Source organism: Euphorbia lathyris, chromosome 1 (genome assembly GCF_963576675.1).
Source record: "Euphorbia lathyris chromosome 1, ddEupLath1.1, whole genome shotgun sequence".
NCBI lineage: Eukaryota > Viridiplantae > Streptophyta > Magnoliopsida > Malpighiales > Euphorbiaceae > Euphorbia > Euphorbia lathyris.
Window position 1 is genome coordinate 31,598,925 of NC_088910.1, and position 71,816 is coordinate 31,670,740.

General features: G+C 35.9%; 5 protein-coding genes across 9 annotated transcripts; all 5 read left to right on the forward strand.

Moving 5' to 3' along the window:
• The first annotated feature begins 2,539 nt into the window (after positions 1-2,539).
• On the forward strand, positions 2,540-6,238 carry LOC136226887 (hexose carrier protein HEX6-like). Its single transcript, XM_066015565.1, has 4 exons — positions 2,540-2,723; positions 2,814-3,136; positions 3,898-4,530; positions 5,693-6,238. Exons 1-4 carry the CDS (start codon positions 2,585-2,587, stop codon positions 6,119-6,121), a joined length of 1,524 nt encoding a protein of 507 aa, XP_065871637.1. The 5' UTR covers positions 2,540-2,584; the 3' UTR covers positions 6,122-6,238.
• Positions 6,239-19,759: 13,521 nt separating this feature from the next.
• On the forward strand, positions 19,760-24,312 carry LOC136226894 (uncharacterized Rho GTPase-activating protein At5g61530). 2 transcript variants are annotated; one of them, XM_066015580.1, is made up of 10 exons: positions 19,763-19,937; positions 20,602-20,713; positions 20,802-21,064; positions 22,050-22,112; positions 22,212-22,230; positions 22,645-22,743; positions 22,849-22,926; positions 23,010-23,254; positions 23,500-23,665; positions 23,857-24,312. In XM_066015580.1, exons 2-10 carry the CDS (start codon positions 20,653-20,655, stop codon positions 24,000-24,002), a joined length of 1,140 nt encoding a protein of 379 aa, XP_065871652.1. In that variant the 5' UTR covers positions 19,763-19,937; positions 20,602-20,652; the 3' UTR covers positions 24,003-24,312. The 2 variants fall into 2 exon arrangements, with proteins under 2 accessions (XP_065871646.1, XP_065871652.1); XM_066015574.1 differs by having other exon boundaries at positions 19,760-19,937; positions 22,050-22,230.
• Positions 24,313-24,804: 492 nt separating this feature from the next.
• On the forward strand, positions 24,805-27,897 carry LOC136226906 (probable isoaspartyl peptidase/L-asparaginase 3). Of its 3 annotated transcripts, XM_066015592.1 has the most exons (7): positions 24,805-25,005; positions 25,132-25,306; positions 26,053-26,117; positions 26,239-26,631; positions 26,724-26,782; positions 27,198-27,302; positions 27,394-27,895. In XM_066015592.1, exons 1-7 carry the CDS (start codon positions 24,949-24,951, stop codon positions 27,617-27,619), a joined length of 1,080 nt encoding a protein of 359 aa, XP_065871664.1. In that variant the 5' UTR covers positions 24,805-24,948; the 3' UTR covers positions 27,620-27,895. The 3 variants fall into 3 exon arrangements, with proteins under 3 accessions (XP_065871664.1, XP_065871677.1, XP_065871670.1); XM_066015605.1 differs by lacking the exon at positions 24,805-25,005 and having other exon boundaries at positions 25,172-25,306; positions 26,030-26,117; positions 26,228-26,631; positions 27,394-27,897; XM_066015598.1 differs by lacking the exon at positions 24,805-25,005 and having other exon boundaries at positions 25,172-25,306; positions 26,030-26,117; positions 27,394-27,896.
• A 2,891-nt stretch (positions 27,898-30,788) lies between these two features.
• Positions 30,789-39,841, forward strand: LOC136226925 (ceramide kinase). Of its 2 annotated transcripts, none has more exons than XM_066015616.1 (13): positions 30,789-31,230; positions 32,229-32,393; positions 32,482-32,649; positions 32,766-32,858; positions 33,214-33,306; positions 33,823-34,048; positions 34,140-34,166; positions 35,497-35,584; positions 36,480-36,629; positions 37,514-37,615; positions 37,762-38,133; positions 39,259-39,325; positions 39,402-39,841. In XM_066015616.1, exons 1-13 carry the CDS (start codon positions 31,033-31,035, stop codon positions 39,537-39,539), a joined length of 1,887 nt encoding a protein of 628 aa, XP_065871688.1. In that variant the 5' UTR covers positions 30,789-31,032; the 3' UTR covers positions 39,540-39,841. The 2 variants fall into 2 exon arrangements, with proteins under 2 accessions (XP_065871688.1, XP_065871698.1); XM_066015626.1 differs by having other exon boundaries at positions 30,790-31,230; positions 35,500-35,584.
• Positions 39,842-41,612: 1,771 nt separating this feature from the next.
• LOC136226937 (derlin-1-like) lies at positions 41,613-44,232 on the forward strand. The gene is given in 7 exon segments (XM_066015635.1): positions 41,613-41,722; positions 41,875-42,010; positions 42,077-42,150; positions 42,210-42,315; positions 42,968-43,096; positions 43,286-43,446; positions 43,883-44,232. Coding segments are annotated over 7 exon segments (873 nt in total). The 5' UTR covers positions 41,613-41,705; the 3' UTR covers positions 44,133-44,232.
• Positions 44,233-71,816: the final 27,584 nt, after the last annotated feature.

Sequence of the window (71,816 nt, forward strand, 5' to 3'; positions counted from 1 at the left end):
CATAGTATGTATTTCTTTATTATTATTCAAATTGATTATATGGTTCATTATTTAACTTCTTCAACATAACAATTGTATACTTAATGTGAATATCATATTGAACAAAATAGACATTTTATTTTTGACAAAAATCATTCCTGAGATTTTTAATTATTCTAATTTTGATGAATTGAGTATTTGATCTTTCATTTCAGAAATTACCAACTCATACTTAAACTTGATATATGCCCAATCACTTAGACTCTTCTTAATCTTCTTAAACCTCTTCAATGGTTTCCTCACATCAATCAGAACCCTAATCTGCATATACTGAAGACAGGCCCACATTATTCTTGGAATCATACTCTTGAAACACATCCAAAAAGTCTTCAATTTGCTTTCCCACTACTTCAGAGATTGATCCAATCGGCATATCATAAATTTGGACCCAGAAAGCATACCAATTCAACTCCGCCATATCAGGGGAGGCTTCAGTTTTCCATTCCTTCAATACCAGAGTGTGATTATCAAAAGACCAAGCCTCCTCCCCCCTCCCCCCCTCCCAATCAGAGACAACTCAGAGTTCTGTATCAATGGATTCGTACTCGAACCACACAAATTCAACTCCTCTTCTTCCCAAGCCACAATTGATAGATTCACCAAATCCTTCCCCATCGACAACCAAACCAACAAGAAAGTAAATTGACAAAAAAATGAGATGAAAGAGAACAATGAAAAAGACAGAAACAACCAAACACCAGTGTTTCTACTCAATCGGCGGTGATGATCAGAAGAAAACCAACTCTCAGAAATCGATCGATCGGAGAGACACACATCCTCTCACAAACGTCGAGAGAAAAAAAACGGTTATTTTATTGTTTTTTCTAATATAAATGCATAGACTAATAAATGTACCAAAAAAAAAGAGTAAGAATTTAGTATTATTTGTAAAGGTATATAGAATCAACAGCACAAGTAATTATAAAATATAAAATAAAAATATGAAGGCATGTAATGTTATTTCTCCAAGAATTAACACCAATAAATAAGAACCTAATAATTCTAGCTAGCTACAATTGGAACAATATCATGCACTCTTACTTTTTTATTTTCCAAATAAAGAAAAATTAATCATACTTATCAAAGTGTCCTACAATTATTTTCCCCTTTATTAAAAAAAAAAAGCTAGAAAAATTGAGAAGAAAAAGATGAAATTTCCATTGCAAAACTTACCAATAATTATTCAGAGATGGAACTTACAAATACTTGAAATCCAAGTATTATATATTATTTGATGCCCAACTTTATCAAAAAGGAACCAATAATGGTAGCAGAAAAATTAAAGAAAGAAAACAGATGGTGGCAGCGTAAGAGAGTTTGGCTGTTGAAAATTGACGATAGACAAAGATTTTAGGGTGCCTTTCGTTTATGCAGAGATAAGGAAGGAATGAAATGACTCTGAATTCTTTTATTTGTTTATTTCAGTTCCGCAAAAAGAATGATATTTCTCTGATTCCCTTTGTAGCTGTTTGGTTCAAATGAGTTAATAAACTAAAGTTGTGTTTTTAACACCAATTTCTATACATTCATATATCTATGTAATAAATTAATCATACGTAAATATAAGAATTAAAATCAATTACTTCTACCATTAAAATCAAAAGATGATGGCTCTATTTGGGAATTAGTTGTTAGCTGATTACATTAGCTGATTTGACTAGTTGATTTGACTAGCTGTTTGGGTAGACCTGTTTGGTAAAAATTAACTAATTGATAATAGCGATTTGTGCAAAAAGACGAATAAGGGCATTTCTTTTTTTAATTTAGGACCTGCAAACTAAAAATAGGGTTAAAAAAGTCTATTAATTTTAATATTGCAAAACGCTAATTGAAAAGGCTCATAAAATGAGCTTTTTCTAAATTAGCGTTTTCATCCCAAAACTCTTTTCCAAACCTCTCTCCACCAAACACTCCAATCAACGGTTTCAGTAGTCAAACCGCTAAAGTTGGTCAAAAACGCTCTTTTTATCCCAAAACGCTCTTTACCAAACAGGGCCGATGAAATAGATGAAACTTGAATAAAATTAATCATAAAAAATGCATCAACATTCTATTTTAAAAAGAAAATTATAATTTTAAAATAATTAAAAATAAAAAAGGGAGCAAAAAGGAATAAAAAAATCTTAGGGGACTGGGAGAATGAGATTAGAGCAATTAGGAGTAAACCCAAAACTGAAAACGGATAAAGAGAATGATTGAATTGATTAAAAAAATACGAACAAAAGAAACGGAACCTTTTATTTCCTTTACCCTTTCCTAAAACCCCTCAAAACAAATCGTATTAATTTATATACTTGGCTTATTTTTATTGCTTACGAGTTCCAACTAGATTGCCTAGTTAGAACTCCAAGCATAATTTTTGCTTTTTGATTTTATTGTAAAATTATGATATCAGTCCTCTATTATTAAGTAATATCTTTTTCTTTTTCTTTTTTTAATGTGAAATTACAATATCAGTCCTTATTAGTATATCTTTATATTTTTCCTGAACCTCTTTTCTCTTCCTCTATTTTAGCCTCTTTCACTTGTGAGAAAAGAATCAGAAATGGCAGTAGGATTCTCTGTAACTAGTGATGAAGCCGCCGCCGTCCAATACAGCGGCAAGATGACATCTTATGTTGTTTTATCATGTATGATGGCAGCCGTGGGTGGATTATTATTCGGCTATGATATTGGAATTTCAGGTCTCTAATTCTTCATTAATTTCTAATTAATTAGTTTAATCAATTAACCCTTATGAGATTAATTAGGTTCTTTCTTCTTCATATGTGAAGGCGGCGTGACATCAATGGAGCCATTCTTGAACAAGTTCTTCCCAGAAGTGCAGAGAAAAATGGTTGAAGATACAAAGATTAGCAACTACTGTAAATTTGATAGCCAATTGCTAACTTTGTTTACATCTTCATTATATATTGCTGGCTTTTTTGCTTCTTTTTTTGCCTCTGCGGTTACTGGAGCATTTGGACGGAAGATAACAATTCTTTTAGGAGGTTCTGCTTTCCTTGCCGGAGCAGCCCTCGGCGGTGCTGCTTTTAATATCTATATGTTGATATTTGGTCGTGTTTTGCTCGGAGTTGGTCTTGGTTTTACAAATCAGGTAACTCTCATGCAAATTATTAAAATTAAAAAATTAATATGAAAAAAACTCACCAATTATACATTGACATGTGCCAACTTTGTTTTTACCAATTTAATTTAAAAAAATTTAAGTTTAGGGTTATCGATGGGTATGAATAGAGATTTTTCGTCTCCATTGAGATCCTTCCTACAGAGACGACGAATCTCCCAAAATAATTTATGTAGGATGAAGATAGAAATTTTCTAAAATTGGAATGAGGATAAGAATTGGGATTGGATCTCTGACTTCATTATTTCTTAAATTATTAATAAAATCATTTAGATATTTTTATGTATTAATATTAATTTTATACTTAGTAAATTTATCATATTAGTAATTAAAACAAATTATATAATATTATTTAGATATAATCTAAATATGAAATTATTATAGTTATGTTTTACTGATTTGATATTTTATTTTATATTGCTTCAAAAAAAAATATTTAAATTTATAAATTTATAATTTATAATTAATATTTAAAAAAAAGAGCGGAGATGAAAAGAGTTTTTTTTTTCAAATTCATATATGAAAACAACACGGAATTTCTCTTAAATATTTTAGAAGTGAGATCTTCATCCTCTACTGTTTACAACCCTAGCTAAGTTATTGACTATATTTATATCTAAAAATCGTTTTAAGCTAAATTAGTCAAAGTTTAGTGGCTAAAATCGATCATTTATCCACTTGAAAAGAATTATACAATTCATATAACGGTGTACGACATATTATAATTGCAGGCAATTCCACTTTATCTATCTGAAATGGCACCAGCAAAATACAGAGGAGCAATCAACAATGGGTTCGAAGTCAACGTAGGAATAGGTGTATTATCAGCCAATCTCATCAACTTCGGCACTCAAAAGATCAAAGCCGGCTGGGGCTGGCGAATCTCTTTATCAATGGCAGCACTTCCAGCTTTAATCATAACATTAGGCGCATTTTTCCTCCCAGACACACCCAATAGCCTAATTCACCGCACCAACGACCCCGAAAAGGCCAAAGCCATGCTTCAACGCATTAGAGGCACAGATAATGTTGAACTAGAACTCCAAGATCTCATCAAAGCTAACTCTATTGCAAAAACTATTAAGCACCCATTTAAGAACATTATGCGAAGAAAATATAGGCCTCAATTAGTTATGGCAATAGTTATACCCTTTTTTCAACAAGTAACAGGTATAAATGTGATTCGTTTTTATGCTCCAATACTTTTCAGGACTATTGGATTAGGTGAAAGTGCTTCTCTTTTATCTTCGGTTGTGACTGGAGTCTTTACAAGTGGATCGAATTTCGTGTCGATGGTAGTAGTAGATAAATTGGGGAGGCGATCGTTGTTTATTCTCGGAGGTGTTCAGATGTTTTTGTCTCAGGTGAGCATTAGCTTAGCTACATATATATGTTCAATTGTCAATCAGGAGTTGGCTCAACCGAGTCTAATAGGTTTTTATAAAAAATGGTTTAGCTTACATCCAATTCAGTGTGCTGTTATTTTAGGTGGACTTGAGATCGATCAGATTGGATTTGAGTTTAAAAATTGAATAAGTTCATATATAAATCGATGTTTAATACATCATCCGTCCCTGAACTTATCTAAAAAGTTCGATTGACCCCTTAAACTTTCAAAATGTTCTGATAGGCACCTCACCTTACTTAAAATGTCCAATAAGTCTCTTAAACTTGTTTAAAATATAATAATGCATGCCAAAGGTGTGTTGCATGCATCTTAGATGCTATTACATAATTCACATAATAGATTAAAACGTATTAAAAATAAAGTTCTTATTTGGTTAACGGTAAAATTTGTCTTTTCTTATATTAGAACCACATATGTCGATCTTGGTCATTTTATATTTTCTAGGTATGTGCAACACACCTTCCGCATGTAATTTACCTTTTTACTCTCAGAGTGACTAACTAGCTACATTTTATGCAAATCTTATATATTTTGAAAGTTCAGGGGCAATCAAGTTTTTTGGATAACTTTAGGAAGCAAATGATGTATATATAATAAAATTTATACTTAAAAATAAATATTTAAATTAAATAATCAATATTTATAGTTCGGGTAGGACTGAGCTGGCCTATGCTATTTTCATAAAAGTACACGCTTCTCCTAGATATAGATGGGCTTTAACGGGGCTAGACTGATCATGCCTAAAATATTTTTCCTCAAGTCCACAATTGGACACGGACCTGAACTGATCGGACAAGTACCCATACTTGTGAATAGGTCACAATAGTCAGGTCAGTTCCCGACTGAAATTAAAATTATATTTACTATATTAAATAAATTAAATTAAAATGTACATGTGAATTAAAATTTTGACCCCATTCAATTATAAATTTATAATTTGGATTAAAGCAATATTTTTCTCATAATTTATTAGAAATTTTTGTTTTTGCCCTAATTTATTATTTCAGAACATTTATTAAAATGGTGAAATCTTAATTAGCAATTTAGCAATCATATACTGATTGAAATTTCATAAATTTTGACTCCACTAATTAAGTTTTATGGCTACAACCGTGCAGGTGATGGTTGGGGCTGTAATGGGAGCTCAACTTGGTGATAAAGGGGGTATAGAGAAAGTGTATGCTTATATGGTGTTGATACTGATATGTGTTTATGTGGCTGGGTTTGGGTGTTCTTGGGGCCCTCTTGGATGGTTAGTTCCTAGTGAGATTTTTCCGTTGGAGATTCGATCGGCAGGACAAAGTATTGTGGTGGCTGTCGGTTTTTTGTTTACTTTTGTTGTGGCTCAAACGATTTTGTCTATGCTTTGCCATTTCAAGTTTGGGATTTTCTTCTTTTTTGGGGGTTGGGTTGTTTTGATGACTGCTTTTGTTTATTTTCTGGTGCCGGAGACCAAGAATTTGCCCATTGAGAAAATGGATGTAGTGTGGAGGGAACATTGGTTTTGGAGGCAATTTGTAAAGGAAAGTAAATTGGAAACTCCTTAACATACAATGTTGTTGTAAGACCCTGATAATTTAGAGACCCTAGGCAAAATAAATAATAATGGTATCTTTAATATAAAATTTACTAATAAAAGTGTAAAGGTTTGATAGTTATTTTAATTTTATTTTATCAATGGGCTTTCAGATAGAATTAGGTCATCTTTTATAATTTTATCAATAAATATATATATATATATATATATTATAATATTAACTTTCGTAGACATAAACTATAAAAGAATATTTTTTTGGGACTCTCCAGTCCTAGGCCTTGCACTCTGGCCCTAAGGGCTGACCTTGGTTGTTGTTTATTTCACTGGCTACCCCACCACATTATGTTTAGTAAAATTTAAAATAGGATTATTAAAGTTTTGGTGAAGGCTATGCTTACTTTGTTTTTTACAAAGTAAGCATTACTTTGTGTGTTTTCACCATTGGATTGATTTTATACTTCATCATCCAATGGTGAAAACACACCAAGTAACGGTACTTTGTAAAAAATAAAATAACCATAGCAGGCACCGTAAGTTTTGTTCTGGTCACAATAAAATTAAAATGACATGTTTAATGTCTATATGATATTGGAAAAATGACGTGGATGATTGATAAATAAGTTTCATATCACATGTCTGTGACATATATAAATTTTATCATGCGTCTGCCACATGCAAATAGGGCTGTAAATGAACAGAGCCGCTCATGAGCGGCTCGTGATCGGCTCGATAAAAGCTCGGCTCGACTCGGTTCGATTTGTAAACGAGCCGCTCGTGAATATGATTTACTGGCTCGGTTCGTAAACGAGCCAAGCTTGAGCAGGCCAAAGCTCGGCTCGAAAGCTCGCGAGCAGGCTCGATTAGAACATTTATGAACAAATTTTAGTTTTGTAGAAAACTATATAGTTTTGTGTTAATTCACAAATATCTAAATTTAATATTATTTCATTTGCTATTAAATAAGTTTGTTCACAAACATAATAAATGAGTAATAGACGAACTATTTGTAAGCATCTTGTTTATTTATTCACGAACTTTGCTTGTGAGCTTGTTTATGTACATAATTAAAGAGTTATTTGCGAGCAAACTTCACAAATATAATTAACAATTTACTCACAGACAATTCATGGTTAGATAATTTTCTTAATGAACCAAGTCCAAAAGAGAATTTTGGACTCGAAACAAGCTCGAAGCTCGGCTCAAGCTCGTTGAGCAAGCCAAAGCTCGGCTCGGGCTCGGTTCATTAATTTTATAGCAAGCTCGGCTCGGGCTCGAGCTCGTTAATTTTTAAACGAGCCGAGCTCGAACAGGCCAAAGCTCGGCTCGGCTCGGCTCGATTACAGCCCTACATGCAAAGTATTAAAATTAAAAGGGTTAAGGTGCAAAAATACCCCTAACGTTTTGGGCCAGGAGCAATTTTACCCTTAACGTCTAAAATGGTGCAATTTTACCCCTAACGTTGATAAATTGGGTCAATTTCGGACACTATTATAAAATACAGATACTTTTGTTCATTATTCTGCATCAATTGCATAATAATTCATTCTAAAAAAGGATTTCATGTTTTTTATAATTTAATAATAGAATTTGAGATTAATATTTATAAATTCAGTGGGTTTTTTTAATTTTTTTTTTGTCTAACTCCGTACAAAAAGACATATATTTTTTTATTTTTTTCACATCCCAACGAATGTTTGTGATTTGTTACTGATAAAATGGCACACGTATGAAGTGTAGATAACGAGATTCATGACCGAGAAGACAGTTTGATGAATTATTTCTCAAATTGATCCAATTTATTAACGTTAGGGGTAAAATTGCTCTTGGCTTCCAGCGTTAGGGGTAAAATTGCACCATTTTAGACGTTAGGGGTAAAATTGCTCCTGACCCAAAACGTTAGGGGTATTTTTGCACCTTAACCCAAATTAAAAAAAAAGTAAAAAAACTATTTACCATGTGGATTTTATTATCCTATTTTAAACTTTAGTAAAAATAGTGTAACACTGGTTAAATTTCACTTATATGTTTTTTTTTTAAATAAAAAAGAGTTCACTTATATGTTTTTTACCCATTTTTCATGGTATGTATTTCTTTATTATTATTTGGATTGATTACACGGTCCATTATTTAACTTCTTCAACATAACAATTCTAAGGATGGTAGTTAATGCGAATATATCATTTCAGTTCTTGAATAAAATAGACATTTTATTTTTGACAAAAATCATTCCGAAATTTTTAATTATTCTAATTTTGATGAATTGAGTATTTAATCTTTTATTTCAGAAATATTAAATCGCTATAATCTTTTATTTTTAGTCTTATTAAGTTTATAATAACTAGATAAATCAGTATTAAGTATAAAACTCGATTCAGAGAAAGTTATTTACTTTATGTTCAAAATTTTCGTCTTTAAAAGTTTAATTTTTTTTTATATGTCATGTAATTATATAGAAATTGTAAAATAATTATTTTGAACTATAAAATATACGATTTTAAATATAATGAAAAAACTAATCTATTTAAAAATAATATTTTTTATTGAATTAGATGTTTAGAATGAACTAACGGGATGTTTGTTTGAAGGGATATAGGAGGTGGGATAGGGATAAAAAACACGAGATAAGTTATCACGCGTTTGTTAGGGAGATAGAAGAGTGAGACAGATGAGAGATAAGCCTCTTATCCCTCAACTCTTATACCCAGGAGGGGAGTGGTATAAGGAGCTGTGATAAGCTCCTGCGATTTTAATAGGATGGAAAAGTCCATCTTATCCCTCAAATTAATATTATGTAGTTTAAATAATGTTAAAATAGTAAAATGTATTATTTTATCCATATCCCTATCCCACGTACCAAACATTACATAATAATTCTCGACTATTATATTTTTATCCTTATCCCAACCATTTATCTTTGTCTTATCCCAACCTTTATCCTTATTCATATCCCAATAGAATACCAAACATCCCGTAACTTGAAAAGATCTAATGTTTATAAAAATGAAAGACTCGTTGATTCCATGAAAGTCCATCAACAACCTCAGGGTCATTTTTGTCTTTATTTTGTTGGGACAAAATGCAGGTGGGTAGCGGGATTTGATTGAATAGATTATTAAAATACATATAGAATTTCCATTTGTTGTCTATCTGCCATGTGGGATGGAATTGGGATTTCACATTGGGACTTATTTTTGGGCTATGTCACATTTGGATTTCAGGTTTGTAATTAGATTAAGGGATAAGGAAACAAAACACGTGTATGGTTTTTGGATATATATAACGCTGCCATATATGCCGCCACTTGTATTATATAGTCGATAACATCTCATGCCTTTGCTTTCCAGCCTTTGTCCGATGTAACTCACTCTATTGTGGAGCTGTAAATCCCATGCGAAGAAAATTCACAAAATCAGGAGCAAGTCTTTATTGAAAGTCTTCAATATCGGATAGTCCAAATATTTCTGGATGATAAGTTCTGGAGTAGATGTATCGCTCATTTTCGATGCTGATATTATAGAGAGTATGATACAAGTTTTTATAATATCTGAAAATAATATAAATGTTACCTTTGATGATAGAAAAAGGTTGCAAAGTATTACCGTTCAATAAAAACAACTTTTTGACAATTGAAGATAAAGGAGACAGAGAGAAGCATGCACACATTTCCCCAATTCGATACGCTAGACACACCGCATCTGGCGCGTGTATTACATGTGCCAGATTCGGTACAATTGGTACCTCATGTGCGTCAAACAAACAATTACTTTAGTCAGTTTTGCAATTAATTTCTACGACAATTGATTGTAAACAAAATTAGTAACATGCTCGTATTAGTTGTTTACAACCAATTTTTTAAGATAACAAAGAATTTATATCCACTAAAGTTGCTCTTATGAAGCCTTTCTTTTATAAGAAAATGATATTTATTAAGAAAAGACGCATAGATGGACTTTAATACACCGTAAGATTGATTATGAGCCAAGAACCAATTAGTATAAAGAAATTCATATAAGTAGAAGGAATTGAATACAAGGGTTTGTTTAACTATCACATCAGGTGCCTAGTTACTAATTTTTCTAACTAAAATAATGGAATAATTGGGAATACTATAAGATAGTTGGAAGATATCCTAAATGAATCTGAAAATAAATGACTTGAATGCGTCGAAGATTTTGCGTATTTCGAGCGTGTTTTGAATTTTCACCTCTTCATTTTGAAGAAGTAGATCAATCTTTTGTAGATGTAGTTGAATCATTAGGTATTTTTCCACTTGTTAATGCGTGAAGATACCTTTGTTTTTCTCTTTGTTTTCTTTTATGGCCAACATGTTAAGACATTACTTTTGTGCGTAAAGTTCTGCTCTTTATTACTTAATTTCAGTAACAATCAGTCCAGTTCAGTAGCAATCAGTTCAGTACATCATTCAGTTTCAGCATTCAATTTTAGTATTCAGTTTCAAAATTCAGTAATTTATCATTATTTATTATAATTATAATTATTTATATATAATTTATTATTATTATTATTATTATTTATCTATAATTTATCATTATCTATAAATTAGATAAAAATAAAAAAAATGGTAGTTTATTAAAGTATACATCGTTTAATTAAAAAAAAATTAAAGTATGCATCCATATTTGAAAATTAGGAATTGCATCTTTTTTTCCTTTCAATTATTAATGGGCAAAACTAGATTTATGGGATAGATTTTACAATTAATTATAGAGTTAAGGTGCAAAAATACCCCTAACATTTTGGGCCAGGAGCAATTTTACCCCTAATGTCTAAAATAGTGCAATTTTACTCCCAAGGTTGGTAGCAAAGAGCAATTTTACGCCTAATGTTGATAATTTGGGTCAATTTCAGATACTATTATAAAACACATATATTTTTGTTCTTTATTCTACATCAATTGCATATCAATTCGTTCTAAAAAAGGATTTAATATTTTTATAATTTAATAATAGAATTGAAGATTAATATTTATAAATTCGGTGAATTTTTTTAATTTTTTTTGTCCAATTCGTACAAAAGACAATATATATTTTTTTTATTTTTTTCACATTCCAACATATGTTTGTGATTTGTTACTGATAAAATGGTGCACGTGTGAAGTGTAGATGACAAGATTCATGACCAAGAAAACAGTTTAATGAATTGTTTCTCAAATTTACCCAAATTATCAACGTTAGGGGTAAAATTGTTCTTGGCTTCATATAAAAATTTGTATTTAATTTCAGATTTAAATTATGTAGAAATTTGTGTTTGTATGTAATTTGTGTTTGTATGAATTGCCTTGACTATGACGTGACAATCCGATTGAATTTGAATTTTCTCACTGTGGTGATGCATCTTAATCCAACTTAAAGCTTCTTTGATAGCCACAACATTGGCTAGCTGATGAATAAGATTTCTTTGAAAAGCTCTCATTTTAGGTAGAATGCATTCTCCAAAGTGGTTACTTGATGATGTCATAGATGGAAAAAGAACTTATGATGCAAATTGAAAAGAAAAGAAGAAACTTGTCACAGGACAAGACAAAACTAAACTTGTGAGATGACAAGATCCATATCTGTTGAACAGCAGCGGAGATGAAAGAACTCCAAAATTCCATTTTAATCAACATTGGACATTCCTCTGTTTTTCTCTATTGGACATTCCTCTGTTTTTCTCTCATTTTCGTGTTACTTCTATAAATTAGCTTAATTTACTTTAATTTGTCAATTGAGTTAGTTTAATTTAATTTCAGTAAAAAAACAGCACCTAAGTCCATTAATATGTACTAGAAATTACAAGCAGTGTTCTAAAAGTCGGCCAAGTCGGCGACTAATCGGCCGACTAGTCGGCGAAATTCAGAACACTGACCGATTTTTTATAACTAGGCGGGTTAAGTCGGGGGTCCGATATATTTCCGCCTAGGCGGTTCAAGTCGGGATAAATCGGGGCAAGTCGGGCTAGTCGGGTTAGGCGGCTAAAAATCGGGTCAGACGGCTAAAAATTGGATCAAATCATAAAATTATAAAAATTTTGCTACAAAATAAATAATACAAATAATTAATGATCACAACAACAACTAAAAATAATAAAACTAATTTACATAACACTAAATAAAATTAATTTCAATATATTAGATTACGAATATTAAATATTTTGAGGAAGAAAATAAAGAATTATTTGATGAATATGGAGAAGGTAGTAGACATATTTTTTTTTTATGAATATTTATGGATATTTTATTATTTATTTAAAGAAAATATTTATAATATTTATTAATATTATTTTTAGATGTGATAATTTATATTTTAAATGTGTATATATAATATTTATTTAATTATAAATATAAAAAATAGAAAAATACATATCCGATTAATCCCCGATTAATCTTTTTGAGGTTTTGTCCCCCCGACTAGCGCCTTACGACTTTTACAACACTGATTACAAGATACAACGAGTTGGATAAAAGTTTTAAAATAGGATGAGATCAGTATTAGTGCAAAATGACAATAAATAATAATTACAAATAATATACCTTTATTACTTCTAACTACTCACTTATCATAAAAATATTATACATTCACTCCATTAACATATACTGAATAATTAATTAAATATTTATTATTAATTTCATAAAAAATATTTATACAACAAAATAATTAATTCAATACTCATTATTATTTTTATAAAATTTGATAATTAAATAATTATTATTAATACTCATTATTATTTTGATAAAGTTTGATAATTAAATAATTATTATTAATACTCATTATTATTTTTATAAAGTTTAATAATAATTAAATAAAATTATTGAGTGATTAATTAATTAATACTAATTATTAACTAAGAAAAACACGCCTGGAATAATTATTACCAATACAATTAAAAGCTTAAAATGCATAATCAAAAATATGAGATTACATACAAGAAAATAACATAACGTGCCATATATGTGCGACCAGATCAAATTTTAGATTGATATGACTCGCTCTACTGCAGAGCTGTAAATCTCATGCGAGAAAATTAGCAAAATGAGCAAGTCTTTGTTGAAAGTCTTTAATATCGGATAGTTCAAATAATTCTGGAGGATATGTTATTGAGTAGACGTGTCGCTCATTTTCGACACTTTTATGAAGTATGATACAAGCATTCATAATATTTAAAAATAATATAAATGTTATCTTTGATGATAGAAAAATGTTGCAAAAATAAGAAAAAAAAGGTTGCAAAATATTATCGTTAAATAAAAACAACTTTTTGACAATTGAAGACAAAGGAGACATGGAGGAGCACACACATTTCCCTGATTCGAGGTGCTAGACACGTCTCATATACGTTAAATGAACAATTACTTTAGTCAGTTTTGCAATTAATTTATATGACAATTGATGGTAAACAAAATCAATAACGAGAATTAGACTTAGATTATCAACATGCAACATGTATCTAAATGAATCTGAAACTAAATGATTTGAATGCGCATGAAATTTTGTGTTTCAAAAAATTTGAGCTACGAGCATGTGTTGAATCTTCACCTTTTCGTTTTGAAAAAGGAGATCGATCTTTTGTAGATCTGGTTGAATGGTTATGTATTTTTCCACTTGTTAATGCATGAATATAAGTTGGATAAGTGATTAAACTAGAAAAACGAAATGAAGATCTAAACACTCCAAACCTATACCACGGTGAATCAAATATTTAAAGGAAAAGAATTTTTGTTATAGTTTATCTGATTTTTCGGTTCGATATTCGCTAGACATTCTTTAGGTGGATATCTCCCAATCAAAGCTTCTGCGTATGCTACACACTCGAACTCGAGATCTAACTCAAGCGATTTGAAACTCTTAATCACTCAAGCCAACTGGTTGTATTTTTTGTTATTAATGAAGGTAATGGTTAGATTAAGTATTTATACACAAATGACACATTTTACATACTAATTAATATCCCACATCATCATCATTGAATATGGATAAGATGAACAACCAAAATAAATAAATAGTGAATTAAAGACTCAATTATTCTTATGAAGTTTTATTTCTAGAAAATGTTTGAGCTTTGGTTCATACAGCTGGAATGACTATTTTATCTGAAAAAAGGCATTAGCTTTTTCAAGCAGCTAATCATGCAAGCAACCTTTGCTAATTCAATTTTAATTTAATTCCAATAAAATTTTACTTATTATAAGAAGAATTTAAAATAACAACGTTGATAAACTAAATATGCGCTTTGAATTTCTCTCCTCTTCATGTAATTGTTTTTTTTTTCTTATAAAAACAGCATATATCCTTCTTATAAAAAAAATCAAACACCACTCGGGCGTATGACATCACGCCGGACCTATGGTGCGGGCGTGTGAACATCACGTCCGACCTGTGGTTCGGGTGTATGAACATCACGCCTGACCTACGATGCAAGCATGAGGCTATCACGCCCGCACCATAGGTCGGGCGTGATGTTCATACGCCCAACTGCGATTCCGTCGATTCTAAAAAAAAGCGGCACAGATTCAAAAACGAAGCTAAAATCATCAAACGAAAACCGTAAATCGTACCATTTTTGCTTTCCCTTTACCGCCTTTGTCACGATCCATGGCTTGGTTGAGAAATTAGTCCGGATTTGATCTAATAGCGTTTAGGGTGTTTGAGAGGTTTTGGGTTGTTTTCAAAAAATTTCCAAAGGGTATTTCTGTCTATTCACGGGGTTAGAGGTAGGAATTTGTGGCTATATATAGTAATTCACTCAAAAAACTACAAAAAGCAATAAAAAAAAACAAATACAACAAAAAGTAGAAATCATATCTTTCTCGTAAGTTGAATCCCGTTGAAGAAACGTTGTAATTCATACTCCATCATTTAAGCTCTTCTGGATGTTCAGATCTGCGTCTTTTCTTTTTTTGCAACCACGTAAATATATAGATCTATGGATAAGATGAACCATTTCCGATCTTGTTACGACTGAAAAAAGAATCAATGAAAGAAATATAGGTAACCGGTATAGATCCGACTAAAAATGAAGTTCAATAAAAAATATAGACTTCTGACTAACAAGAAAGAATTGATCTGAAACTAAAAACTAAATCTAAATATAAATGAGAGGAAGACAAGTTTTCTTCTTTCTCCTTTACGTAAAACTCATCAGAAAACAAGATCGGAAATTTTGAGCGACAAGAGTTTAAGAATCAGATATTTGAAAGAGAAAGATAGGGAACGAGAATTTACCAAAGCTAGAGAGAAGTCTGCTTTTGAATTTCATAGTATTGTTATTGCTTTTATTAAATTACATTAGTTGAAATATTTGGGGAAGTTGAACATGGACATTAATTATTCCATTCTCTTAAACAATTATATATATTTATATTTGAGTATGTATAATTATGATTTACATCAAATTTTCTTGAGGCTTGTATTTTGTACATCAATACTCAACTCTATATTTATGGCTAATTAGTATCGGTATTCATAAAAGTTTGGATAATATTTCTAAAAATTACTAAAGTTTAATTTATCTCAATAAAATTACTAAAATTTGTTTTTGTCCAAATAAAATTAGTTTGGACATTTTTCGATCATTTTTTTTTGTCAGAATTGATTACGTGACATCTAATCACATGCATTAACGCCATATGACATGATAAAAAAAATTTAACAATAAATTACCTTAAATAAATAAGGATTGTCAATTAAAATTTTAACCACAAATTAACCTATATGGCATGTCGATTATCAATTGAATATGTAGTTACATTTTTAAAATATCAAGTGGTATTGACGTGATGTTGAGATGTCATGTGAGTAATTTCGGTGAAAAAATGATTGAAAAACGTTTAAAATGATTTTATTAGGATAAAAAGAAATTTAAATAATTTTTAATTTAAATAAATTAGTTTTTATATGACATTATCCAAACTTTTATGACATATACTAATTACTTCATATTCATTTCTTCAAGCAATCAAAGTTTTTATTCAACCGAACACAAAAATATAAATATTTTTTTTTGTTTATGCAGTTTGATGATAATTAGTTAAATAGTAATTCCATTTTCTCATCATAATTTTTTATAAAAAAGAAATTGGGAATAAAGGATCAAATTTGTTTCTAATGTTGAAAATGTATATTTGTTCCTCAATATGAAATTGTAAATTTACTTCTAAATTTTCAATCAAAATCAATTTTATTAAAATTTTAAAAAGTTGGTTTGATTATTATTTAATTATCATATTAGACACTTCAAACATCAATTATATGTAAAATATGTATTCTATTACAAAATTTTTTGTTAAAATACTAATAACTAATTGTGTCCTATATAAATTAATCATAATTTTTTTATTATCAAAGTGTCTAAAATATTTAGGGTAAAGTTCAAATAAAACCCCTGTGGTTTCACTAATTTTCAGATAAAGGACTGTGGTTTACTTTTTGTCAAAACGAAGACTGATGTTTTCAACTTTAGCAAAATAAGGACTTTTTCGATTGATACTATTAAAATCACCCTTAACAACTTCAAAAATGACATATTTTAAGAACTACTAATATTCTAAGCAACTTTAATTCTTCAGCTTTTTTATTTCGAGATTATTTAGATGATGTTTGGTAAAGAGAGAGAAAGTTAATGTTTAGAGAGAGAAAGTTCCAAAAAAGATGATTTTCTAAAATCGAAAATGTAGTTCCATAGAAAATACGACATTGAACAACTTTAATTCTTGAAAATTTTCATTTTCAGGTCGTTAAAGATAGTTTTAATAGCATTATTAAAAGTGTGAAACCTCAGTCCTCGTTTTGACAAAAAGTAAACCACAGTTCTTTATCTGAAAATTAGTGAAACCACAGGGGTTTTATTTGAACTTTCCCCAAATATTTATTATGTTACTGATAACCAACTAAAAAATACAAAGCTAGTTAAATTTATTAATAAACTTAATTAGAATTTCTAATATAACAATCAAATAATTATTAATTAATTCTCATTCTAGTTCTAGATGCAATTAAAGTCCTAATTAAGTGTGGAGAAACACATATGTTTCGGTGATAAAACAAAGGCTAAATAGTTCTAATCCCATGGACACGGAGAGAACAATCCGATAGAGGAAATTCTGAGACTGTTCACTATGGTAGGATTAAGATAGTGTATCTCAAGGAAATTGAGAAGATTTGATTTGAGTAAATATATGAGTATTGTTGTCACATCCGATCCTAGACGACCTCAATCGGCATCGGACATGAAATAGAAAGATCACAATTGACACTTAAGAGTCTCCAAATTATCCATATATCATAACTATCATACTTATCTATTTATTTTGGCATTCCTCTTCAATATATATTCTAAAATAATTCATATTCCTACTACATTAGTCATTCGAGGACCTCAAAATATATTTACCAACTCCATTATATTACAATTGAAATACCAAAGTTCTAACAATAACCAGCCAACTTCCAAACCTCGCCTAATCGGTGGCTAACCTTCTCTATATCATGTACTTTCTCATCTAAAAGAATTAAAATATTTAAAAACGTGAGACAAAAATCTCAGTAAGAAACTATCAACTATAAAAACCAACTTTACTTAACATAGCTATATATATATATACATTTATAAAGGGATTTAGTCAAAAGCTTATAAAATATACTCAAAACGTAAGTTCATATAACTTTATATATATAATGCATCTTATCAAAACGAATCAAAACAAATAAACGTTCCATCAAACCAATTCATAATCAAATAAATGTTTTATCAAACCAACTTGTAATTAAATAAGTGTTTTATCAAACCAACTCGTATTCAATCAAACGTAAAACACTATATCAAAATCAATCATAACCGAAAACATAATCCAAATGAACTTAAAAGATTGTATCCATCCTCGAGTTTCTCCCCTTAAGTATCAATCCATAACCACATATATATCGTCGAGATGTCTCTTAACATTGCATATCCCATATGGTCTTACCCAACACTTCACTGCCATACCCAATAGGTCTTCAGACTATGTACACAAGCCATGTCCCTCACTGAACATGGTCTTCAAATATAAAACCACCGATCCGGATAACTCTTGATGGATATAAAATCATAAAATCATAACGTGCTCAAATTTCCTTTCACAATCAAATTTCAAACTATTTCATAACCATAAATCATTTGGTTTCAATTAGCTCTTTTATGAAAATAACCGCAGTTATTCAAAATATCAATTCTTAATCAATAAAAATTCCAAAGGTAATCAATCAAATTAAGCCTTAAATCAACATAATCAAGTAAAATCTGAAATTCACATAGAAGCATAGTCAATAGCTTTCATTTGAACCAAAATTTTCCAATAAAAAGCAAAATTATGAAAAAAACCTCAATTTTACAAAATTACTGCATAACCCTAAAATATCAATTTCTGAAAATTCTTTGATTATATAGATCTCTATATACATAAAACTAAAAATATAGTTGATAGTTACTTACCTTTGCTACTAATTGAGAAAAACACACTCGTTCAATTCTCCTCTAAATTCTATCTAAGACGTTTCCCTTCTAAACAATTCCGAAACTCGAAAACACTTTGATTAGGACTTAGAACTATGCATAAGGATGCTATGGTTTCAATTTCGAGTGATTCGGACGGTCGAATCTTCGTAAATCAAAGAAACGGTGGAGAAACGGTTCAGAGAAATTGATGATAAATATGAAAGAAAAAGAAAAAGAAAAGAAAATAATATAGATGATGTGATCGAGTATATCAAATACTTTGGAAGATTTGAGAAAATATTTGGTAAATATTACGTTTGATCCTCTATCTTTCTATAATCTTTTAAAAATTACCTTAAATTTTTAATTTACACATAAGATCATCAAATTAACTCCAAACTTTTCCTATAGCACCAAATAAAAATCACACACCTAATAATTATAATATATATTACTATCAAGGTATAAATTCTAGAAATTTAGACATGGACATGACAATTGTCATCTGACAAGTTTTTTCTTTTCTTTTCAATTCTTGCGTTAAAAGTTTCTTTTTTCTATCTATGACATCATCAAGTAATCACTCTGGAGAATGCATTCTAGCTAAGGTGAGAGTGTTTCAAGGAAATCTCAATCCTCAGCTAGCCGATACCATAACTATCAAAGAAGGTTTAAGTTGGATTAAAATGCATCGCTCCAGTGAAAAAATTCAAATTCAGTCAGATTGTCGCGTCATAGTTAAGACAATTCAAATGAATTTAGAAAGCCTTTCATATTTAGTTGACATTATTTCTGATTTAAATTAATAAAACTTGACATTATTTAAAATCAATTCGTTAATAAAAATATAATCGATTTTATTTGAAAACATAAAACTAAATTTGTAGTATTTGGTACATTAAAATCAAATTTGGTCTTGTTCAACCCAAAATTTTATTTAAAGGAACTAAAGTTAACTACTCGGAGAGTAACAGTCGGAGAGCCGTTATAAATAACAGGAATTTGTTTTATTTTATTTAACTTTACTGAATATCTGCTGGAACTGTTAGGGTCCGCGTGTTACCTACATTTTCCACGTGGCTATATGTGATTTGAAAAAGACCTCAACTCCACCCGCTGACCAATTATAAACAAAGTCATCATTCCTACAATATTGAAATACCGAAAAAGGGCATGCACTCTCCTTCCTCCCCCCAACCCAGAAGAATAAACAACTTTCAATTTCAAAGTTTCAACTTTTTAGCTTTCATCATCGCGAATTGACTCATCCTTTTTCCTCTGCGCCACCGTCTGCTGGAATCTACTTTTCATTTACTCTCAGCTTCTTTCATTCATCTACTACTCAGATTAACAAGGTAATCAAATTTATTTGAGAATTATCAACGGTCTTCTTCTTTTCTTGAAAAAATTAATATGATTCTTTCTTGTATTGTAATCTCTCTTCTTTTCGGTTTATGTAATCGGAAAGATTTTACAAAATCAGGTTTTCCTTGCAGCTATATGTCAATTTTTGTTCGTTTAGCTTTGATTTTTGTTTGTGTTATTTGGTTGCTGGGAAATTGGAGGGCAGAAAGTTGGGATTGAATTTTGGAATTTATGAGATAGACAGAGTTATGTAGTCTGGTATTGATGTATGTTGACCATCAAAGTGAATAATATTTAATTGTTCAATTGTCGTTCAGCGTTTAGTTAGCGATTGATTGATTTTAGCTGTAAGAGCTTATGACTATCATCTGTCAATTAGCGGTGGTATTACGAGATCTCCGAGAGTTCTCTTTAAGAATTTGGTAATTTTTTAAAATATGGAGGGGGTTTATTTGATATGGTCTGCTGGAAGTTTGTCCTTGGTGGGATTTTACTAATAGGACAAACAGTGGCTTTTGGGAGTATTTAATCTGTTTGGTTGCTTAATAGACAGGAAGAAACTGATAAGCTTTGTTCTTATTCACTTGTTAAATTTTGGAGGCTTTTGCTATTAGTATCGACTGCTAATTTTTAGTTTCACTTTGCTGGAAACAGGATCTTTTATATAAATATTAAATTCAGTGTTTGGACTTCATAGTTGGAGCAATGCCTTCTGCTGGCTCACCTCTGTGGCAGGAGAAGGCTACCGGATTCTTTTCCTCCTCGGGTATCTTCATATGAATATTAGACGCTGTTTTTTTCTTGTTCTGAATTATCTTATTTTATTTCATGCTTTAATTATGGTGTACATGCAGGGGCAAAGATCAAAGAAGCTGGGCAATCAGCTGGATCATTCATGGGAGAAGTTGCAAAGGATGCGAAAGGCAATGTCACTGATGCAGCAGGACGAGTTGGGTCAGCAGTTAGAAGTCGATGGCAAATTCTTCGGGAGCCAGCAACTAGGCATGTTCTGCAGGAACAATTGATAACTGCAGCTGCTACAACCGGCATGTTCTTGAGGAAGGGCTACTCTGATACGAAGGACAAAGTCACTGTTGGGAAGACAAAGCTCGAAGAGGTAACCAGAGATTTACCTTTGAGATTTTGTTAGGTAGTTTGACTGAAGATTATCATCTTATTTAACATACTAGATTTATCTGATTGGTTCTCCATTCACCTATGATATCTAGTTTTTATATACCTCCTCTCACCTTGACTAGATATTGCATAAAATTTATGAAAGAAGATACTCCAAACTGAGAAGAACTTTAGTTTCAATTATATTAGTAATTATTTGACTAATTTCTGAAGCTTAAAATTTGGTGAGTCTTTAGCTTAATTTATTCTTACATGTGTTGGCGCAACGGTAAACCTTGTTGTCGTGTGACTGAGAGGTCACGGGTTCGAGTCTTAAAAGCGGCCTCTTGCCAAAATATTGGCAGGGGAAGGCTTGCCCCAGTACACCCTTGTGGTGGGACCCCTCCCCGGACCCTCGCTTAAGCGGGGACGCGTAATGCACCGGACCGCCCCTTTTTTTTATGTGTTTTCCTGAGAACTTCTTTACCTTGTTGCTATGGCAAAAGTAAGCTAAGTATAATTCATATGGGTGCTTCAGAAAATTGTAACTTGGCAAGTGATGCTAGAATAATTTTGAAGAAACAAATTTCAAATTCAAGGTCTTTCATAATATTCTGAGCTTCACTAAGCTAACAGTTAAACAACCAGCAAAGTTTATGGACAACGAGTACAAATATAAATTTCAAGTTTATTTTATATGTCTAAAATATAAATTTACGTCTAGGTTATTCACTATGGTAACTTGCTTATAAAAGAAAGACCGAAGTATAAATTAAGAGCTGTTGAATCACTTACAATGTACTAGTTTTTGGTGAACCTTTAAAAATCATGAAATGGTATTATATAAAGTAAAGAAATTGCCTGCTGCTACAAAAGGATGATAATTTGTATAAGCTTTTTATCTTTGTCCACAATAGCGTAACTGTTATATAGTTTTACATAGCAATATATGCTGATCAACATATTTGATGGTGGAATCCTTGCAGGTGGCGAAAAAGACTGCACAAAAGAGTAAGACAATTCTGACTGATATTGAAAGGCGGCAAAAGGTACGTCATTCTGACATTACTTTCTTATTTCCTAATTTTTTTTTCTTCCAATATTGCATCCATTACATATTCATGTTCTCCTTTCCTTTTCATTTACAGGGAGTTGCAAGCACTGATGGTAAGTCTATTATACTTGGAAAATCTTACCTATTTAACGAGCGTATTTTGTTTTGTTTTTTTCCCCTTTTTCTTTCGTCCTCTCCTCTTCTACTTATCCCACTTATAAAAATTTAAATCAGTTGCTACCAGATTTTTTTTTCCTTGAAACTTTTCTCGAGACAAGAATGTTGTTTGCAAGATGCATAGAAGTGGCTATAATTAGATGTTACCTGCTTACCCCAAAAATTGGAGTTGCCCTGGTTTTCTATTGTCCAAAAACATTTGATAAAATCTTTTGTACATTTTTTAATCACGAGGATTAGCTCTAGTGATATTTCAGCTTACAGGTTTTGGTAAATTCACAATGAATTTAATGTATGTGCCGAACGAAAAATAGATAAACTAACAGCTGTTCATTACTCTCCATATTTAGTATTTGGAGTTCCAATTGAGGTCATTGTACAAAGGCAACAATCCAGCAGGTCTGTTCCTAATATTTTGGTCAAATGTGCAGATTATCTGATATTATCAGGTGAGTCAATATGAGAATATTTTGGTATTTTTTCAACTACCCAATTATCATTCTGACCACCAGGATCAATCTTTTAACTTTTATATTTGCTACTTCTATTGTTAGGATTAAACTCAACGAACCTATTTAAAGCTGAAGGGGACAAGAAGATCATTCAGCAATTGGTTTCTATATACAACCAAGGTATCTTGACTGTTCTTTATTTAGTGTTTATGAGAACCACCTCATTACGGTGATAGGATATTTATGTTGATATCATGCTGTAGATCTCGATGCTTCATTGCCGGAGGGTGTAAATCCAGTTGATGTGGCAGCTTTAGTCAAATGTTACCTTGCAAGCCTTCCTGAACCACTAACAACATTTGAGCACTATAATGAGATTAAAATTGCTCGCTCTAGCACACATGCAATGAAAAACGTCCTGAAGAAGCTTCCTACTGTAAACTATATGACTTTGGAGTTTATCACTGCACTATTGCTCCGTGTCAGTCAGAAATCATTTCTTAATAAGGCAAGTGTCTGTGTGCGTCCCTGTGAGCTTATGTTTGAGCATTGGTGCTTTTGTGCTGTTTCACACTGTCCCCCACTTCTTCCTCAAGGAATGTTGTGGAGGACACTGTGAAACAGCACACTTTATCTATTCATTTGCTTCCACATATCTCGTATATGGATTTGATAGACATCACATTGTTGGGAAACATTTTTTGGTATTGCAAATTTGATAAGGTATTTTGTGTGGTCTATTTTCATTTGCAGATGGATGCACGAAGCCTTGCTATGGAAACTGCCCCAGTCATTATGTGGCGGAAAGAGCAGAAACCAGAAATTTACAAGCAATATTGGTGTAACGCTTCAAGAAATCCTTCCAAGAATAGCATGGATCAAAATTCTACTGCTTACACTGCGTGGGACATGCTTGCTGGTTAGTGTGTTATTTGATAAATCTATCTTCTTTTCGATGTGATGAGTTAGAGAGTCATTAGCTCGGATTTGTTTCTGAGCATTTGAGTCATAATGTGGTTACCTCCAATTTCTTTACATTCATAGGGTAGAAAGATGATCATGTATAGTATAATGTACAAAACTAAAAGCTATTCCTATCTTGTTTTGTAGAAGAGGGTGAAGGAACTGATGCTTCTTCAGCAATTCCGTTGGATGACGGTATGCCTGTGGACTTCGGAGCTATTGAGGTTGTTCAGTGCCTCATAGAACAACACAACACAATTTTCACAGACGCACATGAGACCGTGTGGAGGTAACCCGGGAAATCATGGAAAAAGAAACATGTTTGTTTCCTAGATCATCCACGGGCTAGTTTGTAAGACTTGGTAGTTGCTCCAAGAATGATTACTTCTTCAAAGGATGAAACTTTTATCGTTCCATATAACAGCCGCTGCTGTTTTCACCAAACCTGGGAACTATTGGGATGTGGGTTCTGTTCTGTATATTTTTAGTGTAGGAAGTTCTAAATATTGTGACTTGTTTGGGAGAGTAAGGGAGATGAACAAGTTTTATAACAGATTATTTGTGTGAGATGATATGGTCTGGAAATAAGTTTTATTTCATTTCTGAGTTCGACTAAAACATTAGATATAGGGAAATTCTGTTTAACTGTTCCATATCAAGTAGTATTTGATTAAAAGAATTAATTCCAATTAGGATGATGATTTCTGACGCGATAAAATGATTTATATTGATAAAGTTATCATTTTTAATACAAATTTCCCTATTAATTCTAATTTGGTGACTGATTCAGCGAATTTGGTCGGATCTAACTCCGGTTAGATGGAAGTATAAGGGTAGATACGCTTTTAATCAAGAAATAAAACTAAATTTTAATTCAGCTCCAAAATTTAACATGCAAGGGGTACAAACTCTTTACTATTTGGATTAACCTCTTTGGAAGGGAATTTCAATGCAAGTTCTGGATTTTGGTTAAACATCCAACATGTTTTCCCTCGTTTTAATCGTGGGAAAAAACATGGAAAGATAAAATAAAACGAACTAAAACGACGTCGTTTAAAAGAGTGAATGGGCCAAAATGACATTGCGATCAACGACAGCGTTACTACGGCGTATCTGCGAGCCAAAATTCCAACTGACGATAAGACAAAAGGAAGTCGGAAAAACAGTTTATTGTCTTTGACTCCAACTTCTTTAATCTTTATCATTCAACAAAAATAGAAAAGCTAACAGTTCCATTCCATGGGCACAGGAATCCTTACTGTTGGTCTTGTTGTCCTCGCAGCTTTCTTCTCATCGGTAATGAAACAGCATTCTTTAATTTCCCTGTTGCTTTTCCTTTGACTGATGAATGTTTCATATTCTATCAGCAAATTCCTCATGGGATTGTTTCTTTTTTATTCACTCACTATTTTCCCTTATCAGGCAGTAAGTGATGATGTGGTTGAGTTTTCAGGGCAGTTCCCTCTAGTTGTCAGCACCTGGCCCTTCAAAGAAGCTGTTAAGTCTGCTTGGAGGGCTGCTGATGCTGGTCTTTCTGCCGTCGATGCCGTCGTCGAGGGTTGTTCCACCTGTGAGGAACTTAGATGTGATGGCACAGGTAATGATTTTACATTTTAGTAACATTTTCCCCAATCAATTGCCTTCATCACTAAACCTAATTGTAATTGGAACTAATACCAGCAATCAGTAGATTCTGGTTCCAATTTCAGCAAAATGCTTTTGAGGCAAATTGAAGTATGCCTATGTGAATTGTAGATATTGTTTTGTTTTGGTACAAGTCTCGGTTCTTTTAAGTGTCACCTTACTAATATAGCCTAGGGACTTCCTCTCCATTTCTGCTTTGAAGGCCTTTACAACTCAGACTTTTCACCCCCAGCGCCAACCTCTCAAGACTGGGTGGTGAGGCTCGCCATAATATGCCTCGTGCATCTCGAAACCAACAAATGGTTGCGGAGAGTGGCTCTGAAACTAATTGTAGTATCATGATGATTCAATACCATGTAGATATTGTGCTCTTTGGCCCAAGTCTCATTACTTAAGCCTCACGGATTTAAAACGCGTTTACATGAATTAGAAACTCACTTTACTAGTAAAATAACTCAGTAACTCCTTCTGAATTTTCGATTAGGAACACTCCTTACTCAGATTTTCTGTTCCAACGGCCGCCCCTTTAGCACTGATCAATAGTAGTTTTGTGAAGGTCACTTTATATGAAATAAAATTTCTGAATTTATTGTACTGTCGTAAACAGGAGCTTTTATTATTGACCTTCTTATAGCATGCTTATTTGTAACTTTGGTAAGGTTGCTTATGTCTTCAGCAATTTTCATCTGGATTGAACAGTGGGGCCTGGGGGAAGTCCAGATGAGAATGGAGAAACCACAATTGATGCTTTGGTCATGAATGGAGTAAACACTTTTTGTCTTATTTATTCCTTTAATATACTTAATTCTTAATACTTGTTGATTTGGTTACAATGGAGTAAATTTTTTTGATGGAATTCATCCTTTTTGCTAAGAATTTGTATAGGTTACAATGGAGGTTGGAGCTGTTGCTGCAATGAGGTATGTGAAAGATGGAATCCGAGCTGCAAAATTAGTGATGCAGCATACACAGCATACTTTGCTTGTTGGGGAGCAAGCATCAGCTTTTGCCATCTTAATGGGTCTTCCCGGACCTACGAACCTTAGTTCATCGGAGTCTATACAGAAATGGACTAAATGGAAAGAGAATCACTGCCAACCTAATTTTCGGAAAAATGTTGTACCCAATGACAGTTGTGGTCCTTACCATCCGAAGGGCACCACGAATGTCAATGAACGTGAATGTTCGAAAATCGATATCATGGCACCTGCCGAACCAAGATCAGCTCTTGTTGGTCCTGGCAATCATGACACTATATCAATGGCTGTTATTGATAAAGTAAGTTGATAGAATGCTAGCTCAATTTGGCAGAAATCCGCTTTCTACCTTCTACATATAACCTGTATATACAAACTTACTTCTGTGTGTAGATGGGGCATGTAGCTGTCGGTACATCAACTAATGGAGCCACGTATAAGATACCCGGCAGGTACAATAATTACATTGCATCTTGCTGCTAAAAATGTCTTGATCAGCATCACCATGTTGTTCTTTTAATTGTTTCTAAGCCTCGTAAGACTTCAATCATGTCAAGTAATATTCTCCATGCATGATGATGAATTAAATTAATGATGAGATGCATTTGAATCTCAGTCTCCCTACCATCGTCTATGTTCTTCGTTTGGTTGTAGAAGTTCTATTATGAGGAGTGCCGGAAGAAATACATTTTTCCTTGTGAAAGTAGATCAAATTTTCACTGTATCTATCCAGAATTTAATAACTGTTATTTTTGTGTGTGGAAGTGTAATGTTAGGCATTGATATTAGAGGTGATAGTGTTGGGTGCCCGCGAAATTGTACCTTTTGCCATCCCTAAATGTAATGCAAGTTCTGATTTTGCATCAGAGTGGGTGACGGACCGATTGCAGGATCTTCAGCCTATGCGGATAGCGAAATCGGTGCTTGTGGTGCAACCGGAGATGGTGACATCATGATGCGCTTCCTTCCATGGTAGTGTTCATATCCTTGTTTGTCATGAAATTGAAATTGGTGTTTCTGAAAGCTAATAATAAGTTGAGTTTGTGGTCTTATTTGATTTCAGCTATCAAGCAGTGGAGAGCATGAGATTAGGAATGGAACCAAAAGAAGCAGCAAAGGATGCAATAAAAAGAATAGCAAGAAAATATCCAGATTTTGTAGGAGCTGTTTTTGCAGTGAATAAAAAAGGAGTTCATGGAGGTGCTTGTCATGGCTGGACATTTCAGTACTCAGTAAAAAGTCCACAAATGAAGGATGTTCAGGTTTTTACTGTCTCCCCTTCTAATTGAAGTATCAACTCAACTCCTCCACTTCTGATTAGGGGTGGCAATTCGGGTTTGCGCGTGTTGTAATTGTGTTATGTTATATACATATTTTCTATGTGATTATTATGATAAAAATATATTAAAAAAATGATGATCGTCTCAAATGGATTGTGTCAGTCGGGTTGCTTCTATAAAGCATGTTATTGTATCGGAAATTGTCACCCCGAACTTAATTTTGTTCCCTTTACAGTCTGGTTTATTAGATAAAGCTAATCGACATTGCTTCTCACCAAACTTCTACAATTTACATCAAATATTAATAGCCATTTAATTCCAATTACGAGATATAAGTTTAGTGAAAAATTGCATTTCAAAACAATCATGCTTAAGTTAACGAAGGTTGGAGAGAGGATGAAGACAATTAGGAATGTTATTATGATGTTTACATACTTCTTGTGGAGTCCTCACCTTATATATATATATATATATATAGGGGTAACTGTTTCTTGTGGAGTCCTCACCTTATATATATATAGGGGTAACTGTCGTAATTCTGAGAATGTGCCCTAATGACTCACTAGAGCCGTATCGGTCTTCAGTTGACTCTGCAACCTTCATACTGCAATGTCACCAGGTGACGCACTCTGCCATATAGCAAGCGTGTTGCCAGGTGTCATCGTTTCATTAGGTCTAAGGACTTTGAGCCGTTATAGCGCTAGGTGGTCCTCTCTTCATGTACCCATTGTCCTTTGCATAATCGTTTCCCATGATCCATAGTTCTCCTTGCTTAGCCGTACGGATACTGGAATGGATGGTGGATATCAATCCACGTGACCAAAAGGTACTGTTCGCATCTTTATGGAATATTCTTCACTTCAGATCGAATGGAAGAGTAAATTTAGCCCAAATTAATTTTTGGACATCAATCCAGTTCTTAAAGTTCACGAGATTGGTCAAATTAATCCATTATCAAATCAGTCTTGAAAGTATAATATATTTTTTATATCCGAACTTTATCATATTTACATTTTGATATCTGAAATCTATTTTTATACTTAAAAACTATTATATTTTGTGCACTAATATTATTTTGAGGGGTTTAGTAAGATTTTTTTGTCTCTATTTCGAGGAGCTTCTATAAAAAAAAATAATTGTTTATGATCTTTACTCTTATTTCGAGAGATTTCTTTTATTAATGCGGTTTTAGCCTCTATTTATTTTTCTCACATTTTATCACTTAATATAATTATTTCATTAGCAAAAAAACAAAAAATTAGAAAAGTTTAGTACAATTAAAAATTCTAAATTCAATTAATCCTTATCCAAAATTAAATATATTTTATCTTTATAAATAATATAAAGATCAGAAATTTGTTTTTTTCATATTCTATTACGTAATATTATTCTTTCGTTAGTAAAAAATTATTTAAAAGATAATTTTTATACAAAATTTATGATTACAAAAGGGTTATTTACCAATGTATAATATGAATGCACTGAGGTTTTTACCTTTGTTTCGAGAAGTTTCTATCAAAATTAGTTGTTCATGACCTATAGTTATATTTCAATGGATTTTTAAAAGTTTCTTTTGTTAGTATGGTTTCACTCCCTTTTAAATATAATAATAGATTTCATATATCAAAATGTAAACATAAAAGGCAAATATAATCAAGTTAGAGTATTAAAAATATATTATACTATATCGTGGGTTAATTTGACAATTCATACCGATTTAAGGACTAATTTAACCTTGGTTTAATATATCATTTTTTTCCTGAACTTGTCCAAAAAACTTGATTGGCTCCCTGAACTTTTAAAGTGTTCTGATAGCCATAGGGTTGTAAATGAGCCGAGCCGCTCATGAGCGGCTCGGTGGTCGGCTCGATAAAAGCTTGGCTCGACTCGGCCCGATTTATAAACGAGCTGCTCGTGAGCACGATTTACTGGCTCGGTTTGTAAACGAGCTGAGCTTGAGCAGGCCAAAGCTCGGCTCGAAAGCTCGCGAGCAGACTCGATTAAAACATTTATGAACAAATTTTAGTTTTGTAGAAAACTATATAATTTTGTGTTAGTTCACAAATATCTAAACTTAATATTATTTCATTTGCTATTAGACGAGTCATTCACAAACATAATAAATGAGTAATAGACGAACTATTTGTAAGCATCTTGTTTATTTATTCACGAACTTTGCTTGTGAGCTTGTTTATGTACACAATTAAAGAGTTATTTGCGAGCAAACTTCATAAATATAATTAACGATTTACCCACAAACAATTCATGGTTAGATGATTTTCTTAATGAACCAAGTCCAAAGAGGATTTTAGGCTCGAAACAAGCTCGAAGCTCGTCTTGAGCTCGTTGAGCAAGCCAAAGCTCAACTCGGGCTCAAGCTCGTTAATTTTATAGCAAGCTCGCCTCGAGCTCTAGCTCGTTAATTTCATAGCGAGCTGAGCTTGAACAGGTCAAAGCTCGGCTCGGCTCGGTTCGATTACTGAACTTGCATAAAATATTCAGTTAACTCCTTGAACTTGCGTAAAATGTAATCAATTGATCACTCGGCTGTAAAAAAAAAAAAGTAAGTTAAATGCGGAAGATGTATTCCACGCACCTTAGAATGTTATTATATAATTGAAAAATAGATTAAAAATGAAGTTATTACTTGTTTAACTATAAAACTTGTCTTCGCTAATATTAAAACCGTATACCCCGATCTTGGTCGTTTTACTTTTTTTTAAGAAGCGTGCAATACATCTTCCGCATCTAACTTACTTTTTGCAACCGAATGATCAATTGATTACATTTTGTGCAAGTTTAGAGGGTTATCTGAATATTTGATACAAGTTCACATACCTATCGGAACATTTTGAAAGTTCATAAGGTAAATCAAGCTGTTTGGACAAGTTAAGAGGGAAAATGATTTATCGAGCCTTTATTTTATTGTTTTTTATTTTTTGAAACTTCAAGCCTTTAACCTTTAATTCCATTAAAAAATGACTAATCAATATTAACACGTGTTACATACGGACTAATGTAATAACACTATTAAATAAATTAATTTTGCAAGTTAAATATTAAGTACAAAATTATCCATGGTCCAACAAGTACAAACATAACCCGAATGTTTCGACCCGGAATGATCCGGACCCTATTCGCAGCAACTGAAACTGAAAATCCAAATTTGTACCAGAACATAAATATCTGAGATGTTCTTTTTAGTCTTTTTGGCTCATCATCTCCGAATTCAATAGTTTCCTTCCCCATTAGAAAATTGTAAATTCCGAATTTTGACTTACTCATATTCCGATCAGATTGAGTTTCAGGTCAACCAACTCTGATCTCGTTGAATTGTGTCAATAATAATTGCACCACCAACCATTCCCCTATCCTTCTCCGAGAATATACCATTCCTTTTATGTATCTGCGATTCTGGCTTAATGGAAATAAGGAGAGATGATAATGGTATTATAAGAGTTGAAGGAGATAAATCTCACCTGAGTAATGTAGAGGTTGAAAATGGGGAAGCATCATCATCGTCCTTGAACTCGACCTTGTTCTTGGAAAATGAAGGGGAAGTGGTTCTCACTCTCAATTCTGACGATTTGTCTTGGAAATCGCTTGAAACTTTTGATTACGTAAGTACCTTATACGCATTTGCATCTATTAATTTATGTACAGAAGTAACCATGAAAAATATTTACCTCTTTTCCATTTTTAATCGATGTAGATTCCATTTTTATAGTTAGTTTGAGGTTCTCCCTTTCTGCTGTGATTCTGGTTTCAAAGAAAATCATGAATTCGTTGGTACTTCAGTTGTTAAATTGTTTATAGTGAACGCAAGAGCCCTGACTGTGTTTTGACATGTGTTAATTCAAGTTTTTTTTTGTTCTTCTTTTTGCATATATATTGATTGTGTAGGAATTACTGGTTTTTAACCAAAAAATGGTGTTGTACTTGCTTTATTTTGACTCTAAATGATTCATCGTTTATGGAGGATAAATTGGGGGTGTTCATTGTAATTGTCATGCTTATGTTGTAGATGTTGAACGGAGAGTTGTGTCAGAATGTATATTTTGGTATTTCTATAAACTGATCCTGATAAAATGTTGTTGATGCTGGTTATGGGAATTGTGTTTAGAGGTTGGCTGAGGTTGATTTTTGTTCTTTCTTTTCTGGCTCAGCATGCTTATACTTGGACTTTTAATGTAGAGTCAAGCATATCTTCTGTCTTTTCGAGGGCGAGCCTTGGCGCAACGGTAAAAACGTTGTTGTCGTGTGACCAGAGGTCACGGGTTCGAGTCTTAGGAGCGGCCTCTTGCCAATTAAATTGGCAAGGGAAGGCTTGCCCCCAATACACCCTTGTGGTGGGACCCCTCCCCGGACCCTCGCTCAGCGGGGACGCGTAATGCGACCGGGCCGCCCTTATTGTGCTGTGACCTTCATTATTAGTAATAGCAGATTTTGATAGTTATTTCTGTGTGGCATTGATTCTTTAGTCTCCGGTGGAAACAATTAAATTCTAGACTCAACCTAGAACAATGTAAAGTGTAGATTTATTTTCCAGCTATTGAGCTTATTGACTGTGCAACTTTCAATTCATGACGCCTTTCACTTTTTTTTTTCCTTTAAACAGGAGGTATCAGTCTGTTTGGGAATCAAATTGGCTCCCAGATTAGCAACTGAGATCAGTTTGTCTGATATGTATAGCGTGGAGCTCCTTAACTATGGTTTAATTCATGGATCATATCATCCTAATGTTGTAAAATATTTTCCAAGTATTAATTCTCATGAGTCTGAGGTTTGTTCTCATTTTTGTTATTGGTGATCCGCTTGTTTAATCATATGGAAAGTTCATTTAAGATGTGTAGATAATAAAACTTCTGCAGATGCATCGCTTTAAAGTATATGGTGTACAAAAATCTCAATCTCAGCCTGGTCATTGGACTCTGGCTACATATACTTTTGGTCATAAAGATTTACAGACTTGTCGGATGTGGGTTACTCGAATTAGTGCTTCACTGAAGATGGATGTGGGGAGACCGAAAAATCTTCTGGTTTGTTCTGCAATGTCTGTTATGTTTTTATACCATTTGTGTTTCTTTATAGATTTTATTTGGTGAAGACAAACTAGTTGTAAAACATTTTCCAGATTTCATTTCTTATTGACTAGGTTTTCGTTAATCCAAGGAGTGGGAAAGCAAGTGGTTATCGAACCTGGGAAACTGTGGCGCCCATATTCTCACGTGCTGAAGTTGAAACAAAGGTATTGGGGCATGATTAATCATATATGCTTGTAATTTATGATTCTTCTGTTATCTTGTCAGCATACCCACTTGTGCATAATAACGGCTACCTTTTGTTTTTCCTGCATCATTACCTTCATTATGATGTCAAATTAGATTTCGCCAATGTCAACTTGAAAAGGCTCAGGAGAAGTAATATGTTGTGTATCATGCAACTGATATGTCCTGACTGTGTGAACAGCTTATTCTTTCCCTGCAGTTATAATCACTATCTGAATTAGAAGATTTTACTTTTTGGCGCACTTTGTGACTGCTGTTCATTGTTAAATTACTTGCAATAGGAGTAAAATATTGCCTTTTGAGTTTCTTTCTCAGGTGGTTGTAACAGAGAGGGCAGGGCATGCATTTGATGTGATGGCATCTATTGCAAACCAAGAACTCAGCTTATATGATGGTGTTATAGCTATTGTAAGCATCCAAATCTTCTTATTTGCAAAAATCATGTTTTTTTTTTTTTTTTATTGGTGGTGGGTTTCTAGATGTAGACAGCAGTATATCGCACTGTAACCTCAACCAGATAGAATGGACATAAAGAATCCATATGGCTAATCCTATCTAGTTTAGGATTTATTTAGTTGAGTTAATGCTATTTTAAATCATAGGCTTTGCAAGTAAAATAATATGATGAGCAGCCACTGTGATAAAAGTGTGTTAGCATCGTGTAGAGTGTTGAATATTGCATCTTTTTGACACTGATACTGCCAAATTGATTTATGCGATGAAGTTTTCATCTAATTCCACACATATAGATCCTTATAATCGAGGGTAAATACTTGGCAACTGAGAGTTTCATATGAACCAGGCCCACTCAATCCTTAGTTAAACCTTCTATGCATATTCAATCTATCATAGGTTTCTTTACACTAAACTCCATTTAAACTGTATTTACTGATTATTGTCATCACTAATTTGGTCTGGTTCAAGGGTGGTGATGGTTTCTTCAATGAAATCCTCAATGGGTTTCTTCTTTCTAGGCATAAGGCTCCTCATCCACCATCTCCTTCAGATTTTATTCATTATGATGGGAGCAAACGAAATTCTGTGGATCATGATCCAAATGCGAAAGTTAGGGAAACTGCTAAGCAGAATGAAGAACATTCTCCACTTATTTCCAATTCATTGTGTAATGGATCAGGATTAGGAAATTCAAGTATGTAACATAACTACAATTAATATCTAGTTCTGAATTGCACTTGTAGCCAATAACTAACTAATTATTACCACATGTTCTGAAATTACAGGAAATGAAGACGTCCCTTGCAACAAAGGTTAGTTAGTGATCTTGGTTTTAAGTCTAGGTGGTTTCGATTTTCTAGTTCATAGTATGTCATAATTTCATCTTCCACTCAAGTTGCCATTATATTAGGGGTTTGTATGATATGCCTTTCACCGTTTAAAATTCACTTATTCTAGTAAGTCAAAATATTTAACTTCAAATTTTATGTTGAACATTATCAACTAATATTTTTAAATTCATTTTTATTCTTAATATTTATCAAATAGTTGGACCATTTAATACTTTCAGCATTTATAATATTTAACACTTAATTTTAAGTTCTCAAACATCCTGTAAGAGTCGGAAGTGGTTAGGAGTGCCTTTTTTTCCCTAGCATATGAACATAAATCAAGCAATGGTATAATTCTTTTGTTGAAATCATTAACATCTTTTTCATATGCTTTAGTTTCTTGCTTAACAACTCTTGCTAAAGGGAAATTCTCAAGACCAATAATTAAGTTTTGGAATACAATTACAGTTTATAGGAACAAGTTTAATTAGCAATACATGCTTCACAGCAATCGGCTGTTAATTAAGGTTTGGCATTTGAAAAAAGTCAGATGAGTCACATAAAACTAATCCTTCTCTAACCAAATTAAATAAAACATAATGATCAATCATTCTAGTTAAAGATAAATTCAATAGCAATTCAATTTAATTAAAGAGGAAAAGTAATCAGTTTCAATTAAAGCGGAAAAATAATCAGTTTCATTGAATCCGTGCTTTGAAATTTTAACCTTTGAATTACAATGTTGAGCTTCAGCTACCAGTTGTGTGATACATCCTGCAACTTTTATGAGAAATTATTAGGATCAGGTGAAACTAAGGTTTTATGCAATAAAGAGAATCCTAATAATTTTCCATAGAGTTGCACCGGAAGGATGCATTACACAATTGGTAGCTGAAGCTTTACATTGTAATTAATTCAAAGGTTAAAATTTCAAAGAAAGAAAGAAACTGATTATTTTTCCTCTTTAATTAAATTGATTTGCTTTTGAATTATCTTTAACTAGATTGATTGATCTTTATGCTTTAATTAATTTGGTAAGAGGATTGGTTTATATATGGTTCAAATGCTAACTAACAGCCGATTGATGTGAAGCATGTTTTGCTAATTAAAACTATTCCTGTTAATTGTATTCCAAAAATTTATTATTGGCCTTGAGCCCTTTTGTAGGAGTTGTTAAGGGAGGAAGTTAAAGTATATGAAAATGATAGCGTTAATAATTTCAACGAAATAATTTCGATCGTTAAACTATATGTTCATATACATTTAGTAATGCATGACTTCTGACATGTTTTTTCTTCTCTCTGGCAATTAGCAGATGAAGATCTAGAGTTTCCTCGACTTAGAGAACAGCTTAGATTCGGAATTATACCTGCTGGTTCAACTGATGCCATTGTAATGTGGTATTTTCTTGCTCTAAATGTCTTGTGATCTCTAAATCCATTTCTTAGATCTTAGTTTCAAGGTTTTTATCAGCTATGAGGTTGTGTTTTGCTTTATGTTAATAACAAGTTTCTAACCCAAAAACATATAGAATAAGTAAGAACTGTCTGTGGTGTATCCGAAGTACTCCATAGAATAATTTGCACTTTTCAGCTTGTTCCAGCCATGCACTATGATGATCATGTTTAACATGTCTTTTATGACAGTATAGGCTGAAGCCTTGTGATAAATCTTTTAGTCTATGTTTTATTTAAACCCATGTTATGCGGCCTGTTTCAGATGCTGGAAACTATTTTCACCCTCTTGTTCCTAAAATAGGGGTAGTCTTGTGTTCTCTTAAGAAAGAATAAGCTAGAGCAGTATATATTTGTTGACTTGACTCTGCCATGAATTCATTTGTTTTCTGGTGATTCAAATTGTTTATGTTAGGGTTTTGTAGAAAATTTAGACCTTTTTAGTATTGTTCCAAAATTTAATTGTTGGAATGTTCAGAATCTAGAAAAGAAAAAGAGAGAAAATCCCAACAGCTAGCAGATTGAAATGACAATTTTAAAAGTTACCTGATTGCTTTTTGCTATGTCCAGAACGAAAATGTTTAGAAATATGTTGACAGTACTCAGTGGAGCCAAAAAGTTCCGATTACAGGTTGCTATATGCTCAAATAATTTTCTACACTCTTAAGTATGAAAATGCAACAACAAAACTCTATTTGGCCTCTTCTTGATTTTTCTATGCTCTTGCATAGAAGATGAACTTCTGTGTCCATATCCAGTAACATACTAAAGTATAGTTTCATTTTCTTTTTTGCTATCTTGCTTACAACCTTGTGCAGGCTTATAAATTCCTCTTTTGCAGCACAACTGGCACACGAGATCCTGTTACATCTGCGCTGCACATTGTATTGGGTAAAAGAATATACCTTGATATAGCTCAAGTTGTGAGATGGAAAACATCATTGAGTTCAGATATTGAACCTTTTGTACGTTATGCAGCTTCTTTTGCCGGGTAGTGACTTTTTTTCCAACTAAATACTTATGTGGCTGCAATTTGCATTAATCAACGAATCCAATGATTGTTGCATTTCTTTCTGCTAGATTTTGTATATTGATACTGCAGAAAATGTTTTACCTTATAAGTCTTTTGAAAGCCAATTAGTTGCAAGGTAGGCCATCAAGATTTAAGGGTTGTCTAATCATTAACGCTTTAATGAACTAGAAGTTGTAAGTTGTCTTTAAAACTCATAATATTCTGAGCCAGAGAACAAAGTTGTTTTTCCTTGTTCTGTTTCATTTTAGTTTTGTTTTGATTCTATTTCATTGAACAATAGTCAGTCTTTTATATGTTATCATAAAACGGCGGCACCTGCGGATTCTTAATATGATAGACCACTAGTATGTCTGGACACTGGACAATCAGTTTATGTGAAACAAATCGACATTTATAATTGTGGTTGTATAGCTTATGTTGGCTGTTAATAATAAATGTTCTATCTCTATGGTCCTTTTTCAGATCAAGTATGACGAAACATTTGCTCGATTCTTAATTCAGCCACTTATTAGTCATTCTCAACCTTCGGTGGTTGGCATATTTTGTGTTTGATGCTATCCTACAAACGTTTTTATGCTCTCTCCAAATGTTGGCCCTCGTTGTTGACCTTAACTTAGTTTTCTGACATGAAGCCCTTCTTTTGTTGTTTATCTGTTATAATCCTACTTTAGCACAGATACTAATTTATTTTTAGCTAGTATAATTCCTGGATGTTTCTGTCTCTTTACCAATGGCCTTCCTATTTTTGTCTTTGAACCTCTTGCAAATATTGTCAACCGTAGTTAGATAGATTTTTAATATTGTGGGTAGGCTTTCTGAAATTCTCTCTTCTTTGTCATTAGGTATGGATTTTATGGAGATGTTATAACAGAAAGTGAAAAATATCGTTGGATGGGCCCCAAGCGTTATGATTATGCTGGAACGAAGGTGTTTTTGAGACACAGGTAATTTCCTTTTATTTCTTTTCTCTCATCATAGGGTGCAGATGAGCCTTGTAGAATCTTTTGCTGATCAATGTTTGATATCCTATGATTGATTCCCATGATTTCTTTTCAGTTTTTCTTACTTCACTTGCCTATGTGTGGTTCAGGTCATACGAGGCAGAAGTATCTTATATTCAAACTGAACCAGAGAAAACAAATTCAACCACTGGGAAAGGTAATACATTTAGCAGATTGAGATCAGTATGTGGCCCTGAAAAAGTAGAAAGAGCAGTCTGCCGTACTAATTGCGATGTCTGCAATGCAAAGCCTGCCACAAGAAGTCCCCGCTCAACACCCTATTCACGTCCAGAAGAATCTAGATGGCGGAGATGCAAAGGACATTTTCTTAGTGTTGGTGCTGCTGTAATCTCTAACAGAAATGAACGAGCACCAGATGGTTTGGTGGCTGATGCACACCTTTCAGATGGTTTTCTTCATCTTCTGTTAATTAGAGACTGTCCACGTGCTTTGTATTTATGGTAATGCACAAACTCTTTCTCTCTTGTTGTCTTGGCTATTGTCATTTGGAAGTTCTTGGAATTCCTTGAGGGGTAAAATGCACCAACAGTCATTGAAGTTTACGGTTTGTTTCACAAAGGTCACTAGACTTCAAAAAAATTACTGAACTTCACATTTGATTCAGTAAAGTCATTCTGGTCAAATTATGTACAAAAACTCACTGGAATATTGGCATGGCACAAGAAACAGTTAACTATATATGCCAACTAAGTGCCAATGCTGGACATGTCTGACTTTTTACGGCTGACGTGACAGCCACATATATGCAACATGGCATATTCAAAGCCACTAAATTTTATAGAAAATCACATCCTTATCCGACGTGACACCAGTTGGCATATAGTCAACGGTTTTCTATCCCACATCTACATTTCGGTGAGTTTTTATACAAAAAATTGGCCGGAATGAATTTATGGAAACCAAATGTGAAGTACAGTGATTTTTTTGAAAGAAAATAAAGTTTAGTCACTTTTGCGAAAGAAACCCCAAATATCAGTTAATGTCCGTGCAATTTACCCATTCCTTGAGCTGTTATAGATGATTGTTCTATTTATTTTAGTTACCATTTTACACAAGGAAACTCATCACAATGAAAAAACTATAGTTGACTCGTGGCATCAGACCCAAAGAAAGAGAACAAGTTACCAATAGCTGTTTGTAACAAACTGAAAATTCATTTGCCACCGTCTCTTCAAAAATCTGTTGTGTCCTGTTATTTAGGGGTCAAAATAATTCCAAAGTAGAAGCTAAATTGTAAGAAATTGCTGCCATCAGTGCTTTCACCCCACATATAAAATCGTCATGTTCATCGTATATAAAATTCTCCCTCTTGGTACTTTAATTTGCTTCTACCTCACACCCTGGTTAAATTAGATTACCTATATATGTATTTACTTGCTGGCATAGGATAGGACTCATTTCAATTGTATTATAGCCACTGGTTTATATGAAGTCCTGTCCAGGAAGATCTTGAGCTGCTGATAGATATTTCGTTCATTGTTTTTGTATCCAATGTGTATCATATTTTGCACTGTCTTCCCAATTACTTTTTTGTTGTTGTCATAAATAACTATTACATCATGCAGGCACCTTACTCAGCTAGCAAAGAGAGGTGGAAAGCCTTGGAATTTTGAGTTTGTAGAACACCATAAGGTATGTTTCTTTGTTCTATTAAATCTATCTCGTGATTGTGAAACTTCTGTTGAGACATTTTGTTTGTTGTTAACAGACTCCAGCTTTTACATTTACATCTTTCGGCGACGAGAGCGTCTGGAATTTGGACGGTGAGCTGTTTCATGCACATCAACTGTCAGCACAAGTATTTAGAGGGCTTATTAGCTTATTTGCATCAGGCCCTGAAGTTTAGAAGAGTGGCTTTCAGAAGAATTTTATTAGCCTGTAAATGAGTTCAATTTTTGTATGAAGTGTTGATCAGTCTGCTTATGACCGAACTGTATATTCTGTTGGGGGTAAAGACCCATTATTGTTGTAGTATTAGGAGATCATTACATGTTGTACTTTATGCATACAGTAAAAGAGAGCCGAAGAAATGTGAAGAGAGAAAGAGAGAGAGAGAGCAAACTGAATGTTTTGCGAGAACAGAAGACTTGTTCTTGTTGTGAAACAATATTGTGTAAAGCATAGTTTAATATTTGCTATTTTGTCTTCTTTTTTTTTTCGTGAAATTCCATTGTTTTAGGGGTCAAAATTGTCTTTTTGCCTTTTTATTGATTTTGATTAATAAATTTTGAGGCCAGATTTCTTAATTCAGTCTTTGAATCAATGAACTTGACTTTTTTTCTCTGCATCATAAACGTGATGCATCATTAACAAATAAAAATTAAAACCATGTATGGTATAAGCTATAACTGATATCCATTGAAACATTGGGACTGGTTGATAATCGTTGTCATTTTCAACTGATTTTATATATTTTCATTCAATTTAAGTGGTGAAATTGGATGGAATTCATGTGGAAGTGCATTGGAAACTTGATACAACATTAGTGTTTCTAAATTGTTTGAACATGGATTTTTCATCCACTTTAACTTGGATAAAAAAGCATTAATAAAATATTAATATTAATGTTTCTTATGATGAGTTTCATCTGATTTCCTCAAATTTCACTTAATTTGTAAAATTGAGTGAAATTCATGTTAAATTGTATTTTAAATTGGATGAAATTAACATGAAATGGCACTCTAATTTTTGAAACTCGTGTGAAACTTGATAAAATATTATTGCTAACATCTTTTAATTGATTCAATCATTTCGAGATTTTATCTCATTCCATCCATTTTTGCTCAATTTTAAAAGAGATGAAATTGGGAGAAGTTCAAGTAAAATTGAGCGAATATGGAAGGGTGAATTCAAATAAAAATTATATTTTAATTTGTTGTTCTAATTTGTTTATGTTTCTACGTATTAATGAATGCTTTTTTTTTTTTTTGTGATAGATGCAATTTGTTTGAACTTTTTTTTTTTCAATGAAACTTTGGAGTCGAAAGGGAAGCAGGTTGAAGAACGTAAATTGGAATCAGAATATACTGATCAGGGATCAAAATGCATAGATTGGCTTTTGAACATTTTTTGGCAAGTTTGCAAGGAGATGGAATTTTGTTAGAAAAAATATTTGACATTGATTTCATTCGTAATCGTTTATATAGTGTTTGGTATTTTAGTAACGTTCAAAAATGGTATTTTAGAAATTTTGGTTTTAATTTTCTATTATTTTAGATATTGTTGGCGTTTAGGTAAAATAGGAATATGTAGCTATTACAGTATTGTACAAGGCTGTTACAAAATGGGATATTACCTAAAATGGATAATATCCACATGGTATTGGACTAGACTACATTTTACATATATTGAAAATCCATCTTACTAATAGTTGAGTCACTACTCCATTTTTTTATGTGAAATGTAGTTCGTTATTGTCCCATCGCCAACTTGTACAATTGCTCAAATCTTTCCACCACTCGGTGTCACCTCCTCAAAACCGGATCGTTACAGACACACTAAGTTTCGTCTAGTTCGTCTCCGAACCGACAAATTGTGCACGGAAAACTTGATTCTAATATCAATTATAACAACTTAATTGAATACTATGCAAATATTTTGAGTTTTCACCTAAATCCTATTCCTTACCGACAATATCAACATAGTACACTGTAACATGATGTTACAAATAACCCCAATTAAGAATCCAGTAGATTGGGTTTTGGAAATGAAACAGTAAACATAGTCGTAACTATGATTAATAGGTTGAAAACATTTCAATTTGGTGCCTTCTACTGTTGTGTACAATAACGTAGTGGAGCTTGACACGTGGCAGCTACAGAGGTAATTTGAACAGTCAGCTTATTCTTCACGCCCTTGACTTTTGATGATGTGGGTCCTAGGAAGACTCCAAAGTTCAAAGTCTTCGGAAGACACACAACCCCACCATTGAAGATGTCAAATACTCCACAAGGAAAACTAATTAGATGTAATCTTATCTTATAATTCCGACACCACCATTAGACCTTAAAAAATGTCTACTCCGGCAGAGTAATCTCTCTTTCCCTTCCTTCCTTGAAAACATTGAAACAATAGTTTATCCTGATATGTCTGTTTTTGCTCTTGATTATCTAACTTTGTGTATGAGAAATGGGAATTTTCAGTTGATTTTAACTATTTTTACTTTAAAATTTGATCACTAGATACTATGCTTCTTTACCACCTGTAAGCAAGACCTATGGGGTGGCCTGTTTAATGACCACCGCAGCCTTCTATCTCCAACTTTACGATGTTTGGAATATAGCTCTTTCCTATGAAGATGTAATCAAACGTTTTCAGGTAAGATTATTCAGAAGATAACATGTCAAATATGTTTTGGTATTATCGTGCATGCTAATTATGCAGGTGTGGAGGCTAATTACGAATTTCTTCTTTCTTGGACCATTTTCACTTCCATTTGCATTTCGTCTTTTAATCATGTAAGATAGTTTTTTTTTTTTTAGTTGATGATATTAATTAATATGTATGTGTTAATTAGTTTGAATTAATGAAATTTTGGTGGGGTTTCATTGGAGAGAGGACCTTTTGATAAGAGGACGGCAGACTTTGTATGGATGTTCTTCTTTGGAGCACTCTCTCTACTCGTAAGTTTAAATAGATTAGCTTTATTATCTACTGAATCAATATTGGTTGAAGATATTGATTATAAAAGTTTAATTAATAATTTTTTCTTAAAAAATGCAAAAAATACTATGAATGTTTGATGAAAAATTTCTACTATGCTTACATAATAATATGACGTGTCAGCATTTGAACAGTCCTGAACTAGTGTGGTTCGGGACCATAGTAGACATTCTCTATTGGTGGATGATGTTAATTTTGATGAAATAGTTTCTCTTCTCTCTTGAACTTTGTTGCATGCTCTTCCTCCTCTCTTTATAGGGGATTTTTTTTATTTTGTTCAACAAAAATTCATTTATAATTTTGTTAATTCGAGAGGAACCTGCAACATAGTGAGGTCAATTATTCATCAATAACAATAACATTAGTATTGTATCGTTAAATTTACCTATTAATATGTTCTACTGTAGCTTACTAAATATTGATCGCTGATATTTAGTAAGCTACAGTAGAACATATTAATACATTCGGTAGCTTACTAAATTTGTTATATAGTAATACATTCGCTGATATTTACCTATTAATACATTCGCTGATATTTACCTATTAATATGTTCTACTGTAGCTTACTAAATTTGTAAGCTAAAAAGTTTAACATAACATATATCGTGATAGGGAATGTCTATACTACCATTGTTGCGGTCTCCTTTCATGGGAGGTTCATTGGTATTTATGATAGTGTATATATGGGGACGTGAATTTCCAAATGCAAGTATCAGCTTTTATGGTGTTGTGTCATTTAAGGTAACGAAATTAAAGAGTGGTTTTATCTTTTAATTTTCTTTTCTTGATTCCTTTTATCAAGTTAAAAGTGCAAGATTTACGAAAACCTTTTATTATTATTATTATTATTATTATTATTATTATTATTATTATTATTATTATTATTATCTTTAACACGTTTTTTTTAATCTAATTCGTGATGAAATGAAGGGGTTCTATCTTCCATGGACAATGCTAGCACTTGATCTCATATTTGGAAACCCATTGAAGTCTAGCCTTATGGGGATAGTTGCGGGACATTTTTATTATTTTCTCACAGTGCTTCATCCTCTTTCCGGTGGAAGAAACATTTGCAAGACTCCTTTCTGGGTGTATCCTACGTACTTTCCATTTTCTCCTATTTTTATGCATTCACCATCTCATCACATTGAATTCTCAATCAATTATAATCACACACATTCGGTATCGAAACCGCTAGATGTGAACATTAATACATTTAAAAATTACAAGTCATTTTTGAATTCTAAATAACGTCTTTCTATTTCTGATATGAATATGATTAGGTACAAAATTTTGTTTTTCAGACTGTAAAAATTGCAAATTCAAAAATAATTTTTAATCGAGTTTAATATTTATTATAAGTGAGTATGCCAGATACGGAATTCGATGTATAAAAAAAGCAACTTTTGAATTTTAGCGTTACTAACATTTTAATTTTTAAGCTAAGAGAGTTGTTATTTGAATTTTAATGATGTAAACTTAGAGTTTAATGTTTACATATCTGGTATTCTTTAACAAAATTGAAAGTCACAAATTGGTAGCATATTGGGGAAAAGGGACACAAGTAAATGCCCCAGTTCAGAGTGATGCATCAGCAGGAATTGCATTCAGAGGAAGAAGTTACCGTCTCAGTAACAATACCAGAAGAACAAACAACACTACTTCGGAGGAAGCTCCGGCCAGTACCACGGCTGCCGGAAGTACTAATAACTCAGCTTCAGCCGCTGGTAGTGGAGTGGCTTTTCGCGGTAGAGGCTACCGTCTTGGTGCCCAATAATCAATTCCTAGTGTAATTCCTTTTTTAAAAACTATTTACAATCATGTCAAATCATAATTTTCAATTATATCAAACTAATAAAAATTATTATTTTTATCTATTTTAACTAGGGTTTATAAATTAGAGGTCTAAAATATATTGTGTAGGAATTTATGAATTAGAATTTAAAATTTTTAAATTAAAATATATTATAGAAAATAACGACATATTAATAATTAAGTTTGGTAATTTTATATTTAATGATGATATTCATATATTTACATCTAACTATTGTAAAAAGGCCTTTGCTAGGCCCAAGGTGCAAAGTTTGTCCTTTGCCCATATACTTTCATTTCATAACATTTTTGGCTACTAGTTTTTTTTATATAATATTATATAAAAAAAATCTTGAAGGCGATAATCTTTTCAATTTATTGATTAAGCTTTTAATATTTTAATTTAACACATTGATTAATTTATCAATTATAATCCCAACTAAACCTTCGGCTAATAAGACCAACTTCAAACTCAATTAGAAATATGTGACCTATTTTTAGATGAATTAAGGGCAGGAATGATTTATTCCAAATGGAACAATATTTGATAAATTGGTTAAATTTAACAAATTTTTAAGTAAGGAAAGTTACCATATTTGGGCTGATTTTTTTAAATATTATTAACATGAAAATTGAATTGATACACTTTTTTTTTTTTTTTTGAAACAAGATGATATTCATTCCTTAAATCGAATCAGCAACAATAGTCTCCTGCAACCAAACCGGAGCAGAAAAAGATACGAACTCGCTAGCATTGGACAGGGCATGTCGTGCAACAACATGAGCGCCCCTGTTCGCTAGTCGTGGAGAGAAAGACACTTTATAATCGTGTCGACTACTTAACAAAACTTTACAATCCTGAATAATTGACCCATAAACAGACAAGTCTGGATCAACCGATTTGACACTATTAACCACAATCAACGAGTCACTTTCAAACAAAACATTAATACAATTAAGATAGACACACAAATGCAATGCCTCACGTAGAGCTAATGCTTCAGCTTCCCTAATATCGTCAACAATTGGGATTATGCGACTACGACAAGTCATGAAGGATCCATCAGAAGATCTAAGTAAAGCTCTCACTCCACTTTAAGACTCAGCTTTAAAGGTAGCCGCATCACAATTGCATTTGACAAAGCCAAAAGGGGGGCGAGACCAGCAAATATGTCGTACCTGTGGCATTGTCGACCGCGCTGTATGCTCAAGACGATGGGCAGCAGTGTTAACATTGGCGTTGGCGTCGATGGTGATGGAAGTGGGCAGCCTTCGTTGCGCAGCAGGGCGGACGGTGACCTGTTGGCCCGCCTGAGGTGCTGGTCTTGGGCGATTCTGTGCGATGCCGAGTTCGGATTGGACCATTGAGGGCGTGGACAGGTGACGGACAGCAATAGGGAGGTTCTTCAACTGGGACTAGCGCCAGGCAGCAAGGTAGTTACCCGCAAGAGAGATTGCCGTTTCTGGTAGTTGGATTTTGCTCTCCCAGACTATCTGATTCCTTTGATTCCAAATGATCCAAAGCGTCATTGCCATCTTGGTTATGGTTTTCTGATCATTGGACAAAAGTACCTACAAAATAGAACCCGTTAGATAATCCGGTTGGAATACATCCGTATTGATCCCGGATAGGTTCCAACATTCTTAGGCGTATACACAATCCACAAAAAGGTGGTGGTCATGCTCAGTATCAGAATGACAGAAGGGACACTGCATTGGGATTGAAAACCCCCTCCCTGCCAATCTATGTCTAGTGGCCACACAACCCGAGGCCAACTTCCACACAAACATTCTAACTTTTGGAGGAACATGCATCTTCCAAATTCTACTCCACCCATCATCCTGGTTCTCACCACCATATCCATCACAAAGCGCTCTATACCCTGATTTACTTGTGTACATGCCATTTTTGGTAAAATTCCACATTGGTCCATCTTCTACTTCTCTGGTTGGTAACACCATCCTACACACAATTCTGGCATCTACCTCGGTCAACAACTCTTCCACCTTCCCTCTATCCCAGATTTTCCTACCTTGAATAAATAGGTCAGCCACTTTGGTATCATCCTGCTGCATAACAGCATCACCCTGGATCCTAAAAGGTGCCACAGTATTCACCCATGGGTCTTTCCACACATATATTGACTTACCATCCCCAATTCTCCATTTAACTCCCAGTCTCAATACCTCAATGGCTCTCCAAACACTCCCCCAATCAAAACTAGGATTATTGCCCAATTTGGAGGAAAGAAAAGGGTCTCTAGGGAAATATTTAGCTTTGAACATTCTACCCACTAAAGAATTTGGAGTAACCATCAACTTCCAGGCTTGTTTACCTAATAAGGCAAGATTGAATTTTTGGAGGCTCCTAAAACCCAAACCTCCCTCTTTCTTATCCCTGCTAAGCCTGTCCCAACTTTGCCAATGAATCGATCTCCCGCCCCCTGCTTTCATACCCCACCAAAAGGAATTCATTATCTTCTCCAAATCCAGGCAAAGGGATTTAGGTAGTTTAAAAACACTCATACAAAAAGTTGGCAGAGCCTGGGCAACCGCCTTAATTAGCACTTCCTTACCCGCAGCAGAAATGAATCTAAAAGACCACGCACTCAACCTCTTCCTGAGTCTATCTTTAAGGAAACTAAAAATTGCCACTTTGGACTTCCCAATAAGTGAAGGGAGACCCAGATAGCGACCAGTATCTAGAGGATGAAAGACCTGAAGAGAGTTACATACCTCATTTCGCAGATCCAGGCCAACATTCGGACTAAAGAAAATTCCAGATTTTTGCAGGTTGATAGCCTGACCAGAAGCTGCCTCATACTCAGATAGAATCATCTCAATTTTGTTACATTCATCCATAGAAGCCCTGAAGAACAGGAAGCTGTCTGATAGGGGTCAAAAACCCCTATCTTTGGGTACGGTTTTAGGACGGTTTTTAGCGTTATTTAGTTAATAAGCGAGCAATTCTCGCATTTAAATGCTTTTGTGTGAGTTAGTTAGAAATTGGAAATGTTCTATTTACTTTTCGTTGTTTAGGCTCGTTTTATGATCAATTTAGGCAAATACGGCCAAAATGGCATGCATATTATAATTCTGTTATCTTTTGAAGCTAATTGATCCGTCAAAAGTCACACCAAACGAAGCGTTTGCTCAAAATAAGCGATTGGCGGGTCAATTTAGCCTTTGGACTAATGCTATCTGGAGTTTTTGTGCATGTGCAGGGATAAGTTCGGGCGAAAAACACTTTTGGCATTCAGCGACCGCGTAGAGGCGTGCCGGGCAAGACTGCTCGACGAACTGGCCTATTTAGGCCAGCTCGCCGAGCAGGCCCTCAGAGGCCTACTCGGGCGAGCAGGCCCTCAGAGGCCTGCTCGGGCGAGCAGGCCACGCCTGCTCGCCGAGCAGCTCGCCCTACTCGGCGAGCAGACCTGCGGGAATTGGTCAAAAAGACCAATTCCGCCCCCACGACTCCCCGACTAGCCCCATGACTTCCTACCTGCATAAGGACACGAAATAGGTCAAGAAAATGGCCCGAGCCGCGCCTATAAATAGGATTTTTCCAATGTAAATTAGAGATCTTTCATTAATTGTAAATTACTTTAGCTTTCCCCTTGAAATTCCTCTCCATCTCCTCCATCTTCTTCAACCTCCATTGAAGCTCCTTCAAAGCTGTTCTTCGAGGAATATTCAAGGTTCGTCCTTAAGACCTAGGAAGCCGGCTGCAGAGTAGACAAGTTCCTTGAAAGGGATTTTCGTATCTCCTTTTACCTTTCCTTGTTTGTACTCTTTGATACAGTCTATGAATCCTAGGCTAATTGTATCCTGTGATATTATTCTTCATCTTTAATAATATTTTAGCTCTTATTTTGTTCTATGCTTATTTGTTTAATTTTTGTCTTACGCTTTATTCAATTGGTTTAACTCATTCAAAAGCCCCAAAATCTAGTAGGCACATATTGTGAGCTGAATCTGACCTAGTCAGAGCCTAGGAGATTGACGACCTCTTAGTTGATTAAGCCCAAATTGCTGAGCCTTAGACCTAGTTTTGGCCTTACAAGGGAATCACGCACTAGGAACTTCAGGAGGGTAAGTAGGGTTAATCGCCTTGAATACAAGTGACTTAGATTAGTTTTTTAATCAATAGACCTAATAACCTAACTTCATTATTATCGTTCATACCATGTTCCTTCGGGTAATTGCATTAGTGAAAGATCACCTAGGAGTAGTATAACTTAATTAGGAGTAGTTTAACTTAATTAGGCGTAGAATAACTTAGTTATAATTAGTATAATCTAGCTAGGAGTAGTATAATTCAACCTAGGAGTAGATTAACTTAAATAAACAAACTCAAAACCCACAAAGCCTAGATAACACCTGAGACCAAGTAGCTCGATACTTGTGATAAATAAGTCCTGTGGATTCGATAACTGGACTTTCCAGATTTATTACTTGATAACGACAGGGTACACTTATCCCTAAGATCGGTCTCCTTCACGGGAGGCCGCATCAAGTTTTTGGCGCCGTTGTCGGGGATTTATTTCTTCTGCAATATCGAACCAAAGGTCGATTTGTTAGTTTAGGCATTCATTGTGAATATCCTTTGTTTATATCGTTTATACTTGTTTATATATAATTCTTTATAACTTCTATACTTGTTCATATCTTTTGTATTTGTTCATAACTATATACTTTTACTTATCAACTTTTGTGCTAGAACTTCACTGATTCTCAGCATTCTCTGATCAATGAATTGGCGAGAAAGAGTCGAGTGGCAAGCTCAAGAGTTTACTATCCCATCAAGACAATACATTCATGCCCTGGAGAATGAGGCTCCCAATCCCTCCATGACCGAGTTAAATGAGAAAATGGATATCTTGATGGCGAAACTGAGCCTCAACACCAATGAAAGTGTAAGTTTTGTGGGTAATCACCAAAGGTATAATTCTAACCCCAATTCTTACAGCTTTTATGGTAGTGATTGGAGGAGACCTCAACACTCAAATCTGTCCTACGGGAACCCTAACATGTTGAGGCCTCCAAATAGGTTTGTTAATGAGCACAGGGAAAACGAATTGGGAATGTTCCCTTACGAACAAGCAAGCCAAGTTCCTCCACAACCCTCTAGCTCACGAGATGAGGTGTTGTCCCTTTTGAAAGGAATATCAGCCCGACTTACAATCAACGAGGAGGTTTGCAAGGACTTGAGCAACCAATTGGCTCAAATAAACCATGAGATGCAAGAGCAATCTCGAGATGCTCTCCCAGGCATAAAGGAAAACATAGAAATCCCACAAAGGGAATCAGCTCAAGCCATCTCCTTGAGGAATGACAAAAAAGGTAGAACCAAGTCCACTATCACATGCATCACTCGAGGTAAGTGAGGAACCGGAAGCGGTAAGCAACCCCGGTTCAAAATCTGAAATTCTAAATCATGTGATAGAGATAAAAGATCAAATCAAAACTTGTGTATCTCAACTACCTTTTCCTCAAAAATTAGAAAAGTTTAGGTTTGCTTCATGCTCAGAAGTTTTCATTCTCTTCGACCTACCAAGAGAATCCAAAAGGGAGCAAACCAAACTTTTTCATAATATGTTTAAATTCGACCTCCTGCTTTCATTAAACTTATTAGAGGCTCTTAATCCGTTTTGTAGGTACGGGTTATTTCTCAAGGAGTTCGAGTTCCTAACGCGAGTAGAAGCTTACACCTAGGAAGGAACTCCATGTCGAGCTAACCGACTATAAAGTAGCGCTTCTTGGGAGGCAACCCAAGTTTGGATTAAACTTTTTCTAGGTTTGTTTTTCTTTTTAATTCAATTATAGATCTCTGTTTTTAACTTTGGTTAGTAAGTTGTCTTCTCCACCCTAACTTCTTTCACATGTGTTTTATTGTTTTATATGCAATGTTGGAACTTATTGCATGATTTAAGTGCGAGGAGGAGGGGTAGACAAACTTACAAAAATTTGTATAATTTTTAAATTTTTATTGCATCGTGTCTAGTTTAGTTTAAATGTTTCGGGTTTTATTTATGTTTTTGCATGTTTAGGACCTAAAAACGTGAACCTCCTTCGAATCTAAACTTCGTTATTTGTCCTTGAGGGCTGAGAACCGAATCTAAGATTGCATGACAACTAGTTTAGGTGTAGGACACAATCCTTGTATCTGTAAAAGCATGAGCTAAAGTTTGCATTTAGACCCTACTTTTGAAGAAATGCTAAAATCATTACTTAGGTAGATAACTTAAGAATTGAAGGCATGTGATATTAAACTCGAGTTTGGGGAGAACTAGTAAGCACAAATTTGAAACCCAAGAACTGTGAGTTGAATTTGAGCCCAAGAGCGAACATCAAAAAGCTCTTTTTCTTGACATTTTTGTGTGAATGCTTTGACTTGTGGAAAGATTACAGATTTTGCACCTAATACTGAGTTGAACCTACATGCGATGATTTGAGATGTTAACCGATGAATCAGCCTCATTAGAATTAACCTTTTCTTTACCTTGTTTTCTCTTTTTCATCCACTCTAGGAAGCCCTTTTGAGCCTATATTTTTGTAGTTTGTAGATTTTTCTTTCGTCCTAACCCAATTTTTGCAAACCATCACTTGGTTTGTTACTTAACCCAGTTTTTGCAAAGCTCGAATTGAGCCTTTGTTTTCTTCTAGCGCTTTATCCTTGTTTATGGCATCATAGTAGCAAGCCAAAAGGCTAAGAAGTGATTGAGCAATGCTATTCAAAAAAAAAATTGAAAAAAAAAGAAAAACAGAAAAAGAAAAGAAAAGAGACGAACAAAAGAAGGAGAACTCTATCTCCCAGTTCTTAAAATCAAAACGTCTTAAAGAAAATATAACGAATAAAAAGCTCAGTCACTCCATACTCGCTAAAGCCATTTTAACTTTGTTTTTCTAGCGCTAGAACTATTAACCCTTGTTGTACCTTTAACCCTCTAACCACATTACAACCCCAATTCGAGGCTGTTTTTGATATCATCGGAGTCATATAGCATAGTAGAGGAACTCGGATGAACGTGCAAAATCAACGTAATCCTAATCAAGAACATAAGCCGAGAGTAAACACTTTAGCCACCAAAATTGTGTGAAATGAGTGAACTACCTATGGTGAGGTGTTTTACTTAGCGATCCCCTCAAGCTCGTTTAATTGAACATGTGTCCTTTTTCTTAAAACATATGACCTATGATAATTGAAATGAGGCTTTTGGATATCGTGTCTCTACTTTGTATTTCCGAATGCATGTAATTACAGATGCTCGAAATTGTGTCAAGCACCTAGTCAAACCGGGAGGTTTTCTAGCTTGCTTGTGATTGCGGGTTTAGTTTTTTAGTTTACTTGGGGACAAGTAAAGTTTTAAGTGCGAGGAGGTTTGGTAGGGGTCAAAAACCCCTATCTTTGGGTACGGTTTTAGGACGGTTTTTAGCGTTATTTAGTTAATAAGCGAGCAATTCTCGCATTTAAATCCTTTTGTGTGAGTTAGTTAGAAATTGGAAATATTTTATTTACTTTTCGTTGTTTAGGCTCGTTTTATGATCAATTTAGGCAAATACGGCCAAAATGGCATGCATATTATAATTCCGTTATCTTTTGAAGCTAATTGATCCGTCAAAAGTCGCACCAAACGAAGCGTTTTCTCAAAATAAGCGATTGGCAGGTCAATTTAGCCTTTGGACTAATGCTATCTGGAGTTTTTGTGCATGCGCAGGGATAAGTTCGGGCGAAAAACACTTTTGGCATTCAGCGACCGCGCAGAGGCGTGCCGGGCAAGACTGCTCGACGAACTGGCCTATTTAGGCCAGCTCGCCGAGCTGGCTATGCCAGCTCATCGAGCAGGCGCAGCCAGCTCGCGGTGAGCTGGCCTTCGTAGGCCAGCTCGCCGAGCAGGCTGTGCCTGCTCGCCGAGCAGCTCGCCGTGCTCGGCGAGCAGACCTGCGGGAATTGGTCAAAAAGACCAATTCCGCCCCCACGACTCCACGACCGGCCCCACGACTTCCTACCTGCATAAGGACACGAAATAGGTCAAGAAAAGGGCCCGAGCCGCGCCTATAAATAGGATATTTCCAATGTAAATTAGAGATCTTTCATTAATTATAAATTACTTTAGATTTCCCCTTGAAATTCCTCTCCATCTCCTCCATCTTCTTCAACCTCCATTGAAGCTCCTTCAAAGCTGTTCTTCGAGGAATATTCAAGGTCCGTCCTTAAGACCTAGGAAGCCGGCTGCAGAGTAGACAGGTTCCTTGAAAGGGATTTTTGTATCTCCTTTTACCTTTCCTTGTTTGTACTCTTTGATACAGTCTATGAATCCTAGGCTAATTGTATCCTGTGATATTATTCTTCATCTTTAATAATATTTTAGCACTTATTTTGTTTAATGCTTATTTGTTTAATCTTTGTCTTACGCTTTATTCAATTGGTTTAACTCATTCAAAAGCCCCAAAATCTAGTAGGCACATATTGTGAGCTGAATCTGACCTAGTCAGAGCCTAGGAGATTGACGACCTCTTAGTTGATTAAGCCAAAATTGCTAAGCCTTGGACCTAGTTTCGGCCTTACAAGGGAATCACGCACTAGGAACTTCAGGAGGGTAAATAGGGTTAATCGCCTTGAATACAAGTGACTTAGATTAGGTTTTTAATCAATAGACCTAATAACCTAACTTCATTATTATCGTTCATACCATGTTCCTTCGGGTAATTGCATTAGTGAAAGATCACCTAGGAGTAGTATAACTTAATTAGGAGTAGTATAATTCAACCTAGGAGTAGATTAACTTAAACAAACAAACTCAAAACCCACAAAGCCTAGATAACACCTGAGACCAAGTAGCTCGATACTTGTGGTAAATAAGTCCTGTGGATTCGATACCTGGACTTTCCAGATTTATTACTTGATAACGACGGGGTACACTTATCCCTTAGTGAGTCTCCTTTACGGGAGGCGCATCACTGTCATCTGCAAAAACAAGTGTGTAATAGTTAGCGCACCCCTAGCAATGAGGCACCCATGGAGGGAACCCTCATTCGCCGCCAAGTTAGATAAGACTTCAGCACACAGTATAAATAGGTACGGCGACAGAGGATCGCCTTGTCTCAGGCCCCTGCCAGGGGTAATCGGGCCCATAAATGTACCATTAATCGACACATAGTACTCCACGGTAGAAATGCATAACATGATCCAATCAATCCACAACCCAGGAAAGCCTAATTTTTGCATAACAAGTCTCAGGAAGGTCCAATCAACCCTATCATAGGCATTGCTAATGTCCAATTTTAGAGCCACCTCACCAATTCTACCCCTATTCTTTCTCTTCATAAAGTGTAAAGACTCAAAGGCCACCATAATGCTGTCAGAGATAGACCTGCCAGGGACAAAAGATGATTGAGACTCAGATACCAGGAAAGGTAACACAATCTTGAGCCTATTGGCTAGGACCTTGGCAATCAATTTATAAAGCACATTGCACAGGGAAATAGGGCGAAAATCCTTCATACATTCAAGCCTATCAATTTTGGGGATAAGAACAATTATTGTGTCATTTAGATGTGGGGGAAATTCTCTGTAGGCCAGATAACCCTTACATGCATTAACAATCTCGGGGCCAATGAGGTCCCAAAAATGTTGAAAGAAGCCCGGATTTAACCCATCAGGACTAGGTATCAGGGTGCATTTGAAATATGGCAATCTTGAATTCTTCAGAAGTAAAAGGGGAGCACAGGTCAGCCTGCATTTCAGGCGTAACAAGAGGGACAAGGGTATCCACGGCATCATAGCATGGGCTAGTAGGTCAGCAAACAGATCAGAGAAATAAGCGTTGGCAATAATCCCCATATCATATACTCCTTCTACTATCAGACCGTTCACATCCTTAAGGTGGCGAATGGTGTTCCTCTGCTTTCTAGCTTTGACACAGGCATGGAAAAACTTAGTATTTTGGTCCCCCTCCTGTAGCCAGAAATTCTTAGCCCTTTGTTGCCAATGTATAGCTTCAGAATCAAGTAGGGAATTCAACTCACTCTTGGCCTGAAGGAAACTGACCACATCAGCCGGAACACTGCTATCCACAAGCCTATCCAACTTCTTCTTGCATCCCTCAATTTGCTTTCTAAACCTCAGCTGATACTTCTTTCCCCATTGTTCCATGCTGCTGGCACAGGCAGCCAGCTTTGCAGCAAGGTTATGACAGCTACTACTTAGCCAACAAGTCCTCACCAACACCTTGAACTCAGGATCTAAAAGCCACTCTTGTTCAAGCGAAAGTGGCCACGCCTCACATTACTAACCGGATTATCGAATACTAAAAAAATGGGTGCATGATCAGAATAAGTTGAGATCAGAGTACGGAGCCGATGTGTTGGGAATCTGTCCGCCTAGGCACTAGTGACCATAGCCCTATCCTACCTTTCCCTGGCCCACATTCTAGAACCCCGACTCCTCTCCCACGTAAATTGACTGCCCTGTGTAGGGAGATCAATCAAAAGATTCTCTTCCACCGCCTCTTGGAACCGGCGCATCAACCCTTGAGGGTAGCCTGGACCCCCAACCTTCTCTGAATCAGAAAGAATGCAGTTAAAATCCCCAATAACCAGTAAAGGGAGAATCGAGCATGAACACAGTTGAGTCAGGAGACTCCATGACCACACATGATTGGCTCGATTAGAATGTCCATAGAAACCTACCAACCTCCAATCCCCCTTCCCAGTGTCATGCATCTGAACTTCAATATGGTGATCAGAGAAGGAAACCACCGAAGCCATATCAGACTTCCTCCAAAGTAGGGCAATACCCCCACTCCTACCTCTACAATCGACTGCAAAAGAACCTTCAAAGCCAAACTTCCTCCTTAGCCCATCAATACAGGAATTAGTAACCAAAGTTTCAATCAGGAAGACCAAATCCAACTTACTTATCTTAACAAGCTCACCGAGAGACCGAACTGCCCGGGCGTTCCCCAACCCCCGGCAGTTCCAGCTTAGGCAATTCATAATCCTCGGTGGGTCTGCTCCGCAGACCTCGCCATTTCTGTATCATTTAAAGAAGAAGAAGAATCTACTTTACTCGTAGAAACTGTCCACTTCGAAGTATTAAGAACCTGATCAGACCCATTCCCATACAGCTTATTCACAATAGCCTGAACTGATATCGAATCCGGGCATGCGCGCCTATGCTTGCGATCATCTGCCAACTCAAGTCCCTCATCATCACTATCCACAGCCATATTCACTATCTCCCCCTCATGCATTTGCTGTATAATTGGGTTCCCTGTTCCTGCTACCATTTTACCCTTTAGCTTTGCCCCCTCCTGACCCCCAGGGATATTCTCCTTCTCAGCTTCCTTACCCCCACTCGACTGCCCTGCTTTCAAGGTTTTAACAGTGTTTTCCAAAGTAGGTCCACCCCCAGAATTGAAGGTCATAGCCTGACTACCCGGTTCTCTCAGCCACTTCACACTCAACACATCCCCGCCCCTGCGTACAGGAGCCTTCAACCAGTCCCCCCACTCTTTAGTGATCTCCTTAGGTTTCAGAGTGAAGATCTTATCACACAATCTATCAGTATGCCCCAACAGGCCGCATATATAGCAAAACGATCCCAATCTTTCATATTTGAACGAAATATAAGCCCACTCCTCCTTCCCTTTATGGATTTTCTTCATCCTCTTTAACGGCTTCCTCACATCAATAGAGACTCTTAGCCTCATAAATTGCCTACGTAACCCGGTGTTATTATTGATATCATAAGCCTGGAATTTACCAATAAAGTCCCCAATCTGTCTACCCACTCCCTCCGATATAGACCCAATAGGCAAGTCATAAATCTGAACCCAAAAGTCGGCAATATACAGATCAACCAAGTCAGGTGACGGTTCATCTTTCCAGAGAGAAACCACAAGCAAATGATTATCAAAAGACCAAGGGGCCCCTTCCACTACACGTGCCAAATCAATAGCATGGTAAAATTCAAAGACATATTTATTGTTGGAAAGCTATGATATAGCCACTCCCCTACCTGGCCTCCATATCGTGGCCATTCTAGCCTTCATGGCTATAGTATTAATAGAACGCTCTGTGAGGAACCGACCAATCAAGGTTAGGCCTCCATTTTTAGCAATAGGATTGGATGACGGCCCACTAAGATCAAGGGCTTCCTCCTCACCATCCGACAACGACAAGTTGCCTATTGCCTTCTCCACACCAGCCATAATTAACAACAATACTAAGAAACAGAAATGACGGACAGCAGACCAACAAACAGAAAAACAGGGCACTCAACATAACCAGAAACAGCCCCAAACAGCAGTTCACCCAAGGCCAAACACCAGACTAACAACTCTATAAACCAATACACAGACCAGCGTTAACAACACTGAGCAGATCAAGAACCAAGGCAACCAATCAACCAAACCACACCCACAATGCAACACAATATCCAGCCAAGAACAATCAGAGACACCAAGATAGAAAGCAACTAACCCGACTACCTAAACGGTAGAGACGGAGCCAAACAGAACAATGAAACCGAGACCGACGGCGGGCCTTAAAACAGAGGAACGGCGACAATAGCACAGCAGAAATCGACGGGTGGCGGCGGAGGCGGCGGTAGGAGCGGTGGAGCAAGAAGCCCTCAAGATCGGCAAGATACGTAACCGCGCACGAGAGAAACAAACCGTGCGAAATCTAAAACTCCCACATACACCACGTAGCGCCGGAAGGACAGACGACCTCCCACAACCGACGGCGGCAGAGAGAGAAACGGGCCGGCGTCGGAGCTAAAAGATCCCTGCAGCGGAGGTTCTGGTAGGCGGGATGGCGGTGGTATCGCAAGGTGAAATCGCAAATCGCGTTTTGCTCATTTTTCCTATTTTTTGAATTGATACTTAAACTTTGATTTAAACTAAATTGATGCTACTTGTAAAAATCAAGAATCAAATTGACACTTAATTTATTTATATTTCCATTTGATATTATCATTTCTCCCTTCATTTGGAAGAAATAGTCTCGTTATTATTTCCTTATACCTAAATTAGTTATTAAAAATACCATTTCAAATGCTAAAAATTATATCAAAAGTTTAACAATTTTTGTTTTGGTGTGCGAACCTGCAACTACACAAAAGCAGAGTCAAAGAGAGGCCGTCTGTGTAGTTCACTCTGCTGTCTAAGTCAGTTCATAGAGAAGACTGAAGGATGATCATGATCAATAAATTAAAATTATAATATAAGCTTAATGTAAATATATATGTAAATTAATTAAACAAATGCTCGTTCAAAAATTTTGTTTTGTAAAAAAAAACATATCACGAATTTGTAAACTTTTTAATCGCAGACCCTGCTTATAAATGAGGTCAACCAATGCCTTTTTTTTTAATTTGTCCCTTTATATATATATATATATATATATATATATATATATATGTGTGTGTGTGTGTTGGATAATTAAATATAGGGATAGGGTACCAAAATAGGCCTATGATTTTTAGAGAAGTATCAATGCAGGCTCCACGTACAAAATAGCATCAATACAGGCTTAGCGTTTAAAAAAGGATACCAATTGAGACACGTCATTGATATTACTCCATTAAACTCTATCAATTTTACGTGGAGGGAGAAATCGGAACTTAACAGAGTAATATGAATGACATGTCCAATCCGCTATCAATGCCTAAATTGATACAATTTTTTAAACGTTAAGCCTATATTGGTGTTATTTTGTACGTGGAGCCTAAATTAATACTTCTCCAAAAACCACCAAGTATAAAATTGTAAATTTGATTTTCGGGTCATTTCTAGGTTGATCCGAAAATGAGTCATTACTTGCTAAGCCAAATTCAAATGCTAAAACTCTATGTCATATACTCGTGTCGTAGGTAATTTTGCCACATTTAACTATTTGTAATGACCTTTAAATTTAAAGTGAATTATTATTTTAATGTAATGTAAAAAAAAAAAAAGTAAAACATGCTATGAATTTATTGGTGGAAATTCACATATTTTGCAACAATTGTTGATGATGAGAAGACAAATAAAGAATTAGGTGTGTTAAAGTTATAAAAATGTAAGTTAGAAGTGTGTGATAGGTTAACTCAAAATATAAGTTGATCCGAAGAAATTGTAATTTAATTGCAAAGTGGCTTTTAAAGCGACTTGGCGCACAGGGATTGGGGAAATCTCCAATCCCGGTTTTTTTTACAAATTTGGTACTCCCAAAACGAAGCCGTTTTGGGAGGGCCAAATTTGAAGAAAAAAAAAAGCACAGCCCAAATGGGTTGCCTGTATTATCGATCTATATCTCTTTATGTAGTAGGGTTTCATCTCAGAGAATGAGATGAAACGCCTGGGGCTGGGGGGGCTAATTTTCAACTTTGGAAAAATACTCTATGGCAGCGCCGGGGGCTCAAATTGGCCAGATAATGGGGGGGGGGGGGGGGTTAAGAATGGATGGTTCTCGCTAATCCCCATTTCTCAGATTATGCTTCATGGGGGGGGAGTCGGAAATTAGTTCTCGCTAATACCCATTTCTCAAATTGAGTTTTGTAGGGGGAGTCGGAAATTGGTCACGAGCTAGGTTTATGCTCTGTTTCCAAGAACGGATCTAGTAAGGCGAAAGGTATTCCCCAATGGCATCGGGCTGCCTTCGCCTCTGCACCTTCGTGCTGGACCACTACAAGTGATGATGATTTTTCTGTCGTAAATCTCATGACTCCGCCACTGAATTCAGACAGACGTAGATTCTGCTTAATTTCTGTAAGTTCAATCTGGATTGTACTGTGCAGACAAGTCCCTTGATGTTTGTGGTTGTGGGCGATGCTAACAATCACAAAATTGTTACCTAGGGTTTTAAATGTTGTTTTTAGGTCTTTATACTTGAATTTGGTTTTAAATGTATGTTATATCCATGGCAGATTATGCTCTGGAATGTAAAAACGCATACTTAAGACAATAGACAGAGCAAACATGAAGCAGCAAACATGAAGAAAATAGAGTAATTAAACACTTCCTTTAATTTTATTTAGTTTTATTATTGTTTGACAAATTTCATTCAATTGGACTGGTTTGCATATGAAAATACAAGTTTAAATGATTTTGAACAAAGAATCCTTAGAAACAGAATTGTTAGGAACACCACTGGTACAAGGAGATATGATGGGATGGGGATGGGAGCATTGTTGGAACCTCTATCCATATCCTAGTCATCTTTCACCTTCCTACTAGAACCTGCATTCATAATGCACTAGGTAAATATGAATTGAAATGAAATGATATGGTATTTAAATAACAAGCATGAACAAACCTGAAATCAGCACTAGGAGTAGGACAAGAAAAAACAGTTTGGAAGAAGGCATGTTTATGTGAGTTTTGTGCTTATTAAGCTTTGTGCGTCTCCTTCTGTTTCTGTTTGTTCTGTTATGTATAGCTCCATATGGTAGGTGAAAGAAATTCTTTTTTGGAAGGTGAAATCTGGAAATCTGATTCAGTTACTGTATAGAGCTGGACATGGGTCGGACCTGTCGGGCTTTTAATAAAGCCTAACAAGCCCAAGTCCAGCCAGCCCGTAAGAAATTTAGTCGGGCTCGGGTCTATGATATGAATCTTAAACCTGCCCGTCCAAACCCATTTGTATATTAAAAAATATATTATAATTTATATTTATGTATTATAATTATAATTTATATTATATTATATAGGGTAATTAATTTATTAGTCCCTATATTTTGATAAAACACACTGTTTAATCCATGTATTTTCAAAAACACATGATAAAGTCCCTAAACTTTTTCTCGATGAACTGTTTAGTCCCTAATGTTTTTCTCGGTGAACTGTTTAGTCCCTAACGTTTTTCTCAGTGAACTGTTTAGCCCCTGCCGTTAGACTCTCATAAAGATTTTGTTAGTCAATTTGGATTTGCGTTCTTCTTTTCCTTTATTTTCCTTTCCTTTAAACTCTAATGCATCTGAAATCAACTTTGAATGTTATTCTTTTTGATTTTCTTGTTAATCGTTCAAATTCGTAAACATTGAGTCTGTTCTTTTTCTTGTTCTCCACACAAATAGCTTCTTCTTCTAAATTGGATTTCATCTTCTAAAGATTGAAGGTAAATAGTAAGGGTAATTTAGTCATTTTTGAAGTCATGAACGGTAAAAAAAATTGAACAAACAAACGGAAGGACTAAACAGTTTACTGAGAAAAAGGTTAGGGATCTTACCATGTGTTTTTGAAAATACAGGGACTAAAGAGTGTGTTTTGTCAAAATATAAGGACTAATAAATTAATTACCCTATTATATATATATATATATAATAATTTATATAAATATCGCAGCATACTTTTTTTTTGAGAAAATATCACAGCAAACTTTACTTGTATTTATGTTTATAAAAATATATTGTAATTTATATTTATATATTATAATTTATATATATATATATATATATATAGTATATTGGGTCGGGCCGGTGTAAAATTCGTAAAGCCCAAGCCAGTCCAGCTTTTAACGGACTTATACGGGCTTGGCCCGGGCCTGACAGCATTTTCAGGTGTCCAAGCTCGGTTAAATGGGCATGGGCCTGAGCGGTCCGGACGGGGTCGTCGGTCCATGCCCAGGTCTATTACTGTAATTATGTTAGTAGTACGACACACGCGTCCTTTCTTTCTCACGCGACCTTTCTTTTTGAAATTTCTTAAAAGCTCTCATATATATATATATATATATATATATATATGAGAGTTGTGTGTGTGTGTGTTAGTAAATAAATAAGTTTATTAAATTGATAAATTTCTATGTAATTTTTCAATTATTAACTAGTTGAATTAATTTTAATGCAGGTGAGCTCTATAAAGATGGAGTTTGAGGCTACTGTATATATTAAACTGAGCATCTAATGACATTGAGATAGTATGTCGGTATATAAGCAACTGACCTATCTGTCGACTGTCTCTCCTTGGACAATTATCTGTAATTGAATCAAAATTTTCTAGTTCCATACTTGCTTTCTGTGGTGTAGATAGACCCATGTTTCTTGCATTTACATTTTTGTGGCCTATCTTCAATAATAGGTAACATTTCAAAGTTCTCTCAGTGTACAAACAACAATTTTCTTTTGTGTTGCTTTATCGGTGGTTTTATAAATTTATCATCATCTTTTAGATTTATTTGTGTGTCAAGAAAAACAAACAAATGAAAATTATTTTAAATAGATTTGTAAAAATAGAAATAAACAGATTTATCATTCACCACTAACTTAATTAAAATATAATAAAATTTCTAAAATTATATATACTTAATTAAAATTTCTAAAATTACACAATTATAATCGATTTAAGTAATTTGTCTAAATTTGTCTGATTATTTAATAATTTTGTAAAGCGATAATAGAATTTCAAAATTTGATTATTATATTAGAGTTTCAACAAATATCATAATTTAGTGCAAAAAACAGTTTGGAAGAATGCATGTCTATGTGAGCTTTGTGCTTATTGATCTTTGTGCTTATTGAACTTTGTGCTTCTCCTTCTGTTTCTGTTTGTTCTGTTATTTATAGCTTCATATGGTAGGTGAAAGAAAGACTTTTTTGGAAGGTGAAATCTCGAAATCTGATTCAGTTACTGTAATTGTGTGAGTAGCAAGACACACGCGTCCTTTCTTTCTCACGCGACCTTTCTTTTTGAATTTTCTTAGAAACTCTCTCATAAGTTTATTAAATTGATTAATTTCTATGTAATTTTTCAATTATTAACTAGTTGAATTAATTTTAATACAGGTGGGCTCTATAAAGATGGAGCCTTAGGATGCTGTATATGTTAAACTGAGCATCTAATGACATTGAGCTAGTACGTCGTCATATAAGTAACTGATCTATCTGTCGACTGTCTCTCCTTGGACAATTATATGTAATTGAATCAAAATTTTCCAGTTCCACTTGTTTTCTGCGGTGTAGATAGACCCATGTTTCTTGCATTTACATTTTTGTGGCCTATCTTCAATAATAGGTAACATTTCAAAGTTCTCTCAGTGTACAAACAACAACTTTCTTTTGTGTTGCTTTATCGGTGGTTTTATAAATTTATCATCATCTTTTAGATTTATTTTTGTGTCAAGAAAAACAAACAAATGAAAATTATTTTAAATAGATTTGTAAAAACAGAAATAAACAGATTTATCATTCACCACTAACTTAATTAAAATATAATAAAATTTCTAAAATTATATATACTTAATTAAAATTTCTAAAATTACACAATTATAATCGATTTAAGTAATTTGTTTAAATTTGTCTGATAATTTAATAATTTTTAAAGCGATAATAGAATTTTAAAATTTGATTATTATATTAGAGTTTCAACAAATATCATAATTTAGTGCCAAAAACAGTTTGGAAGAATGCATGTCTATGTGAGCTTTGTGCTTATTGATCTTTGTGCTTATTGAACTTTGTGCTTCTCCTTCTGTTTCTGTTTGCTCTGTTATTTATAGCTTCATATGGTAGGTGAAAGAAAAACTTTTTTGGAAGGTGAAATCTCGAAATCTGATTCAGTTACTGTAATTGTGTGAGTAGCAAGACACACGCGTCCTTTCTTTCTCACGCGACCTTTCTTTTTGAATTTTCTTAGAAACTCTCTCATAAGTTTATTAAATTGATTAATTTCTATGTAATTTTTCAATTATTAACTAGTTGAATTAATTTTAATGCAGGTGGGCTCTATAAAGATGGAGCCTTAGGCTGCTGTATATGTTAAACTGAGCATCTAATGACATTGAGCTAGTACGTCGTCATATAAGTAAATGATCTATCTGTCGACTGTCTCTCCTTGGACAATTATCTGTAATTGAATCAAAATTTTCCAGTTCCACTTGTTTTCTGCGGTGTAGATAGACCCATGTTTCTTGCATTTACATTTTTATCGCCTATCTTCACTAATAAGTAACAGTTCAAAGTTCTCTCAATCTACAAACAACAACTTTCTTTTGTGTTGCCTTATCGGTTTATCATCATCTTTTAGATCAAGAAAAACAAACAAAAGAAAATTATTTTAAATAGATTTGTAAAAACAGAAATAAACAGATTTATCATTCATCATCGCTAACTTAATTAAAATATAATAAAATTTCTAAAATTATATATACTTAATTAAAATTTCTAAAATTAAACAATTACAATCGATTTAAGTAATTTGTCTAAATTTATCTAATTATTTAGTAATTTTTTAAAGTGTTAATAGAATTTCAAAATTTGATTATTATATTAGAGTTTCAACAAATATCATAATTTAGTGCTAAAATCATTACGTAAGAGATAATTAAAAATTAATAAAGAAAATCAATATTTAGAAATTATTTGTTCAAAAGAGAATCTCACGAAGTGCAATTTTGGAACTTGAAGCATATTCGTTTTTCAAGTTTTCAATAAGGATACTACTTTATTTTGTGCATATAAACTTTATATTATACCTTCATTGATGTATTTAAACTTGTTTAAATCAACATTCTTTTAAATTTTTAAATGGATTTTTTTTTATTTGGACTTTAATGTTAGTATAATATAAATTTAATGTAGTGAAATAAAGTTTAGGGGCCATAAATTTAATAGCCTTATAGATATAAGGGTCATACATATAATTTAACCTAATTTTTATCCCGTGAATGAAAGCAGCTGGGTGTCTTCATTTGTCATTCGTAATGAATATTAATCTTGAAAAGCAAAGGCACGTACAGACTGTAGCGGTGTGGTTGACAACAAAAGATATCTGATTTGGAAGATCAACTGATGGCCCAACTGGCCAATTAGGCCCAACTGGGCCCAAATGGACTCACTATAAATAAGGAGGAGACAACCAAGACATGGGATCGGGTAACATACTTCCTAACTCTTTCTTCCAGCAAATATATAATTCTCTAGAGCGACTAACTGTCTTGATCGTCGGAGTATACGCAGGGACCGCTCCCCGCACAGTGACGATCATCAGAGAGCACAAGAGCCTTCTCCGGGGAAAGCCGGATCACTGTTCCACGTATCCTGATTATTTGGTGCGGTGAGTGTGGAGTACAAGTGACCTCGGAGCTTCAAGCGAAATGCAAACCCCAACTGAGTCTGTTCCGACACAGGAAGCTCGGTGAACTTGCTCACCTAGAAGGCACTCCGCGCGATGAGGAATGCTCACACAGCCCTCCGAGCCGGGACTTTCCCCCTGGTTGGCCTGTCGGAAATTGAAGTCCCAGTAAAGGGAGTCATCTCTCTGTCAACAGTCTTTGCCGAAAGCGATAAGGAAGTAGAGGACACTGCAAAATGGGTGGTGGTCGATATCCCCTTAGCCTACAATGCCATCATCGAAAGACCTCTTCTGGCTAACCTGAAGGCCACGGTTGATATCTTCGAATTATGCTTGACTTTGCCGGTCCAGCATGATAGAATCACCATCCAAGGAGATCGCATCTTGGCCAAAAGATTGCAGTGGGAGGCTACTCAACCTCGGACAGCGCTTTACCTAGAGGACGGTCTGATGGACATGAGGGGATACAATCCCATACCAATTGAACCGGTCAGCGAGTGTGCCATCACAGACACCAAGACAGTGAAAATTGGGACCAAACTCACGTCCCATTTGGCCGATGAGATCAAGGTTGTTCTATCGGAGCATTCAGACGTGTTCGTTTGGTGCACCGAGGATATCACAGGAGTCTCACCCGAGCAAGCAACGCACAGATTGAGCATCGACCCCTCCGTGGAGCCCTTGAAGCAGAAGATGAGAGTGCAAGCAAAGGACAAACAAGTTGCAGTCAAGGAAGAGATCGAGAAGCTACTAGCTGTAAAATTTATTCGCGAGGTTCACTATCCAGATTGGCTTTCTAACGTCGTACTTGTAAAGAAAGCCAGCGGAAAGTACCGCATGTGTGTAGATTTTACGAATGTTAATAAAGCATGCCCCAAGGATTCTTACCCGCTGCCTAACATAGATCAGCTTCTCGACCAGACAGCTGGTCGGAAAATCTTATCTCAGTTTGACGCCATCGCTGGTTTTCAGCAGATCCCTCTAGACCCGGCCGATGCCGAGAAAACCTCCTTCATTACGCATGAAGGCACTTATTGCTACAACGTCATGCCTTTTGGGTTGAAGAACGCGGGGGCCACCTACCAACGACTGATAGATAAGATGTTCACTCACCTCATCGGCAATACTGTACAAGTATACATCGATGACATGGTTGTCCTAAGCACCGTTGAAAGCGACCACCCCAGTGACTTGGCAGAAGTGTTTAAAATTTTCAGAAATTATAACCTCAAGCTGAACCCGGAGAAATGTTTCTTCAGAATTCGTAGCGGCAAGTTCCTTGGTTGCGTGGTGTCCAAGAAAGGTATCGAGCCTAACCCCGCAAAGATCGAGGCAATCTTAGCGATGGAAGCACCGCGCAACTTACAGGGAGTTCAGAGGCTCAACGGAGGATTATCACCTTGGGACGGTTCATTTCCTGCTCGGCACAGCGATGTTTACCTTTTTACAGGGCAATCAAGAAGGAGCATCCTTTCAGGTGGTCTACGGATTTCCAGGAGGCATTCAGCGCCATCAAAACTTTCCTCGCTACCCCCCTACTGTCAGTACCAAAGCAGGGACGGGACATTCTTTTATACTTCACCATCACCGATGAAATGGTAGCAATCGTTTTAGCTCAAAAAGAGGAACCGAAGCTCTACCCAATTTACTTCTTGAGCAAGGTCCTGAAGGGTGCTGAGATCCGATACTCCGAGGTTGAGAAAGCTCTGTTCGCCATCACACAGGCGTCCGAGCGCCTTCGACCATATTTCCAAACGCATACGATCGTGGTCAGGACCAGTTACCCTCTCAAAAAGGCAGTCCAGAAACCAGAAGTCTCCGGTGAGATCACCAACTGGTCGGTCCGGCTATCCCAGTTTGATATACGTTTTGAACCTCGCACAGTGATCAAAGCCCAAGTGCTGTCCGATTTCATAGTGGAGTTTACCGGGTCATCAACCAGCAGCCCCACACCGATAAAAACTTACAACGGCGACATATGGACCATGAGTGTGGACGGATCCTGCGGCCCAGGACGGGCAGGCGCAAGCATTGCAATTCAGGGACCTAATAATCTCCGAATATGGTATACCATCCATCTCGACTTCCCGACCACGAACAATCAAGTAGAGTATGAGGCCCTAGTCGCAGCTCTTCGGTTATCCAAAACAATTGTAAACGGACATCTCACGGTATATTCGGACTCTAAACTCGTCGTTAGCCACGTCAGCGGCACTTACAAGGTGAAGGACCCAACGATGTGTCAATACTTAGCCCTTGCCAAATCCTTGTTGAAGGATCTCGAAGACAAAGGAGTAACCTTTGACCTTGTGCTTGTCCCACGCAAAGAGAACGAAGAGGCGGATGCCATTGCCGCTCTCGCAGCAGGCGCGCAGTCCAGTGATCCGCATACCCTCATCGAGACTACTGTGGCCCCGGCCATTCACACAGAGTGCTCGCTACAGATCGACACGGCAGACGCAGCAGCAAGTGGGTGGAGAAGTCCGATAATCAGGTACCTTCAAGATGGAACACTGCCGGAAGATCGGACGCAGGCATCCCTCGTGGTTTGGCATTCCTGGCGATACGCAATGCATGATGGCTTACTCTATCGGAAGTCCGCTACACACCCTTGGTTGCGCTGTATATCCGAAGAGGAAGGGGATCACTGTCTAAAGGAGATACATCAGGGCGTCTGTAGCTCGCATCAGGGCGCTCGAACGATTGCAAAGAAATCCCAGCTCCAAGGGCTTTATTGGCAAACCATGGATTCCGATGCGATGCATCTGGTTCGCAGCTGTCAGGCATGTCAACTACACGCCAATACTCATCACGCACCGACGGCTCCACTCAAAGGCATTATCACACCTTGTCCATTTGCAGTATGGGGCATTGACCTGCTCGGCCCATTTCCGATGGCTTTAGCACAGAAGCGCTTTGTAGTGGTCGCAGTCGATCACTTTACCAAATAGATCGAGGCTGAAGCAATCGCCAAGATAACCGCCGTCAACGTAATCAGTTTCCTCAAGCGAACAGTCATATACCGATTCGGAGTCCCTCACTCTTTCATCGTCGATAACGGGAGGCAGTTCGACTGCAGTCAATTCTGCGAGTTTTGCACAGAGTGGGGCATTAAAGGGTGATACACCTCGGTGGCACACCCTCAGAGCAACGGCCTCACTGAAGTAAGCAACCGAACAATCCTGCGAGGAATTAAAACACGCCTATCCGACCAGGGTCGAGCATGGCCTGACCATATCACGACGATATTGTGGTCATACCGCATAACCCCGCACTCCGGAACAGGGCACACTCCTTTTTTCCTCACCTATGGGGCAGAAGCAATGGCACCATCTGAGGTCATCATTCGCTCTCCTCGGCAGACCACCTTCGAGGAGGCCTACAACAACGCGGAGCTTGCGGAAGCAAGTGAGCGGTTAGAGGAAGAGCGCCTTAATGCTTTATTGTACATCACGGCCCATAAGCAGAGTATAGCGCGATACCACGATAGGCGGGTTCGTCCCCGCACTTTTCAAGTCGGAGATCTTGTGCTCCGAGACGCTGCTGCTGCCCAATCTCCGCTAGCTCACGGCAAGCTCGGACAATCATGGGAGGGGCCGTACAAGATCGATACTGTCCTCCATAACGGAGCCTACAAAATCGCCTCTTTAGACGGTTTGGTCTATGACAATAGCTGGAACATCCAAACATTGAAAAAGTATTATCAATAGACTCCTGTAATGTGAATCATGAATAAGAATTTGTTTTTTAACAAACAACCTCATGTTGTTACCGATTAAACAAAAAGCGAGCTACCCTATACAGTCCTCGCACTGAATAACTCAAAACGTTATTCTCCAGGCTTCTCGATCATCTCGAAATGCCCGTTAAATCGCGCAAACAACCCCATGTTGTTACCGATTAAACAAGAAGCGAGCTACCCGACACGATCCTCGCACTGAATAACTCAAAACGTTATTCTCCAGGCTTCTCGATCATCTCGAAACGCCCGTGAAATCGCGCAAATAACCCCATGTTGTTACCGATTAAACAAGAAGCGAGCTACCCGATATGATCCTCGCACTGAATAACTCAAACCGTTATTCTCCAGGCTTCTCGATCATCTCGAAACGCCCGTTAAATCGCACAAACAACCCCATGTTGTTACCGATTAAACAAAAAGCGAGCTACCCTATACGGTCCTCGCACTGAATAACTCAAAACGTTATTCTCCAGGCTTCTCGATCATCTCAAAACGCCCGTTAAATCGCACAAACAACCCCATGTTGTTACCGATTAAACAAGAAGCGAGCTACCCTATACGGTCCTCGCACTGAATAACTCAAAACGTTATTCTCCAGGCTTCTCGATCATCTCGAAACGCCCGTTAAATCGCACAAACAACCCCATGTTGTTACCGATTAAACAAGAAGCGAGCTACCTTATACGGTCCTCGCACCGAATAACTCAAAACGTTATTCTCCAGGCTTCTCGTTCATCACGAAACGCCTCTTAAATCGCGCCAACAACCCCATGTTGTTACCGATTAACTAAGCAGCGAGCTACCTTATACGGTCCTCGGACGAATTGACCCAAAATGGTTTTCCTAAGCTTCTCGGAAAAGCCCCTCACCAATAAACCAACCAAGGGCGGTGTCAAACGCAATCCTCGCTCACACAGCGTCGTGCAAATTTTTAGCACTTTAACTGCGTGCCCATAAGGAGGCAATGGGCGATCAAATATGAAACTAGATCAATTTTGTTGGGAGTACTAACAAAGGAAATCCGAAATTGCAAATTTTCATTAGGCATAATAAACCACATAAAGTTGGGAAGCTTAAGCAAAAAGTCCTGAATACAAACACTGGAGCACAGACGCTCGACAGAAGATAAATCCAATCTCTTACAACATTCCATTAGCACTATCAGGATTAGGAATGGCCTCAGCATCCATTAAAGCCTGGTGCACTGCCCGCTAGTCGATACATTCATCGGTATTATGCCCATTTTTCCTATGATACAGGCATGCTTTCCCAACATGCGTCACTCGATGCGCCGGATCAGCTGGAATAGGCCCTAGAAACCCCTGTCTAGAAAATTCAAGAAAAACCACACTGTGAGGTTTCACCGACAAACATCGCCCCATAGGGTCGACTCGGTGAAGCATGGCGTCCAGAACGATGGCCTTCCATCTCAGGAAGAAGATTCATAACTCTATCAAGCTCGTCGGTAAGAAGCCTCCTTACCCAGGCAGGATGCGGATTCGTCACGGGTACCACCGACTCGTCGGGATTGAGAAACCAAATCCCATCCTGCGACAAAACTTTCTTCTCAGTAGAAGATAAGGCGCTGACAACTACATCGCACGAATCCGTCGCAGATCCAGTATAAGGCGCAGAACTCTCACTCTCCTCGTTTCGGCTTCTCCGCGAAAAACCCCGGTTCATCCATACAGGGGAAGCATATCGCACTTTCCTGTCCAACTCATGATCATCCCTCGGGGGGCATTACACATAGGGATGAGGCATCGCCGAAATGGCCTTCTGCACCATAAGCACCTTAGCGGAGTCCACAACATCCCGAAGCGACGTCACACGAAAACAGGAGTAAACAAATGACTAAGAATACGAGCACTCGAAGCAAGAACGCCACATGAACGAGAAACACAAACAAAAATCGACTCCTATTTATAGCAAGAATGGACAAGACATGACAAACACATCATGAAGGCTCAAATCAATTCACAGTGCAAAATGATGATCAAAATAAACTGCCAAAAGATCCCAAAAGATACCAACCGTACAGCCAAATTATTACATGTTTGAAATCAGAAAACAAAAACACATGATATCTTCAATTACATCTATTTCTTCTTAAAACGACCGCAGAACTCTACGGCTTTCGCCTGGGCTGCATTATCGTACACATTCAGAGAGAATATGACCTCCGGATGAACCTCATACCCGGCAGAGTAAGCAGCAGCAATGAGCATCATTCGATCCATTTTGATCAGCTTCTCCTCGCGCTGACCCGTAAAGGCACGCAACATGCTAGCCTCTTTTCGAGCCATCTCAAGCTCTCGCTTAAGTCTCCCATTCTCGTCGGACAGTGCGACGGCTTGCCTGGCTCTCTCGTCGAACTTCTCCTTCACTCGGCGGGTCCATAGGGTGGCAAACTTGAGCATAATCTTGTAAGAGCGAAGCTCCTCCGCATCATGTTCCAATTTCTTCGCCAGCTCCATTCGGCCTCCTGTCTCCACTTTCAGCTGCTCGGTCAGCACGGCAATCTCGCCCTCACGGCATTCCAATAACTCTCTAGCGGTAGCTAGCTTCCCAGTCGCCGTTTCCAACTCTTTCACCGCATTCCGCAGACCTTGCTCCATATCCCGAAACAGATTCTTATCATTCACACACATGTCGAAGACAGTGTTAGCATTTTGAATGGCCTGCATAAAAATTGCACAACTCAGGACACAGTTGTTAAAAACAAACTTAAGTGAGAAGGTCAAAAGAGCTTACCATACCACGCGCCGACAGAGTCTCCACACCAAGATTCATCTTAGTCACACCATCCATTCGGGCAACTTCTCCGGGCACCTTAGCGACGCGAGCCATCGCCCGCGCAAGGTCAGATGTCGTCATATCGGAGTGAACCGACAAGCCCATAATGTATTCCCGGAACTTAGTAATCTTGACATCCATTCTTTTCATCATCTCCGGGTGATCACCTACCCGATCCATCATCCCTGCTCCAAGCTCGGACCCGCCGCCAGTACACGCTCATTTAGAGCCGTCGTTTGCCCCAACGGTATCATCACTAGCACATATCTTTTCGCCCTCCATCCCAGCAACGGCCTTACCCTTGTCTTTCTTACATTTTCGGGTAAGGGGCCCCTGAATCTGATTCTCGACCTTTTCCTTTTCGACAGCCATCACCTCCGCAGTTTCCTTTGCCTCATTCTCTACAACGGGCATCCCTTGCGGTATGTCACCAGTAGCGTCAATGTCCTCGTGCGTCGCAAGCACGCCCCCCATGCTCTGAACCACTTGGTTCGCATCTTCAAGCAAAGAAAACGACGCCAGGGATCCGGATGCACCAGCAAATGCTTCCTCCACAGTGTCGAGGCCAACACCAAACTCATTCGGATCGAAATCCATACTAACACGAGGATCACCTGGACCTACATCAGTAACACGATGATCAATATATTTCAATCAAACACGTAAAAACTGCAAAATAAAGCTCACAACCCGGACCCCTCACCTACGATGGCAACGTTTACAGTTATCGCCTCCAACTCCGCTAGTTCTCCGGCTGAAAAGTTATACCCGCGTTTCCACTTCTCGAAATCCGCCTGCGACCAACCAGACAACTGGGCCATTCGCCACTGTTTCCAGATGTAATATCCAGCGGCAAGGAAATGACCAACGAGCTTGTCTACATCCTTCTTATGTTCTTTGTCCATCGGCAAACCCTTTAAATACTTTATGAGATGCTCTTCCGATGGCAACATCGGTCGCGTTTTTAGCCACCTACTAGAGTCCATAGGATCCTCATTCCATGTCACGCAGAAAGGGAAGTCGCCATCCAACTTCCGCACCAGAAAGTACTGATGCC

What these genes read in the sequence shown, in the direction of transcription:
- LOC136226887 (XM_066015565.1), top strand. Translation starts at nt 2,585, where the DNA reads ATGGCAGTAGGATTCTCTGTAACTAGTGATGAAGCCGCCGCCGTCCAA. An exon ending in CTATGATATTGGAATTTCAG is followed by an intron (nt 2,724 to 2,813) that starts GTCTCTAATTCT and finishes TCATATGTGAAG; the next exon opens with GCGGCGTGACATCAATGGAG. An exon ending in TTCAGATGTTTTTGTCTCAG is followed by an intron (nt 4,531 to 5,692) that starts GTGAGCATTAGC and finishes ACAACCGTGCAG; the next exon opens with GTGATGGTTGGGGCTGTAAT.
- LOC136226906 (XM_066015592.1), top strand. Translation starts at nt 24,949, where the DNA reads ATGGGCACAGGAATCCTTACTGTTGGTCTTGTTGTCCTCGCAGCTTTC. An exon ending in ACTTAGATGTGATGGCACAG is followed by an intron (nt 25,307 to 26,052) that starts GTAATGATTTTA and finishes TGGATTGAACAG; the next exon opens with TGGGGCCTGGGGGAAGTCCA. An exon ending in ATGATGCGCTTCCTTCCATG is followed by an intron (nt 27,303 to 27,393) that starts GTAGTGTTCATA and finishes ATTTGATTTCAG; the next exon opens with CTATCAAGCAGTGGAGAGCA.
- LOC136226894 (XM_066015574.1), top strand. Translation starts at nt 20,653, where the DNA reads ATGCCTTCTGCTGGCTCACCTCTGTGGCAGGAGAAGGCTACCGGATTC. An exon ending in GGAAGACAAAGCTCGAAGAG is followed by an intron (nt 21,065 to 22,049) that starts GTAACCAGAGAT and finishes GAATCCTTGCAG; the next exon opens with GTGGCGAAAAAGACTGCACA. An exon ending in GGTTTCTATATACAACCAAG is followed by an intron (nt 22,927 to 23,009) that starts GTATCTTGACTG and finishes ATCATGCTGTAG; the next exon opens with ATCTCGATGCTTCATTGCCG.
- LOC136226925 (XM_066015616.1), top strand. Translation starts at nt 31,033, where the DNA reads ATGGAAATAAGGAGAGATGATAATGGTATTATAAGAGTTGAAGGAGAT. An exon ending in CGCTTGAAACTTTTGATTAC is followed by an intron (nt 31,231 to 32,228) that starts GTAAGTACCTTA and finishes TCCTTTAAACAG; the next exon opens with GAGGTATCAGTCTGTTTGGG. An exon ending in GGAGACCGAAAAATCTTCTG is followed by an intron (nt 32,650 to 32,765) that starts GTTTGTTCTGCA and finishes CTTATTGACTAG; the next exon opens with GTTTTCGTTAATCCAAGGAG.